Source organism: Malaclemys terrapin, chromosome 9, assembly GCF_027887155.1.
Source record: "Malaclemys terrapin pileata isolate rMalTer1 chromosome 9, rMalTer1.hap1, whole genome shotgun sequence".
NCBI classification, from domain to species: domain Eukaryota; kingdom Metazoa; phylum Chordata; order Testudines; family Emydidae; genus Malaclemys; species Malaclemys terrapin.
The window spans coordinates 76554273-76626361 of NC_071513.1; the positions used below are offsets into that span (position 1 = coordinate 76554273).

General features: G+C 41.2%; 1 protein-coding gene across 3 annotated transcripts; it reads right to left on the reverse strand.

Annotated features, from left to right (window-relative positions):
• Positions 1-17536: 17536 nt before the first annotated feature.
• On the reverse strand, positions 17537-38058 carry PLSCR5 (phospholipid scramblase family member 5). 3 transcript variants are annotated; one of them, XM_054040201.1, is made up of 9 exons: positions 38003-38058; positions 37227-37460; positions 33779-33930; positions 26872-26914; positions 25680-25900; positions 23875-24036; positions 20882-21043; positions 19588-19670; positions 17537-17624 (listed from the first exon to the last, which is right to left on the reverse strand). In XM_054040201.1, the coding sequence occupies exons 2-8, from the start codon at positions 37237-37239 to the stop codon at positions 19632-19634; spliced, it is 792 nt and encodes a 263-aa protein (XP_053896176.1). In that variant the 5' UTR covers positions 37240-37460; positions 38003-38058; the 3' UTR covers positions 17537-17624; positions 19588-19631. The 3 variants fall into 3 exon arrangements, with proteins under 3 accessions (XP_053896176.1, XP_053896177.1, XP_053896175.1); XM_054040202.1 differs by lacking the exon at positions 20882-21043; XM_054040200.1 differs by lacking the exons at positions 17537-17624; positions 19588-19670 and having other exon boundaries at positions 20837-21043.
• Between the last annotated feature and the right edge of the window lie 34031 nt (positions 38059-72089).

A 72089-nucleotide genomic window follows, 5' to 3' on the forward strand; every position in this document is an offset into this window, starting at 1 on the left:
TATCCCTACTCACAGTGCAGCTCTCCATTCACCGCAGGCTGCAGCATGAGGTCTCAGCTCCCTCCCTCCCCCTCTTTCCTGTTGGTAGTAGCCAAGGGAATGCTGGGAAATGTAGTTCTTTCCCTGCTCCAGGGCTGGCTCTATAGGCAGGGAGCTAACCAAGGAACTACAGCTCCCAAGGCCCCCTGTTCTCAGCTCCCATGCTGGATTCCTGTTGCCCCTGATCACTGAGGACATTTCACTGATATTAATGTAGGTTGAGTGAAGGAAGGTGTATGATGCTTGCATTTTTAGAAACACAGGACTTCTTGAAAAGCTTCATGCTAGGACATTTTTCCTGACTAGTACATTCATATTAGTGAGAATGCAATGCCAATTACGATTCTTGGTGACTTAGCCTACTCTTTGCTTCCCTGGCTCATGAAGCCATACACCAGGTATGTAGCAAGGGGAGATTTAACTATCACCTAAGCAGGTGCAGGATGACTGTTGAAGGTGCATTTGGTAGATTGAAATGATGCTGGAGATCTCGCATGACCAGGTTGGATCTCAGTGAGCCAAACATTTCTACTGTTCTTTCTGCAAACCACATTACTGCCAGGGTGGAGGGGGGAAGTGGAAAGACTGGCTTCTGTTTATGAACAAACACACACAGAAACAAATATAAAAGGAAGCTAAGGCACTGTACAGCTGTGGAAGGCCTTGAGAGCCCCTCGTGACAGTATACAGTAGTCAGTGTACTGCTCTGTGTTAATTTGTGTCTGTAAGGATCTGGACTCACCCCTGCAGCACCTCCTGCTGGTCATGCACAGGGAATTAGCTCTCCCAGCATCCAGAGCACCCTCTGCAGGACAGTGATCCGCCTTACCTGTGGCCCCATGTTCCTCCCAGGACCCCATTTACCTGGGGTGCTGCCCCTCTGGCAGTAACCCCTCACAGCTCAGGGTCTCCCCCTCCCAGGGGAACCCCCACCCACTATCCCCACCTCACCTCAGTGTTTGGCTACTGCCAGTCCTCATCTAGGCCCCTGCTCACTGGGGCAGACTACAGTGTAAGCCACTCATCATCAGGAAGGTTGGGTTTGGACCTGCTGCCTAGCCATGGGCTGCCCCCTGCAACCCAATCAGTCTTACCAGACCTACACCTGGGGCTTTCCTAGGCCAGAGCTCTGACCCTTCCCCAGCCCTGCTCCAAATCTAGGTTCCTACTACTCCTGCAGCAGCCAGGCCCTTCCCCCTCAACAGACAGAGGGAGACTGCCTAGGCCTCTGTTTCCCAGCCTTTTATAGGGGCCAGCTGGGCCTGATTGGGCCATGGCCCCAGCTGAGCCTACTTTCCCCCAATCAGCCCAGGCTTCTTGCCCCAGCCATAACCTTCTCCTAGGCTGTTTGTAGCCCTGCAGGGCAGGAGCGGGTAACCACCCCGCTACAGTGTCACTTCATGATTAAACTGCAGGTGGCTTGGTATGAATGTATTGTTGATGTATTTTATTAATCTAGTGACGTATCATGGACCCAGCCTCCCACCCACCCCACCTTAGGGTGAGACAAGTACAGCCCTGTACTCATGGACGGTCAGCAGTACAGGTCAAAGCTTTGATGTCTCAAGAGTTTACTCCTTCTGACGTTATTAAAGGTCCTCCAGAAAGGAGGTGGAAAACAAAACAAAACAGCAGTCCCTTCAAGTAGGTTCCAGCAGGTTGTAGTCTCATTCAATGCCCTTTGTCAAATCTGTACACAAAACAAATCTTTACTGAGCAGTAATAGCAACAAAACTATTTCTACAAAACATTTAAAGTCAATTAAGAAGGTACAAGGTGTTGACTGTTCCTGCATGACTCACAGCTCAGTGTAAGTATAGTTAGAGCTATTCTCCATGGGATTGGCAGGGATAGAATGGCATGCTCTTCTGGTGATTTGGTGGGGTGGAGTGTGTATGGGCCAAGCCACAGAAACACAAAATTGTCCATGTAGTGCAATAGCTGCTGGGGTGCAATGTTTTGCATCCGTGTTTGCCAGCTCAGGAGCTGTAATAATGTCTTGGTGGATTTCCTTATGCACCTTCTGGTCCTTCCACCTCTCCTTCGGCCCTTACTCCCTTGTTTCATGGGCCCTGGACTCTGAGCTCCTGAGAAGAGCTGAGAAACTATTCTTGTCTGTTTCTTCTTCCTACTGATCAAGGTCAGTCTTTCAGCAGGTGCATAAGGGGGGGGCCTCTCAAGGATACACAAGCTGAGGCCACTGATAAATAGTAAGACAGACAGGCATTGTTAGATTTAAAAGGTTAGTGGACAGGAAAAGATAAGTGAGAAAAGTCCCTAAAAATATACCATAAGGATATTCATAAAAGTATGAACTGGGTTAGACTTGCTTCAGGGCTGCTTGCTTTTGGACAGTTCAACTGCTCTTAGCATGGTCAATAGATATGGGCCATTTTTCAAAATCTGTAGCCGTGAGAAATGGGTGGTGGTTTGCCCTGTGTCCCAGATAAGTGGAGTGATTAGCAATGTTTCCTGCACTAACTTATTACATCAGTGGTGATTCATAAGGGTGGCAAAGGCCCAGAGAAAGTAACTGTTCCATGAAGCTGGAGGCCGCATTTCCCCGTATGTGGCAACTTCCTTCACAGTGATACTACTGCCGGACCTCGTTGTGGAGTGATGTGGGAAATTTTCCTACCGTGGCGGAAGAAACAAAGCAGACCTTCTGAGAAATGTTCAGGCAAAAATTAAAGAACATCTGCTGACAGACCTTATCAAGATTTTGCAGATGACAAATGGGAGCATTGTGCCAAAATCAACTCTGAAAGAGAAGGAGGCCGCTCGCCACGGCCAAGCCTTGTAAGCTAATTCAAAGCGAAGCCCCCTGAGCCAGCAACAGACCATCTCTATCTCTGTCTACTACTGAATCCAAGCATAGCATGCAAGTCATTTGTTTGGGACTTGGGCTTTCGGACTGAAAAAATCAAAGCACTGCACTTTTTGGTGTTTATATAATACATGTTGTTTACATTACAATTTGAGCCATAAAATAATAACAAAGACTGAATGACCACTTACTGGATTGCTTGCAATGATTATTTTAAAATTTCTATGTATTTTATCTGAATGCTCACTTTTGGTTTCACTGTGTTTCTTTTTCTGCTTCTAGTGCATCTCTTTATGTTGCTAGAAATTCTATCTGGCCTCCCTGGCAAAAGCATGCATTTGGGAAGGTTTTCATGTTGCTTATAATATTCTCTCTCTTCTTCTTTGCCTAAGACTGCCAGTGCACGTTGTTCAAATAAATCAGCTACTTCAAAAGGCAATTCCTTTATTCCCTGCCCACGAGCATTCAGGCACCATTTTGAGAAGGGTGGAAGAGGGACAGGGAGGGTGAAGTTTCAAGGCCCATAAAAAAATAGAAAAAGCATTAATACACATATCTGATCTCCCTTCTTCCTCAGTGGGTTCCTCCTCTAGGTTCATCTGGGGCAGTTTTGGCTGGCTTTTGATGAACTCCAGGCTCTCTGCAGGGTCTGCATCCTCCATGTCTCCTTCCCCATAAGCTTTTAGTCAATGTGCATTTCTGGGGTTCCTTCCTCTGGGTTTCATGAGGTGTCCACAATTACTCACAGAATGGTTATGGGGTCCCTACCTAGTACAGCATCCAGTTCCACAAAGATGCAGCAGGTCAAAGGGGGTAGCTCCAGATTTTCTGTAGGCCTCCCTTGCCTTTTGGTACGACTGCTAAAGTTCCTTCCCCTTGGCTGGCATTGCTACTTGTCAGAGTCATGCTTCAGCTTCTGCATTCCCTCTGCAATATCTGAATAGACACATTTATTTCTGCAGTTAGTCTGAAGCTGGGCTTGCATTGTTCCTTCTCCCGACAGGCTGAAGAAATCCAGGACTTCTTTCTTGGAGCAGGAAGCAGCATGAGGTTTACCTGTAGCTTTATGTGGATCCATACTTATGGTTGCAAAGGAAGACTTGCCAAGGAGGGATAGCAGGAGGTGAGACATTTCAAAAACACACTGGGTATTTTAAAGTGGGGATGGGCTTCATTCACCTTATTTTCTCCAGGATGATATTGTGTTAGATTGGGGCCTACTCCAGAAAATCTTCATGGCAATGGGACTATCCACCTACGTGACTGAAGAATCTGAGTGTTAGTCTAAATTTCAGCACTGAAATTCTGGCTGTTTTTTTTTTTTTTTAGAAGCAGTAATTAATGGTTTGTACTTGATTTGCTTAGTACACAGCCCCAGTGGCATGGTGCGCTTTTCTGAAGTGCAACTTCTTTCTTCTGCAGGAAGTCCAGTATTTGATGAGTCATTGTTTTCATCTGTTCTGTAGCACATCATAAACCTGCCGTCCTTCTATGGTAACTTTAGTGCCTTTAGGGTTTTAATGTCTTGTGAAATTCCCTTCTCGTCCCATGTGAGTTCCTGACAACTGAAACTTAACACTACAATTTTGTCATGAATGTGTGATAAAACGTAGTTAACTCGTTTAGTATAATACAGTGGGGTTTTTTTGGTCTTAAATTCCGGTAAAGGAGTGTTTGTGTCTTGACAAAAACCATACTTTTTCAGGTAGAATCTTAGTGCCCAGTAGTAATAATGAGGCCATCCAAATCATAAAACATAAAATCAACAAAATCATTCTATTAGATTACAAAAAGAGCCAGGCTATTATATTACATTTCCAGAACCTACTGGAATTAAAATATAATTTATTTAAGACAAATGGAATAAAATGCAAATCTAATGTGCAATATGCCAGTTTCAATATGACTGTAAAGAAAACACTACACGCTTGAGACCTCAGCCATAACCACATTATTCATATGCTCAGCTAATGTAAAAATTCCTCAACCCCCCCCGCCCTCCCCAGTCCATCCATTATCCATTAAAACATGTCCATTTATAATCAGGTATGATGTAATTAGAAAGGAACAGAGAGACGTTGCCAGGAAAGCTGCTCCTACCCATATGACCATAAAAATGAGAACCCTCCTACATAAGATAGAATCATAAAATCATAGGACTGGAAGGGATCTTGAGAGGTCTTCTAGTCCAGTTCCCTGCACACAAGGCAGGACTAAGTATTATCTAGATCATCCCTGACAGGTGTTTGTCTAACTTGCTCTTAAAAAGCTCCGCTGATGGAGATTCCACAACCTCCCTAGGCAATTTATTCCAGTGCTTAACCACCCTGAGGCCTGGTCTACACTAGGAGGTTATGTCGAATTTAGCAGCATTAAATCGAATTAACCCTGCACCCGTCCACACAACGAAGCGATTTAGTTCGACATAGAGGTCTCTTAAATTTGATTTCTGTACTCCTCCCCGACGAGGGGAGTAGCGCTAAATTCGACATGGCCATGTCTAATTGGGTAGGTGTGGATGGAATTCGACGCTAATAGCTCCAGGAGCTATCCCACAGTGCACCACTCTGTTGACGCTCTGGACAGCAGTCCGAGCTCGGATGCTCTGATCAGCCACACAGGAAAAGCCCCGGGAAAATTTGAATTCCTTTTCCTGTCTGGCCAGTTTGAATCTCATTTCCTGTTTGGACATCGTGGCGAGCTCAGCAGCACTGGCAACGATGCAGAGCTCTCCAGCAGAGCTGACCATGCAATCTCAGAATAGAAAGAGGGCCCCAGCATGGACTGATCGGGAAGTCTTGGATCTCATCGCTGTGTGGGGCGATGAGTCCGTGCTTTCGGAACTGCGCTCCAAGAAACGGAATGCGAAGATCTACGAGAAGATCTCAAAAGCCATGACAGAGAGAGGATACAGCCGGGATGCAACGCAGTGCCGCGTGAAAATCAAGGAGCTGAGATAAGGGTACCAGAAGACCAAAGAGTCAAACGGACGCTCCGGATCCCAGCCCCAGACATGCCGTTTCTACGAGGCACTGCATTCCATTCTAGATGCGGCTGCCACCACTACCCCACCACTGACCGTGGACTCTGAGGATGGAATATTGTCGACGGCCGCTTCCTCGGAGATGTTAGCGGATGGGGAAGATGAGGAAGGAGATGAGGAGGACGAGACAGTTGACAGCGCTTACAACACTGATTTCCCTGACAGCCAGGATCTCTTCATCACCCTCACAGAGATCCCCTACCAATCCTTTCCACGCGTTAACCCGGACCCTGAATCAGGGGAAGGATCAGTCGGTAAGTGTGTTAAACATGTAAACATTTATTTTGAACAGAACAGGAACATTAACAATGGGTTTTTCATGATTAGTTTGCCCTAGGCGCTTAACGTTTTAGTCCTTGGCAGTGCAACTACTGCAGAAGAATCTAACAATGTCCGGTTTATCATGATTACTTTGCCCTAGGCGCTCTAATTTTTAGTCCTTGCCAGTGCAGCTACTGGAAAATACGGTCTATATGTCCGGGGATAGAGCTGAAATCCTCATGGGACATCTCCACGAAGCTGTCCTGGAGGTAATTGGAAAGCCTTTGCATGAGGTTCCTGGGAAGAGCGGCCTTATTGTGTCCTCCGTGGTAGGAAACTTTTCCGCGCCAGGCTATCATCAAGTACTCTGGGATCATTGCCTTGCAGAGCAAGGCATACGGCCCTGGTTTTTGCTGGCTTTCACGCAGCATGCGGTCTTTCTCTGTTTCAGAAATCCTCAGCAGAGTGATGTCGCTCATGGTGACCTGCTTTGAATTAGGGGAATGTTAGTATTGGGACTACTTGCCTGCTCCTTTGCATAACTGTAACCGGCGGTTTACAGCCACGCGGTGGAGACAGGAGAGGGGCAGCATACAGGGATCTTTCCCGGGGACAGCCACGAGGGGGTGCAACAGGGGCAGAGTTCTTGCTTGCCAGATTGCCAGCAGCAGGAACTGGCCAACGCTAGGAGCATTGCTTTGAACGTGAAAGGAGGGCACTTCTATAATTTAAGTTTTAAGCAGCCAAAAGTCTACGGCTTACCACGTCAGCCTGCTACCCGAATTCCGCTGTCCTGCCCCACTTGTGTGATCTCCACTGCAAGACCCCAGGCAATGAATGCGAAGGCCCAAAATTTGACCTTGTCCTGAGTGCGCATGTGATAGGTGCTGTGCATGGTCTTGTTCACAGAGAAAGACTATGTTCATTGTTCACAAAAATTTATCTTTGTGAGGAATTCACTCCCTTTTTCCCATCCCACAGCTGCGACTGTCTCCCGACCTACCCCGGCATCCCCCTCCCAGAGGCTGGAGCAGATTAGGCGGAGAAAGAAAAGGGCACGGGATGACATGTTCTCAGAACTTATGGGCTGCTCCCGAGCCGAGGTGGCCCAGCAGACCCAGTGGAGGGAGAACATGTTGCAATACCAGTGATCACACAGCGAACGGGAGGAGAGGTGGTGGCAGGAAGACCAGCAGGCGACTCAAACGCTGCTTGGACTAATGAGGGAGCAAACAGACACACTCCAGCGCCTTGTGGATGTTCTGCAGGACCGGAGGCAGGAGGACAGAGCCCCGCTGCAGTCTATCTCTAACCGCCCTCCCCTGCCACAAAGTCCCATACCCCCCTCACCCAAAGTCCCAAGAAAGAGGGGTGGCAGGGGCCGTGAAAACTGTCACTCCACCCCTGCAGACTGCTCAAGTACCAGATGGCTCTCATTCCCAAAGTTTTGATAAGTCCTTTCCTTCACTCCAAAAGCACCTCACCCAAGCCCCCGTCCCAGTGTCATCCCCTAACTGTGTAGTTGCTAATAAAGAATACGTTTCTGTTCATTACTGTTTCCGTCATGTTCTTTTAGAGGAGAGTGTGTTTGAACGGGGGGAAGAGGGTTGGTAATTGGAGAGGACAGTCAACTTTACCAGGGTACAGACACGGGGGCAGGTTCAGCAGAAGATCACACACACATTGCAGTCACTAGGCACCCTGGTCAGTCTGGGAAGTGGTTTTCATGTTCTGTGTGTGGGGAGGGTGGGCTATGTGACTTTGTGACGGGGGAGGGTGGTTAGAGATCTTATCCAGCGGTCCTTAGCCTGGATCACAGAGCCACGCAGCAGGGGATTTGTAACCGTCCTCCCCCGCCACAAAGTCACATAGCCTCCACACACAGAGTCCTGAAAAGTAATAAAGAAAACGGTGTTCATTAACAGAGTTCCATTTATTTGATTTTTAAACGTGTGTTGGAAGGGGGGGAACGGGGTGAACTGGGTGAACGGGGTGAACGGGGTATGTAACTGGAGAGGATAGTCAACATTAACTGGGTAAAGAAATGGGGGCAGGTTCAGCTTCTCTTTAAACAAACTTAATAGTCACAGGTTACCCTGCTCACTTAGGAACCTAGCTTTCAAAGCCTCCCAGATGCACAGCGCGTTCCGCTGTGCTCGTCTAATCGCATGGCTGTCTGGCTGGGCGTAATCAGCAGCCAGGTTATTTGCCTCAACCTCCCACCCCGGCATAAAGGTCTCCCCCTTGCTCTCACACAGATTGTGGAGCACACAGCAAGATGCAATAACAATGGGGATATTGGTTTCGCTGAGATCAGAGCGAGTCAGTAAGCTTCTCCATCTCCCCTTGAGACATCCAAAAGCACACTCCACCACCATTCTGCACTTGCTCAGTTTGTAAAACATCCCCTATGGTCCACCAGTGCTTGCAGCACCATTGAAAAGTAGCCCTTTTGGTTAATGTACTGGCTGGCCTGGTGGTCCGGTCCCAGGATAGGGATGTGAGATCCATCTATAGCCCCGCCGCAGTTTGGGAATCCCATCGCGGCAAAGCCATCTATGATGACCCGCACGTTTCCAAGGGTCACTACCTTTGACAGCAGTAGCTCAACGATTGTGTTGGCTACTTGCATCACAGCAACCCCCACGATAGATTTGCCCACGCCAAAGTGGTTCGCGACTGACCGGTAGCTGTCTGGCGTTGCAAGCTTCCAGAGAGCTATGGCCACTCGCTTCTGGACAGTCAGGGCTGCTCGCATCCGGGTGTCCTTGCGCTTCAGGCAGGGGACAGCAACTCACAAAGTTCCAGGAAAGTTCCCTTCCGCATTCGAAAGTTTCGCAGCCACTGTGATTCATCCCAGACCTGCAGCACTATGTGGTCCCACCAGTCCGTGCTTGTTTCCCGGGCCCAGTCGCCGTTCCACAGCATCAACATGACCCATTGCCACCATGATGTTCACGGCGTGGGGTCCCGTGCTTTGTGAGAGGTCTGTGCCCCTCTCAGACTTAATGTCCTCAACGCGCTGCCATAGCCTCCTCGCCCGATTTCTCTGCATCTGCCTCTGGAAAAGGTGGATGATAAGGTGCGAGGTGTTGACAACAGCCATAACTGCAGTGATGGTCGCAGCGGGCTCCATGCTCGCAGTGCTGTGGCGTCCGCGTTGTCACTCACCAGAAAAGTGCACGAACTGATTTCCCACCGGCGCTTTCAGGGAGGGAGGGCGGAAGTGACGGTTGGATGATGACAGTTACCCAAAACCACCCTCGACACATTTTTTGCCCCAGGCATTGGGGGCTCGACCCAGAATTCCAGTGGGCAGCGGGGACTGCGGGAACTGTGGGATAGCTGCCCACAGTGCACCGCTTCCAATGTCGACGCTTGCCCGGTTAGTGTGGACTCACAAAATCGAATTACTGTCCTTAGTGTGGATACACACGTTCGACTTTGTAATATCGGTTCCACAAATTCGATTTAAGTAAAATCGAACTACTCTCATAGTGTAGACATACACTGAGTTAGAAAGATTTTTGTACAGTCCAACCTAAACTATCCTTGCTACAATTTAAGCCCATTGCTTCTTGTCCTATCCTCAGAGGTTAAGGAGAACATTTTTTCTCCCTCCTTCTTGTAACAACAATCCTAACAGGTCATGTTTTCTAGACCTTTAATCATTTTTGTTGCTCTTATCTGGACTTTCTTCAATTTGTCCACATCTTTCCTGAAATGTGCCACCCAGAACTGGGCACAATACTCTAATTCAGGCCTAATCAGCGCAGAGTAAAGCATAAGCATTACTTCTTGTGTCTTGCTTACAACACTCCTGCTAATACACCCCAGAATAAGGTTTTATTTATTTTGCAACAGTGTTACACTGTTGACGCATATTTAACTTGTGATCCACTAAAACCACCCACATCGCTTTTTGCACTTCTCCTTCCTAGGCACTTCTCCTTCCTCCAAAATTTCCCATTTTGTATGTGTGCAATTGATTGTTCCTTCTTAAGTGGAGTACTTTGCATTTAGAGTACTTTGCATCTGAGATGCAGTCTCAGATCATGGTACAAGTGCAAACAAATAATTGTAATTCAAAGTAGCTGCAGTGCTGCTTTTTCTCTTTCTGAGGAAGAGCATCCCAACAACGCTTATGGCCTATGGCATATCTCAGTGCAATACACATTAAGTCAGATATTCCTGCCCCTTTACATTACTCTGGTGGCATAAAGAAACTGGAAAACCTACTGAAATATCCCCTGGGAAATAACCCTGGTGTAAGGGGGCTGCTGCGTGGTATAAAGCTGCTAGAATAGCTTCACAGTACCTCCTCCTTCACAGCCCTCGGATAGGGGACTAAGGAAGTATGACCAGGATGCTGCTGGGAACGGCTTCTTTGGGGCCACTGCTGGTTAGTGTAAGTAAGAGCACCACCAAGGTATCTTAAACCAGGGGTCAGGCATTCTATGGCAGAGCTGTAAATATGTGAGACTTAAAGCCACCTCTGTCCCGCCCTCTCCTCCTGTGGCAATCGTAGCTCTGGAGGAATGGAGACTCTGGCCCAACTTCCTTGGGATGTTCCAAATACATGCTACTCTGTACATACGGTACGTTCTGTTGCTCTGATTCTGTCATGTGGCCCTTGGGTTTTTGGTATGCCATGTCTATTATTTATTTATTTGTTTCACCCAGCAGCCCAAACTAAGAGTGGGATCTCATTGTGTTGGAATTCATGGTACGAATTACCAGTAAAAGATTGTTCATTCTTACTGTCTAATTCATGACATGATGTGACACATAACAGAGGAAGGGGGGAAGTTCCCTTGCTGAAGACACGCTCTCTGACAGCAGTGATAGAGTTCACATGGGAGCTATGTAACCCCATTTAAATATGGCACACAGAATGTGGTACTTGTAGGTATGTAGCTGACGTTATGACTTTGTTTTTCTGCTTACTGCACCATTATATTTCCAAGGAGTCTACCTGTCTGCAGGGTCAGCTGCCATTATGTGAGGCAGAGCTGATGCAGCATGTTACAAAGGGGAGACATGCTGTGCTTTCCAATGGAGACTTTACTTTTGTTCTTTCTTGCTTCATTGCTCACTCTTGCAGGTATCTTTTTCTTCACTCAGGAGCAGCAAAACGTCAAGCCCCCAGCACTCTTTTTCTCTCTTTTTGACACTATATTTCACGCTTTCTCTATTACATGTTTACCCTGATAATAACTAGTCACTCTTGCAACAAGTCTATCTATCCATTGTATCCATGAGTTTCAAATGCCTCCATCACTATATAGCCTAATCCATGCCTCTGCTTGTCTTCTGTCACTTAAAACAGAACTGTAGTAGCATAGCCACTTCAGCATTTTACAATACCGGTCCCAAACGTTATAACATGCACTACAGTTTTGGGAATGTAGAATACTTTTGAGATTTTTTTTTTAAATGCAAGACCCATACCAGCTACTATCAACAGTAAATTCTAGTGCTCGTCAACTTGTTTTGCACTAACAGTTTAAAAAAAAAAAAAAACTTCACAATTTTTGACCTTTGAATTTTTTTCAGTTTCTCTATGAAATTGAAACAAACAATTTAGCTTAGTTGTTGTTTTCAACTTTTCAGTTTTCCTCCCTTTCTGTTCCCCTTAAGCTTTTTTCTTTCAGAATCCTACTTTTCTTTGCTGGTATTTTGTCTAAAATCATATTTTCTTTTTTTGAAAACAAGAAACTTTTCTGGGGAAAAAAATACATAGGGGTCCGTTTTGAACCTCATAAAATGTAAACGATGTACCAATTTTGAAATTTTTCACAGAACTTTTTTTTTAACTGGATCTAACTATTTCCACGTGTATTCATGAACATTAAACTATCTTTATTTCAGAATAGTCACCTTTGTTTTGGAGCGATACCAGATTTTATGGGTGCCTCTAAAACATGACCTTTGTGCTCTCGAAAGATAAGTGTACTAGTGCCGGGTTCTGTGTATTCATTGGTATGATAAAATTATTAACTTTTATACTGGTGTAATATAATAATCTATTATGGAAAAGTGATCACAACATCTGATCCTTGTGGGTTAGTTTTTATTTTTCTAATACAGCTATGTTTGTTTAACCTCCTGAGTGCCACTCATTCTGTATGCAGAGCATGAATAGCATTGCACATAACTTCAAAGACATGGGCATTCTATTCCAGAGAGCTATATTGCTGACATTATTTTAGATATATGTCTATCCAAAGAACACAAATGGCCTGTTTAAAGTTAAAGGAAAGTTAAAGGAAAGACTTCCATTGACTTCAATGGGCTTTGAATCAGGCCCTAAGACTTCAATCCTGCGTTATATTGCTGGACCACTTTGACTGTGGGGTCAGCTTGCAGGATCAGAGCCTGGTGGCACTTAGATGTCATGGTGATGGATGCAATAGAAGACCCTGAAAAGAACAAAACCATAGTCAAGGAAATGCACGGCTGCATGACACTGTACAGTACTGTGTAAAGCAGGATCATTGGTCTTTGGGACAAATCTAGGTCTTCGATACATATTATTTCAGAGTAGCACTAACTCACAGAACCGAGATGATAAGTTGGCCTATGTATTCTGCACTGATGCTTAAAATAATCATTTAAAGCCAACCATTCAGAGCCCAAGTACACAACAAAACACAAGTAATACCTTTTGGCTTGCCATTGAACTCAGAAACCTAGTATTTGAGATGGGAACCCCAAAAGCTCTGATTAATTTTGATAAAGTCTCACACCAAAAAAGGTTTTGATGAAATAATTATTTAAATTTAACACCTATGGCTCACATGTGGTGTATTTTGCACATGAGTTAAATTTGTGGGTGAAAGCTGTGACTAATAGGGCTGTAATACCAAAAGAAAAGAAAAGAAAAGAAAACCCACACGGTTTATCTCTTTCATGCAAGGAAATACTTGATTTCACCTTCCTACACTTCCCATTCCTCCCCTCTGCCCCGACCGCCACATCTTTTTCATGCAATGGAGTTCAAAACAAATTTTTTTTACCGTTGAATGATCTGCCATACTAAGTTCATCACGAAAATAACCAAACATATCATGCAATAATTAAATACATAGTGTCAAGTATGTCAGTGCTGCTCAGATGCTTTTAGTTTACCTTCATTTTCCATTAAAACTACTTCTTTTAAAAAATATGATGGTCCCATAAAGCAAACAAAAACTAATGGAGCAGTATAGCTTAAATTTACTGGCAGTGTTTTCATAATATTGTGGCATCCCTAAGTAAATTTGTACTGTATATATGGTTCATAATACTCTTCATTCCACTGAGCACATATTTTTGCATGAGCAAAAACTTTAGTTACAAGAAACCATTGTGCCTCACAGCCACATGTATAATCAGCTCTCCTAATGCTGAGCAGATTTTACTTTCCCTTGAGCAGTCCAGGCAATATCCTGCATGGTATGGATACAGCCCCTGAAGTGGAGTTTTGAAATATGCTCTCCCTGTAGCTGTAACAATGCATTCATGGGCAACCAAGTGCAACTTCAAATTGGTCCCTCACAACTACTTTTAAGCACCCCTATTTCCATTCCCTGTCTCTTTTCTTATCAGCACAGTCACCCCTTGGCTCTGCAGTCAATCTCCATCATTACTCTCGACTCCTCCCCTTTCCTTTGAGCCCAAAGAAACACAAAACCCCTCTTCTCTCCTCAATAACTGCCTCTTCCAGTGATCACAGTGTAACTCTTCTTGATCACAAGTGAAACGGTCCATGTTGCAATTAAAGTATAAGGCTTCAATTTGACTTAAACCGGAGTTAGTGATATCCAGTGGGAGAGAATTGGGCTTCGGGACTTTACTAGGAAAGAAATTATGCTTATGCTTTTACAAAGTGCTGTTTCCTTAAAATTATATAATCTAAAGTCAGGTCACATCTACACTTTTTGTTTATTTTTATCATGAAATTTGAGATCATTTCTAGATCACAACTACTAATCTCAAAGGCCTTGTCTATACTAACCTTATTTCCAAAAAGCTCCCTACAATTCCTAACACTGGTGGAGCTCTGCTAGGCATAGCAATGACAAGATTGCCAGCATAGACAAGACCCGATTGTCCGATGGTGTATTAACCAAGTTCTGAGACCTGATTTGAGCAGGCTTAGATGACACCATAGATAAAATATCAGCAGCTTGTGCACTAGTGGAAATCTTTCAGAAAAAAATAATTTAGTGTAGAAACAGGGAAAAGTTTCAAAGAACCGATTAACTTTGGAGAAGTATCCAGTAACCTCAATGTTTTTTGCACAGATCCACTGGCAATGTAGAACAAATGGCCTTTCATATAGCACCTTGGCACATATGGTTCTGGATCAGTGGTTTTCAACCTTTTTTCATTTGCAGACCCTTAAAAAAATTTAAATGGAGGTGTGGACCCCTTTGGAAATCTTAGACATAGTCTGTGGACCCCGCTGGGGTCCATGAACTACAGGTTGAAAACCACTGTTCTAGATGAAACCCAGGGGAAAGAAACTTATCCAAATGTTTCAGAAGATTCAGTTTGAGTTCCGTCTATAAATGGGTGAAGGCTTTACGTCATATATGCTAGGGAGTCTGCTATTTTTTCCCATGCTGACTTCCTCATTCTTGTCTACAGTTGACATTTAGAAAGACAATTATCAAGGCTGCTCGGTACTAAATTTTACCCAATGTTTTTGTTATATCTGTTTGCAAAGTCAATGTAATTCTTCATGTCTGAGATAAGCATCAAATAACAATAACAAAATAATAATTGTAATCATTCACTTTGTTTTTTTTTCTTTCTTTACATGTAGCTGTGCCATAGAATGACCAGATAGCAAGTGTGAAAAATCAGGACAGGGTGTGGGGGGTAATAGGAGCCTATATAAGAAAAAGCCCCCAAAATCGGGACTATCCCTATAAAATCAGGACATTTGGTCACCCTACTGTGCCAGTGGCTCATGAGCAAATCCTATGATGGAAGAAGGAAATTCAGGAATCAATACTGCAGATGGAATTTCCATTATATTTGCTAATTTGAGGATCATTTGTCGGTACAAGCAAGGAGCAGTAGTCACCTGCAGAATCCATTTGGGAGTGTGAGAATAATTTAATGCAACTACAAGGTAGATAGCCAGTGTACCTGGTGCAAAACTAAACAGGAACTAAAATAACTCTAGAGTAATTTCCATTTTAAACAAATAAAGATATGGAAGCCAGATACTACTATCAGGAAGAACCTTCCATAATTCTGTCTTGAAAACATAAGCAAGCATTCAGTGCATTTCCCATTGTTTCAGTTCTGGAAACTAATACATACCATAGATGAGAGACAAAAAGTTCAGATACGTGTGTGTGTGTGTGTGTGTGTGTGTGTGTTCGTTTAACCAATAGAGCTATGATTAGGGCCCTACCAAATTCACGGTCCATTTTGGTCAATTTCACAGTCATAGGATTTTAAAAATGATAAATGTCATGGTTTCAGATACTTAAATCTGAAATTTCATGGTGTTGGAACCACAGGTCCTGACCCAAAAAGGGGCCATGAGGAAGATTTGCAAGGCTATTGTAGGGGGGTCATGTTATTTCCCCTTACTTCTGTCCTGCGGCAGTGCTGCCTTCAAAGCTGGGGCAGCCATAGAGCAGTGGCTGCTGGCCGGGCACCCAGCTATAAAGGCAGTGCTGCTGCTAGCAGCAGCGCTGAAGTGAGGGTGGCATGGTATAGTATTGCCACCCTCACATGTGCACTGCTACTGGTGGGGACACACAAGTGAGGTTGGCAATACCATACCATGCCTCCCTCACTTCTGTGCTGCTGCTGGTAGCAGCGCTACTTTCAGAGCAGGGCTCCCAGCCAGCAGCCAAATAGCTTCCTGCAGTTGGGGAAGGTTCTTGGAGGTGGGTCTGAACCGGCTCCAGGAGTGGCCCCTGCAGAGGAAGAGGAAGTCCCATCGCTTCCCAGCCTGGCCGGGACTAGCAGCTGGACGCCGGCATATGATAGGAGCCCCCAGCCCTGCCCCTCCCCTACACTAGCCAGATTTTATGAGACCCAGTTTTCCAGGGGAGATCAGATGTCACAGTCCATGATGTGTTTTTCATGGCCGTGAATTTGTTAGGGCCCTAGCTATGATAGCAAAATCTACTGTTTTAACTGTTTAAAAAAACAGTAATATTCTCACAGTATGCCACCTTGTGGTATGCTAAAGTTATTTCTCATTACCCATTTTTCTGTGACACTCCCCCTGCCCTCAGATTGAGCCTGATCTTCAAACCTTTAATCAAGTGAGGAATCTCACATAAGCAGTGTTCATGAAGGCAATAGGACTACTCAATGAGCCAGGACAGTCCACTTGATTAAGGTTTTGCAGGATCAGTTGATGAGTTCCTGTTGGTGTAGCTCCTCTTCTCAATCACTTGGTTGCTCAGGGCTCAATTCTGCAAGTTGCTGAGCTCTCTGGCCTTGATACACTTATGTACATCCCGAACTTTAAGCATCTGAATAACCTCAATTCTGACGTGCTTAAAACTAATCGTATGTTTAAGAGCTAAGCTTCAGGGCCAGAGTGCTAAGCAAAATTCAGGATTGAACTTCCAAACTGTGCAACTATGAACAGATTTCTGCAGGAGTGGGAGATGTGGGAGCTGGCACATGGAGCTGGCACTTTTTCTCTTCCCTGCCAGTCAGACCCTCAGACTAGGTCTGAACCGGATACCGTCCACTTACAGAATCAGTACGGATAATCAGGGGCCAGGCTAGGTATTTCCAGGCTTGATCAGAAAAGCTCACCCTATGGCAGGGGTGGCCAACCTGAGCCTGAGAAGGAGCCAGAATTTACCAATGAACATTGCCAAAGAGCCACAGTAATATGTCAGCAGCCCACCATCCGCTCCCGCACCCCGCTTCCTCCGCCTTCCACCCACCAGCAGCCCTGCCAATCAGCATCTCCCGCGCCCTCCCCACACCTCCCAATCAGCTGTTTTGTGGTGTGCAGGAGGCTCTGGGGGGAGAAAAGAGGGGAGGAGCGAGAGCACTGCAGGCTCAGGAGAGGGAGCAGGAAGGGGTGGAGTAGGGGCAGGGCCTATGGCAGAGCCAGGGTTGAGCAGTTATCACCCCCTAGCACATTGAAAAGTTGGTGCCTGTAGCTCCAGCCCTGCTTATACAAGGAGCCGCGTATTAACTTCTGAAGAGTCGCATGTGGCTCTGGAGCCACAGGTTGGCCACCCCTACCCTAGGGTATGCCGGATTTTCCCCAATGGATGTGAAGGCAAGGAGCTACAAATTTCAGTTAGAACTTCCCCAGTTACTGAGAGTTCGGTGGCAACTTGCAAAAAGTAAAACAGTTCCAACATCTTGTGTCAAAAGTTTAATATCAAACAGCAAACAAAGTAAAACCGTTCTCTTCAAAAGGCTAGAAATCAATTGCAGGTTGAAGCTGTCTCTGGTGAAGATCATGCTCTGTGGAAAATAAATATTGAATAATGAAGTGTTGCTGCCACCTACCGAACATATGTAGCACATAGTTTTACTATTTGTATAGTGGTTGGTAGTGAAACTAGTCACCTTACTAGATAATCTAAAAGATGTTAGCTATTTGCCAGCATTCACTGTCCATTTCATGCAAACAAATCTCAGCCAATGGATGTTTTGTAAACTGTTCATTCAGACTGAGCACTCTGTTATTCTTTGTGTGTGATTTGTCACCTATATTACATGGTATTGTTTCTGTCACCTGAATGGATCACTGAAATATTAAGCAAGAGTATTATGTATAACAATTGACAAATAGCAAATAATGTTCAGTGAATGTTCTTTTTTTTTGCACAAACACTCTTGCTCACATATAAATATACCCATATATAAATATAAATATGAGTATTTCAGCAAGGCTGGACATTCCCCAAACAATTGTATAAGCAAAAGCCTGAGAATGTGAATGTTCATGAACAGTAAGTAGTAATGTATATGAACATGGTATAAATGAACAGCCATTCAAAATCTGAAAAAGTGGTATTGAACACTCTTACCAGGATGTAACTACCTCCAGCCTTAAGGTATATTTCTATATTGCAATTTACATCTGTGTCTGAAGTACAGCTAGAAAGCTTCTATTGCACAGCAATATCACAGAAAATATCTGAGTCTGCCTGACGCTTTGGTTTATTTGGTTGGTGTTTGGTTTATGCTGGCTTCAGAAAAGTGCAGTCTTGAATTAAAAAGTTACCTGTATTAGGGTATGATGTGGATTAAAGCAAAGGATCTTTTCCACAACAACAAGGTGGGAGTAAACTTCTTGAGCACTTTAAGGTATTGCATACTTGAAAGAGTTGTTAGTTTCTCTCTCTCTCTCTCAGAGTGGTAGCCGTGCTAGTCTGTATCAGCAAAAACAACAAGGAGTCCTTGTGGCATCTTACAGACTAACACATTTATTTGGGCATAAGCTTTCGTGGGCACAAAAGCTTATGCCCAAATAAATGTGTTAGTCTCTAAGGTGCCATAAGGACTCCTCATTGTTTTTTCTCTCTGTAATGTGGCCAAGAAACTCAAATATGCTTGTCTGACTTCAGTGAAAACGCTGGATGCTCCAAACTTTTGAAAATAGGTCACTTGTTTATGTGACTAATTATGGACTTAGAAACTTAACTTGGGCTCCCATATTTGAAAAATCTTTGCCATAAAATCACATGATTTATAAACCTTAGCTATGTTAACTATCTCTTAAACCCAAGCAGGTAGTTCCATCACCTCCACTGACCCACACAAATACATACCCATCTTAAACTTCCCCATTGGGAAATGCCAGCTATATATAGTATAGTATAGTATAGTATAGTATAGTATAGTATAGTATAGTAAATAAGGTGGGATCTTCCATTATTTCAGAAGTAGCTTTCAGATCTATTAACAGTAACAAACTGAATATAACAGTACTGTTAATACTGTTATATTCAGTTTGTTACTGTTAATAGTAGATCTGAAAGCTATTTCTGAAATAATGGAAGATCCCACCTTATTTGGTTAATAACTAGCACCATCACTTGCAAAACTTCAAAGGGTTCTCTAAAAATAGACTTTTCATCAGTGATGCTGCAAGCCTTAGTTCTAATCTTTCATGCTTCACATGCAAAAAACATCAAAAGAGAAAAAAGAGAATAGCAGTTTCCAAAGCAACATTGCTCGGTTTGAAAACTGTATGTTTAGCAATACATACAATTCAAATGGGGAAATTATTATTTACATAAGAGATATTTTAATAAATACTATCATTAACTTTTTTCCTAAAAAAAAAAAAAGATTTGTGCAGTAAAATATAACGTCCAAAGCTCAAGGGATTTGTAGAAGAAAATGAAAAAGAATCAGAAAGTGTCTTATGTAGAAGCCTTGAAAGGAAGAAGATCAATTTATATTCTCTCTTACTTACTGAAACACATTCTGCATATTTTATTGTTTCTGTCATCTTGCTTGTTATAATCCATCCAATGAGTTCTCAAAGAACATTAAATCCTACAAATAAATAAACTGTGAATGTTAAGGAAGATACAAAAAGGCAACAATTAATATCAAAAGCCAGATTTGAAGGCTTTTATTAAATAAAATAAGTATATTAGGCAATGACTCTCTGCCACTGAGCAATGAGAGTTATGTAGGAGGAAATCTGAAAATCTTAAGTGTCATGAGAATTATATTTCTAAGCTTGTTGCAGCCAAGAACTAGAATAAAATATCAGAATCACCATTGTTGTTTTTCAGAAGTACAGTTAAAATAGCTTTGCCTGTCTTCCTGTCTCCTCTGATCAGAGGATCCAAACAGTTTTTTGAAATCATTATGTGGCCATCATTGCTGTACCAAAGTGTAGCATATTAGATATAATGCACAGGGAGAAATAAATCAAGCAAGGACAGACAAAGATGCTGATTTGCCATGATAGTTGTGCACCTCAAATCTATGCACAGCCCTCTTTGCCCCTGTTCTTGAATGGTTTAAGATTCAACGTTTTACAATAGAATCTGTGAAGGAAGAAGAATATGGGCGAGGGAAAACATTATGACTCATTGGGCAGAAATATAGATAATGCTGAATAAAAATGAGTAGCTGTGGCTAAAGCAAAGGATTCACCTTTTCACGGCCCTGTTCTGCTCCTCAAGATACACACAACACTCTCCTGTGAAATCAATGGGAGTTATTTATATCCTGCAAGGGGCAAATCAGGCCCAGGATCTTGAAACACCAATAAAGAATCAGTGTAATTGCTCTTCTCTCTTGGTTCACAGACATGGTAACAAGTTCCAATTCAACAGGTTTTCTCACTGACTCAGATGACCCAGGGTTCTGTTAGGTTCTGCGAGGATTGAAATATTTGATCACATCTTTTTATGTGTTGTCCTGTGTCACAAAAGATCATTTAAACTGACAGGATGTTGGATGTGGTGTAACTTTATGATAAAATGACACAAATTTTAAAGAATTCCATATCAGTAAATGATAAAAAAAAAAAAACACATAACCCATTAAAGCTACAGGTTTCCCAGCTAATAATCTTTTAGGTATTGACAATTTTAGGTTGGATCCCAATCCCGCAACAGGATCTGAACATACCCAAGAGTCCACTCATGTGGATCCTGTTGTAGGACTGGGGTTTTCCCATAGATTGTGGGTGCTTTGGCTCCACGTTACCTAGCTTGGGATGGCTTTTCCCTCTGGTTTTGTGTACTTACTATGAGGAAACAAGCTCCAATCATTATAGCCTTGATTTTCACGTCAAGCTCTACAGGAACCTGGATCCCAAAGTTAGCAGCATTGGTAAAGACATTGTTTACAAACCCAGACCAATATTTGGAAATCTTGCCAATTGTTGACATTTCATTAAGAGTTTTTACCTACACAAGAGAAAAGAGGGATTAAAAAATAGCCACACTAACGTATAGCCCCCTCCAATCCCTCCCTCCAAACAATAATTTATTGGATTTGTTATAATCAATGCCCTGTAACAGACAAGAAAGTATTCTATTCTCAGTGGGCCAGATCTCAGTTGGTGTAAATCAGAATAGTTCATTGATTCCATTGGTGCTTTTCCAGTTTACACAAGCTGAGGATTTGGCCCCAGAAGGTGAAATGAAATTTACCCCCATGTAGATAGCCAGAACCATTAATCTCCATGCTTACTAGAATTTATTATTATAATCAAAAGAAAAAATGTTTACTATTTTGAATAGTTTTACAACCTCTGCATTTCACCTTTCTGGGAAATTTTGGGAAGCCTTCCCTCCCCGCCCCCGGGGGAAGGGTTATTCAAAGCATGAGAATATGGAACACACCATCCTATTATTTTTATTGTTACTCCACCTCTCCCATCTTCACCTTTACTTGCTTGTCTCCTGCAGTTATGTCTTGTCTTTCAGACTTTAAGCTCTTTGGGGGCAGGAACTGTCATCTTCTATGTTGGTACAGTGCCTAGCACAATGGGTCCTAGCCTTTGGAGGCCTCATGGTGCAATCACAATATAAAAAATAAATGAAGAATAAAGCCACCTTTCCTTGACACTTCCTGCCTATGAAATTTCAAGTTGTCACAGAGAGAGGATCCATGTTCTGTCTGAGGTGTTTTAAATGGAATTCCAGAAAAAAATCAGTTTCTGACATGTGGAAAGCAGGCTATGTGGCCAACAGCATCACCATGTATCACATTTGCCCCATTGTCTGAGATTATGATCCCAGAGGACAGATAGAGGAGCTGGTCAACCATTCCCGTCATCTCACCTCCCTCCATTTGTACACTGAACTATTGTGCAGTTTCTAATTGTGGAAACTGCACATGCATAGCATGTCACCCTAATGTTGCTCCTGCAGAATGGATACCCTTCTCTCCATCTAAGTTACCCTCCCAAAAGCTGTCCCAATGGCCAGTCACAATCGGCTGATTCTGTTCCCATTGGAAATCAGGGGCAAAATACCCATTAACTTCAATGGGACTGGTTCCATTGTTCCAGTGAAATGACAACTGGCACAGGTCCTCATGTGTTTAAAGCTGGGGCCAAAGAAAAAGAGCACATCTGAACATCCACAAATGTTGGCTGTGAATTCAAATTTTGTGGCTTAGGCTCATCTTCCATTTTGTTTGGAGGAAAATTATTTCCCCAGACTTTTCCCATGATCAGCAAATGAGAATCTCAGCATTTTTGTCAGCTTGGCATTAAACAATAGCTTTGCAGGGCGTGTGCTGAAATTCAGTTTATGGCAGGCATGCTGGACACACATCTGCAGCATCACAACACAACAAAGACCTGCAGCATCCACAACATCAGAAAAGCAGACAAAATTCAATTGGAAAATATACGTGCAATTGCACAAACAGAGCAGCTGCTGCCACAGCAGCAGATACAGTGGCAGCAGTTAGACACCTTCCTTTCATACCCCTATCCTCAAGCAGGATGTCACAAGATCACTGAATCTGGCCTATTCTCTGTACACAAAGAGTCAGAGGACTCTTGCTTCAGCCATGCTGCTGCTGAGAAGTATTGTGTCATCAGTGATGATGAAACAATGGAAAGAAAAGAGACAGCGGCAGCAGCTACAGTAGATTCCGCAACAATAGCTTAGATGCATATGACGCTGATGCAGCTGCCTCTGACCAATGGAGTTACTTGCTCTGACACAGAATACTGAGACATGGAATACTGAGAAATGAGATGGATTTCCTTCTATCTCTTAGCTTCCCCTAGCCACTGACTTCGGATTACCACTAATCAGTACCCTCATGTTTGTCATCACCTATACGCTTTGGGGCATCATGCTTATCTTTATCCATATGAAATGACACACCAGAAAGATACTTTGGGATCAGCAGCAGCACTGGAGCTGGTTGGAAACCAGGCAAAAGAAATTGTGAAAATGTACACAATTCTCCCCCTTTTTCACAAGGAAATTTCACTTTGACAAAAAAATTCTTGACTAGCTGTAAATAGTCTTGGGACCAATGCCGCCCTAACTTCTGGCTCAGACAAATGTGTCCCTGATTGCTTGGTCATTACAGTTAGTTGGTAAATTAAACCTACATTTGTGGCAGAACCTCACTGAAGTCTTTTGCTGTGGCTGTTTAGGAGGTACCCAGTGTAGAAGGTTGCTATGATCCCTTAATCTTGCTAAAACAGAAAGTGAGAAATCCAAATCACTGTGATTGTCATAGCACATTTTGTGCATGTTTTGCTCTCCCCAAACCCCTCAAATCTACTGCTTCTCAGACTTAACTGTCCTTCTGTAGAAGCAGCAGTTAAGTGGCTGTTCAATGGCAATACTGCTCTCAGAATAGGTCTAAGGGTATTGAAGTCAGTGGAAAGTGTCCACTGAATTTAGTGGACTTTGGATCAGCACTTTACTGAAGGAGACTGAGACGTGATCCTGGCTCTATTGAAGTAGATGGCAACACTTTCATTGATTTCAGGGGGTCCAGGATTTCACCCCAGGAGAATGTTTTTTCCTGCATCTTTTGTCACTCCTATCTAGGAAATACATGTGGTAGACTCAACTTCCATCCTAAGATCTGAGGTTAGAAATATGAACTTTGATTTGTCACTCTGTGCACTGTTGACATCTGGTTCCTACATTACAGTAGTTCATTGGTTTTTTTTAAGTTTAAAACCTTCATTGAATGTTTCAGTCAAAATATTATATTACTTTTAAACAATGGGTATTCTCTAGTGTATGAAACATACCTCAAAGTCTACATCTCCAAAACAGCTGCATGTTGCATAGGGGCCAATTATTTTCAATACATCTTCTTTGCTCTCATTCAGTATAGTGAATTTAGGCAGCAGAGGGTCCCAGTTCTGGACAACGTAGCCGACTATTGTACCAGGAGGGGACTGAACTTCTAACTATTAGACAAAAGTGGCATACAATAATAACATGTGTAAATTTACAAGATTAATTGCCCTATTTTTAAATGCAAAATTTTAAACCATAAACATGGTATGAAAAGACTTCATAGGATAGTTTTAAATATATTGAACAATATTAACTTAATAACTGCTGCTAAAGAATAAAGTTTTGTATAACATGAAAAACCATATGTATACTGAAGCTAATGTATTTACAATAATTAGTTAATATACCAAGGTCTATTTATATAGAGATGTTGATACTTCTGTACATCGATCTGCGTCTCTAGTGCAAATCATAATGCACCACTGAGAAAGTACATGGGCAAGTATATAAAGCATAAAATGATGAAATCAACATGTTGGACTAGAATATTCACCTTTCATAGTTAACGCATCTCAGAGTCAGATGCTTTATAGTAATGAGTGGTGCAATACAGAAAGAATCTGTGTTCTCATTCAAAGGGAGCACGCTCTTAACACAAGACTGTGGATACTGTGAAACTGTATAGGAGTGATATTAGGACTTTCTGTGGCAGAGTCCAGGGCGCTGCCATCTAAGTCAGACTGACGCACATTAATTAAGGACCTATCTTTCCATGTACTTTACTGTCACACTATGTGATTTGCACTGTAAAGTTACTGTTAGTCTGTGACAAGTAAAATTATATTTATTGTGCTAATTGTTCCTATAGGATTGTGTTAAAAATGCACAAAAGCAAGTTATTCAAACTATACACACACACCCATACACACATATCTCATAGGATTTATCAGGACTAATATGGACATTTTTGTGCTAAACATAGCAAACAGCAAGCAAACCGCCACCAAACAGGGGTGAAATCTTGACCCCATTTGAAGTCAGGTATTGCCACTGATTTCACCCATGATGTTTAATTTCTCATAAATATCAAAATGAGTGTTATGTAATCTGTAAGAAATGATAGTACTTTTACGATTTAGCTTGAAATTATGATACAATGTCTTGCATCAAACTGAAGAGTGGAAACTGAAACATACTACAAAAACACATACACTTCAAACAAAGCATGGCTCACGTGCTCCAGTCGTATAAATTATCGCCCCAATCCCGCACTGAGGACTGACCTCTACATGGGCTTTATTGCAGCATTGGGGCATATCTGAGCAGTGTTGAGTGCAAGTTCTCTAATCATTTGTGGGTCTGGACTTGCAGAGTCTAATCAGATCACTCAAACCCTCTATGTTAACATGGCAAAAACCCTATGGAACTTGCCATGCAGCTAGTCTGCATCATACCCGTAATTTGAATGAAGGCCAGTCAGAACTTCCTTGCCTGCCATAGGCTACCTGTAATTAATGTTCTCATTCATCATTAAGGAAGTATGTTCCTTGCTAGTTACTTGTTTTGACAATTATTATTTTTATGGATTTTTTTAAAAAAAGAGGAAATATGGTCTAGCAGCCAGAGCCCAGCCTTCTGGTCTCTATGTCTCACCACATGAAGATGGACAAAACACATAGTCCTTTCTGTGCATTTTACCCATCTGGAAAGTGGGTATAATGCCAAACTGAGAGAGGTCTCATGAGGCTTAATGAAAGTTCGTAAATAATTTGAGATACATAAATGAAAGATGCTGTTGTTATTATTCACTGACCTCTTGCATGTAGCAAGGGAACCAGCAGCTGTTACATCTCAAGGGTCTATTCACTGTGATCACCTCTCGACCGGTGTTATCAGTAATCCTTATGGTGAAAGACCGTATAGGTGAACAGAAGTTACGATCAAAGCAACCATTTTCTTCCATTGCAAAGTAAACTCTTTGTCCCAAATGGTTTTTTATCTCATATTTGCTGCAGGTCTCCGTACCAAGTATGACTAATAAAGTAAAACAGTTAGCAAGTTAGTTAGTATAATAAATTAGAATTAAAGGTGGTCCAAAAACATCTGATCCAAGTTTGGATCCAAGTTCACAGTCCAACCCTCTCTCTCTAATGTATATTGTAAGTTCTTTGGAACAGGGACCATTTAAAAATTCCTTTAAAGTAATTAAACTATGCAATTATGCAACACTAATCAGACATTGGATTGAATCTGAACACCATGGAATCTGGAAAAATTCAGATCTATATTTTAAATCAAATTAGAGAGTGCTCATATCAGACTTTGGTTTGACTCACTATAGAATTATAAAGTGTTGGACTCATCACTAACTTAAATAGGTGAAAAGTAATGACATGATCCTGTTCAGTTTTGCTCAGTGGCAAAACTCCTATTCATGTCAATGAGGCAGGATCAGGCCCTATGCCAATCTGCGGTGAAAAAAAAATCAAGAAACATGACATTTCATTTGCAGCAGTTAATGTTTCTAGAGTGCTTTGCAATATTAAAGCACTATATACATGCAAAGTAGCATGCATTATTGTATCACTTACAGATACCTTCTGTTTCTTTAACTCATCTGATCAGAGAGCATTACATTATTTGGTAGCGTGTGAATAATTGCTAAAGAGAACATCTTCCCAATCCCGGAAATACTTATAAACATAAGTAGCTTTAGGCATGTGAGCAATCCCAGTGAACTCATTGATGAAGAAACTTTTATGGCTGGAGTAGAGACTCATTATTGACTTTTTCCTCTCCTTTTATTGCGGTAGAACTGCCGTAAACAAAATGAACTTTCAGCATTAAACCTATCAGTGCATGGAGGACCTGATAAAATGCCCATTAAGGTCAATGGGAGTGTTTTCATTGACTTCAATAGGAAAAGGTCAGGGCATAATTTATGTTACATTTACAAAGATATCTACATGCTGGTATTGTAAAGATGAAACTCATACACATGGTACCTTCAAGAAGCTCCACCTGCTGGTGAATGATTATCTGGTCCAGCTGTTAAAAAAATGAAAATAAATGAAAGTACATGGTGACACTCTTATAATTTTAAAGAGATTTGGAGTTGCCACAGTAATCGTTCTCATATACCTGTCAAGGACACCATATGTTCCAGCAGACCTACATTTCTTTGCTCCCAGGCCAGCAGGGGCTGGGTATACTGGGGAGCATCCTGTGTCACTGTAGTCATCTTCTTGTTAATTCAGAGGGGTCGACCTGCTCAAGAGGGAGCTGGTTCTACTCCATGCCAGCTGGAGGAACATGATATAAGCTGTGATGGTTATGTATTGTATACATCCATTTGAAAACAGTGACCAAATGAATTCCACTGGGATCATGATGAGGCCAGCTGTAATTGAGGGAAATGTACAAAGGATGCAGAACCTGATTCTCTCTCCCACTCTGTCTCCTTTGTGCTGTTCTGAGTATGCAACGGTATCTGGCCCTTTTCCCCCTGTTGAAGATTCACCTGATATGAGTGAGTCACCAGAAGGCACAGACAAGGACTTGTTGGGGCCAGAGAGGAGGCATGGCCAGTGCACACAGTGTTTAAAGTTATGCTGTAAAAAATCTGGAGATTCAGAAATGGTGGTCATCACATGGCATTCTAGGATTCCAAAATGAGCACACACACACAAAAATACACTTCTCTATAAAGCCAACTTGTTGACCAAGGAGAAATAATCATATGATTGATAGATTATAAACCCAGTGATAAACAGTGAATATTTTCCATGTATTTCAGAATCTCCTCCCCAGAGCTGCTGTCATGGTTTATTATTGCCTCTCAGGTATTCTTTCTGTTTTAAGAAGGGGGTGCTAATGCTGTAAAATTGACTGGCTATCACTTCAATGACAGGTTTCAGAGTAGCAGCCGTGTTAGTCTGTATCCGCAAAAAGGAGAACAGGAGTACTTGTGGCACCTTAGAGACTAACAAATTTATTAGAGCATAAGCTTTCGTGGACTACAGCCCACTACAGCCCACTTCTTCAAGTGGGCTGTAGTCCACGAAAGCTTATGCTCTAATAAATTTGTTAGTCTCTAAGGTGCCACAAGTACTCCTGTTCTTCTTATCACTTCAATGTCATTTTGACTATAGGTCACCATACTAACAATTTAGCCTTTGGTCATTTCTTTTCCTTACATTTCTGATGGCCATCAAATATTTGGTACAAGATTTTCTCATTACTCATGGCTGAAGAAAGAAAATATGGGATGACCATATGGGACCATCGTGCCACAGCCCTCCACTATATATCAATCTTGTGTAATACGTATTCAAAACAACTTGCAGCCATTTGGTTCAAGTCACTCCTGCAGCTCATCCAGTTTGCAAACTGAAGCTAGTGAGATAGCCTCCATGGCCTGACACTTATTTCTGAAGTACACATGCAAATAAGTGATTTCTGAATAAGGCCTTTGACCTTACAAACATTTTCTTAAGCACTTATGCTACTTGCAGCTTAAACTTCAGGAGGCATAACAGGAACCTCTTGCATCTGAAGGAGTTTAGTACAGAGCTTTGCTACCAATAAATGGGACAAATACTTTATAGGTTGCCAAACATCCTGAACACTGCAGAAATGACACGATATTTGAATATTGGTTTTGTACCCCAATTTGGTCTTTCACAAGACAAAACATATTGAGTGATGTTACTCTGGTAAAGCCTAGAGCTATTTTAACTGTATAAATTAATTTATTATCAAATAAAAATATGTCTAAGTTTGGAGAGTGCAGTAAGGATAGCAACATGTCACGTGCTTTTTTGTTTTATTGGATTCTGTAAGAAGACTGTCCTGATCCATCATTTATCAGTGCACTCAAAGAGCAAAGAGATTTCTCACATTGCATCTCAAAGTATCTTAGACCCTAAGATTTATAAGGGTCTATGCAACCCGCTTGACCTTAGTCCTTTTAGCAGGTTAATTATCTTTTTTTTTTAAAGGAGGCAGTTTTGGCTATATAACCTAAACATATCTCGGCTATAAAGGTACTGGCCCAACTTTTGAAGGTATAAATGTTTGCAAGACACACTCTTTTCCTACACTTTCTTCTCTTTTGGGTACTGTCCTGTATATCTCCATAGGCAAAGCTCTCTTTGACTTCAAATATAGTTCCAGGAATGGTCCCCACATTCACTTTTTGGGATTGTGGACAATGTATAAGGCTATGATATGGAAGACAATAAAGACTTGCATGCAATCTGTAACTGTAGAAAACTAAGAGATCCACTTTTCCTGAATCTTTTAATATATGTATATAGAAAGCATGGTACCTATTCACTAAGGTGAAAAGCTGGCAAAGAAAAAGGAAAATATTTTCTCCCTACATCTTAGAAACAATTTCTGATTCCCCTTATGCATGCAGAGTAATAGATTACTCCTCAGCTACTCCCATTTACTTCAGAGGGTCTGCTTGCCTCTACTCTACTCAATTGCAGGCCAAACCTAGAGCTAGGGGATCAGCCAAGGGAGTAGGCCTGGGGGATGGCAGAGGAGTTCTGATTAGTATGACCACCATGGGGATGGATACCAAGCAATGCATCAGAAATCAGGGCTAAGCATTCTGAGCTCGCACCATGCCAAGCACCAGTGACCAGCACATGGGGCAGAAGATGCCCTGTTTGGGTCTGAGGTGCTGGAGCTGGGTGCTGTTTGGACTCAATTGCCTTAGAGAGTATTAGCTTGTATATCTCAGCATCAGGACTGGATACAACGTACAATAGCTAATATGTGTGACTCCCCAAAGGGTCTTCCCTGAATCATCCCTGGAACTGATGGGGGAGTTGTCTCTGCTCATAGAAAAGTATGGTTTCATTGCTGAGTGCAGCACTTGTTTCTGGAGTTAGTTCCTGATCCTCAGAAGGTTTGGGAGTGAACAAGGGGTTGGGGCCTAGTCAGATGCAAGTGGGGTTTTCTCAGGCACATGGCTTGGGATTTGGGACTCCCTTAGCCAAGGCTGGGTCACCCTCACCTGAAGTGATCAAGCATAGTTCATATTCTACATTGCACTGGCTCCCTGAAGTTACAGGTTCTTGTTGTAAAAAGGAATAGAAGCAAGTAATAAATACAGGAACGAGAGGAGACATCAGAAAGACTCAGCATGGTCAGAATAAGCAATGCAAAGTTTGGACACCTCTCTGAAGTTTATCCAAATAACCTGAGCAACTGGGATGCCAAACCTGCCCCTGTAGCCTTCCACCTTCTCCCACAAACCACCCCCTACTCAATATGCTGAATAGCTATCTCTATTCAATACCCCAATGAACTCTATCTTTTGCCTATCTCCCAAGAGAAAATGTCAGTGTAACCCCCAAAGAGTTTGCCTGCTACAAATCTCCTTGTACATCAGGAAAAGATATAGGGCCTACTCTCTCTACAGATGTGAGGGCCTCTTCTGGGAAGATAGCTCTCCCACATCCAATTAGGTCACATTCTGAATTCCACTTGCTCCACCACTTGTCATGTTTGTGTTGTTAATCTTGCAAGAACTGGGGAAAGTAGGGATTTCAAATCATTGCAGAACTGTGGTGTGTAAACTCCAGTAATTCTAATTTGCGAATCAGGTGGATTAAGTGGAAATGTAAATAGATCCCATGTTATCAATGTAGGGAACTGAGCTACTCCCAAAAGGTGATTACCCAATTAGGTCACATTCTGAATTCCACTTGCTCCACCACTTGTCATGTTTGTGTTGTTAATCTTGCAAGAACTGGGGAAAGTAGGGATTTCAAATCATTGCAGAACTGTGGTGTGTAAACTCCAGTAATTCTAATTTGCGAATCAGGTGGATTAAGTGGAAATGTAAATAGATCCCATGTTATCAATGTAGGGAACTGAGCTACTCCCAAAAGGTGATTACCCAACTTGATTGTAGGAAAGTAAAGTGCTAGAAGAAACCAAACACTAGAACAGAGGTGTCTCTGAATAGAAGACTACAAGGATTTTGGAGGCAGCAACTTCTCAGCAGTTCCTCTGAATGGGAAAGGTTACACTGGGTAAAAGTCTGCCAGCCTCCTTCCATGACCACCACACCACAAGTAAGGAATGCAGTGAAGATTGTAGAAGATCTAGGGGTCATTTCTAGAACCTCTCCTATTTCAGTTACTGGGTTCAGTTTGATTCTCTTCAATGATAAGCAAGCGTTCTGGGGAGCAGGGATCCTTAATTTAACAGAAAAAATGCTCCTAGGTATTTCATTGCTATCCTTTAATAGAAGCAGCCACTTCATTTTATTTTCTGCTACTGGCACAGATTTGAAGATTTAAAGAAACAAGCTTTGAGATTCTCTCAAAAGCAAAACTGTGATTTACAGCTGGACCTAACTCTGGTGAAATCAAACCTAAATGATGACTCCTTCAAATTCCTGCCACACCTTCAGCACACTTGGATATAAGGGTTCTGCCTCGGAACATCAGATCTGATCAAATGCTTCCAAATGTACAGTGAAAGTGGCTATTAGAAAACCTGCAGTTGTTCAGTGGCAAGTGCACAATTGTTTCAGAGCTGTAGAGAAGGTCTTCTCTTCTATTTCTCTAGACTGGGGAGAAACTTAAGGATAATCAGAGAGATGATATACCCATTATCTGAGGAGGCCATGATGGTTACATCACTCAGAGAAGCAGCCTGATTATTGGATTAAGTCTGGGCATGAAGTCCAGGAAGCCTGGAGCTCGTCATGGTTCTGACAGTGATTTGCCGTTTGGCCATGTGTCAGATTGAAAATTTCTTTTAAATGGGGATCATAGAATTTACTGTCTTACCTCACTGGGGTAAGTTGAGGAATAATTAGTTAATGTTTGTACAGAAATCTGAACACGTAATATGCTAAGTATTTATTATTACCATCACACTTACTCCTTGACTGAAACTGCTTGCTCCACCATCCCTGAACTAATGCTCATGGACTCACCATCATGGCTCTAAAGCAGGGGTGGGAAAACTACGGCCCACGGACCACATCTGGCCCGTGGGACCGTCCTGTCCGGCCCCCGAGCTCCTGGCCCGGGAGGCTAGTCCCTGGCCCCTCTCCTGCTGTCCCCCCTCTCCCACAGCCTCAGCTCGCTCTGCGGCCAGTGCAATGCTCTGGGCGGCGGGGCTGTGAGCTCCTGGGGCAGTGCAGCTGCAGAACCCAGCCTCACCCAGTGCTCTGTACTGTGTGGTGGCGGCAGCGTGGCCTGGCTGCAGCCGGGCGGCACGACTGTAGTGCCGCCAGCCACTGGTGCTCCAGGCAGCATGGTAAGGGAGCAGGGAGCAGGCGGGGTTGGATAGAGGGGAATTTGGGGTGGTGGTCAGGGTGCGAGGGTGTGGATGGTGGTTGGGGGAAACAGGGGGTTGAATGGGGGCAGGAGTCCCGGGGGGCAGTCAGGAAGGAGGGAGGGTGGATGGGGGGCAGGGAGCAGTCAGGGGCGGCGGTTCCGGGGGCAGTCAGGAGACAGGGAGAAGGGGTGGTTGGATGGGGCAGGGGTCCCGGGGGGGCTGTCAGGAATGAGAGGAGGGGTTGGATGGGGTGGCGGGAGTCCGGGGGCAGTCAGGGGACAGGGAGCAGGGGTGTGTGGATGGGGCAGGGGTCCCAGAGGGGTCATCAAGGAACGGGGGGAGGGTTGGATGGGGCAGGAATGGGGGTGGGGCGCAAATAGGAGGTGGGGGTCGTGGCCACGACCTCCTCCCCTAACCGGCCCTCCATACAATTTACAAAACCCGATGCGGCCCTCAGGCCAAAAAGTTTGCCTGCCCCTGCTCTAAAGTAAAGAACAGATTCTGAATGGGGTGAAAAACAATTACTATTCCCTTTAGGTGCCCAGTTTCATTAGCTATCTAATACTGACAGTGTTTTCAGTAACAAATAGACACTACACAATAATTTAGGCTGCAAATGTAAAATACATTATTTTTCCTATCAAAACCTAATGTGGATAGAAATATTCTCATGTATTTATTTCAGTTAAAGCCTTTATGGATTGAAACTTTCCTTAGCCCTGTTAGAATGTTGGGAGCCAAACTCAACATCTGTCTAGTGCATGAGAATCAGAGCTGCACATTCTAAATTATCAGACTAGTTTCACTGTCAAAACGGGGGGCCTGGTTCTTTCCCCCTCCCACGTGCTGATCAGTAGGAATAACTGTGGAGTAAAGTACTACACAGTTTGAATAATGGTGGCAAAAGCAGGCCTTAAGTGAAGTGCAGACAGGACTCAAACAGCATATGTGGCAAGGTGATCAGACTTTAAAATGCTTTCATTCTGAATAGTCTCAAGTGTTCCTGGGAACGCACCGGAGAATGTTTTTTGTCAAATAGACTCTTTCGTTTGAAGTGGCCTCTTGGCTATGAAGTTTAAAAGATAAAAAACGATTCACAATCATTGAAACCTATTATGCCAATCATTTTACAAACCACAATTTGCTAGAGGCAAGGATGGTTTTGGACACATTCTGTATAGGTGGCCATCTAAGATGCCATGATACAGGGATACTTATGGCTCTGGGAGAAGTACAAGTATGAACAGAAATCATCTGACTAAAAGACCTTCATGCTCCTCAAAATGAGGGCTCCATTTTAGAGCCTTGTTTTTCTCTCTATGAAGTCAATGGGAATTTTGGTAATGATTTCCATGGGAGTAGGACCAGGCTCTTAATGAGCTGGAGGGAGATTGGGGAAAAGAAAAGAGAGGTAAGGGATGACAAGGGGAGGGGAAAGAGACCCACTTTATTGAGTCATTGAGGAATGAAAGTGAAGGCAGAAGTAACCATCCTGCCCTTCCTGCAAGTCTAAATTAATTTCAAAGTTTTCTTTCGTTTCAACACAAACATAAGCTATTGAGGGGAAAAAATGTTATTAAAGTTTAGAGACAACAGGACCTGGCTCAGGTATTCCAGACCAGGAGGCAAGCTGTGAGGAGGCGGTGCATGCTTCCAGGCTTTTGTAGGTTCAACAGGTTTATTTTGGCTAGGAAGGTCTGGAGAACCCGGGAGATAATCCTGAAAGATTTTGTTTATTTGTCCTTGAGGATCTGCAGGAAGGAAAAAAAGACTTAATTAAGATTTAGATTATACAATTAGGATATGATATTGTTGCCTAGGTAACTTAACTGTTTACTTTTGTATCATTTTTATGTAGCTGTATCTATCAATGAGTGTGTCAGAATTTTGCAGGAATGGGATTTCTATCAACTTTGTGGTAGAATGTGGACACTGATACAGAGACACAAAGAGAGCAAGACCATGCACATGTACATTATATTATGCTGGGAGCTGAGTGATACCTCACTGGTGGGGCAATAGCTGCCCCTCATTCTGGATAAATGTAACACACACACAAGACTGGTCAGAAACCTGAGCTATGTGGGCAGAAGAGTTTCCCCGAGGGCTGAATGCAAAGGAAGGGGGATGGCTATTGTTTGAGAGAGCTGTGTGACACAGAGAGAAGGAGCAGAAACACCATAGCCAAAGAAGGCAGCATCAGAGACAGTCTGAGAAGTGCTTGTCATGTGACCTTGTGAGAAAGCTATGAGAGCACTTTTGGCTTGGAACTCTGAGCAGAGAAACTGTCTCCGGATCTTTGATTCCTGTGTGCAGGGAATCTGGACTTCATAGTTATTTTTTCTGTAAACAAACAGGATTGCATCAAAGAAATACCTGACTCTATCATTAATTTCTCCTCCTAATGGAAACAACCCCACAAGACTGCTTGGGTCAAATGGGGCAACGGTTTATATACTGAGAGTGCCTGTGCAGTATCCTCTTTAATGTTTATGGTTTTATTAGTGCATGATAGGCTTAATCTGAGAGAAACCTTCTCTAGAAAGTAAATGGCTTGTCTGGGATCTGAGGTTCCCAAAGCTGGCTTTTTTTTAAAAGGATATCAACGGCTGCATTCCTGTTACAATGGTTGGGCCTGATTCTCCACACTGACAAAATGGTTTTAACCAATGTAATGCCATTGATTTAAATGGTGTTACACCAGGGTGAAATTAGAGTATTAGAAGATGGGCTTTATCAGTCTGTGTACTTAGGGATTGATCTTGAAAACACTCACTATTACTATATACTGTTACTCACACCTTCTTGTTAACTGTTTGAAATGGGCTATCCTGATTATCACTACAAACGTTTTCTTCTCCTGCTGATAATAGCCCACCTTAATCAATTAGTCTCATTAGAGTTGGTATGGCAACACCCATTTTTTCATGTTCTCTGTGTATATATATATATATCGTCCTACTGTATTTTCCACTGCATGAATCTGATGATGTGGGCTTTAGCCCTCAAAAGCTTATGCTCAAATAAATTTGTTAGTCTCTAAGGTGCCACAAGTACTCCTGTTCTTTTTATTAGACACACAGTGTTTGTTACCTTGGATAGTCCTATTTAAGATAATGAGACTACTTATACTTGCAAGTGGCTGTACGATTGGGCCCTATCTTACATCACCAAATGCCACCAAAGTCAATATGTGTGCATGTATATAACAGAAAGGAAAATCCATCTTATGAGCCCAATTCTGATCTCACACTGGTTTTACCACTGATTTCAGTGCAGCTAAATTAGTTATACTGGCATAAATGAAAGCAATGCTAGGCCCATTGTGTTTAAATAACAATGCATTTTATTAAACTGAGCCTCCACACTTAGATACTGTGAGTGTCCCCAAACAGATCGTTTCTATCAAGTGTGTGACAATACTTAGGCAGACTGGGATTTTAGCACCAGAAGGAGCTGTGGCTTTAAAGTTTTCCTTTGCTGTTATGGGTTTAAATGAGATCCTTTAGCATTATTTGAACATAGTGTAGCTGATTCATCGTTTAATCATATTTTGATCTTAATTTATCTTTGCAGCTACTGCTTTCTTTCAAAGTCTGAGACTATAGGAAAAAGAAGGAAGCCCTTTGAATTTCTATCTGGCTTTTAAAAATGTATAACTGGGTTATGAATATTTTATAGGGGCTTCTGCATCATTTTACCTCACAGGGTACTGTTGTTGCTCTAACTCTTGTTACATGAAATGCCATGAAGTCTTATTGGCCAAGTGCTAGTGTCATTCTTGAATAGTAATAAGAAATAAAATGACAAACTGCAGTTTTGTCCATCGCATTTAAGTTATCAAAAAATCAAACAGCAAATACATTAAATATTGATGGAAATCTAAGATACTTTGAAGCTTTGTCTATTTTTGTGCTTATTTTGTGAAGGTGTTTTTCTATTTCACTTATGGTAAGTGAACATTTAAGATAAACAAACAGATTGGACAGTATAATCATAATTTGTAGAATTATTGGCCACTGTCTAGAAGTGTATTACCATGTTTCTTTACTGTGGAAACTCTATGCTAGAAGGCTACATTATTCAGCTGTTTCTGCTAACTACTGTACATTAAAAATATACATGACAAATTCCCCATTATAACTTCAATAGAAATATGCAAGTCTTCACATTCCAAAAGAAGAATATTTCAAAGCATGCAGCAATAATGCTATAAAAACTACTTGGTACCCAAGAACATCCTTAGTGTTAAGTAGCATTGCATTTACAATGTTCTAGCAAAAAAGATTGCCAAAAACTGACGATCATATATAGCAAATTGTTGGAACTCTGCTAGACCCCCAAATTCTGCTCCCACTGCACCTGTACAACTCAATGGGGTATCTTCAGTGGAGTTGTATCGACATAAAGGAGATCTGAATCTTGGCTCTTTCTGTTCAGTTACATCATTTGGTAGGATGTGCAAATGAACTTAGAAGGATTTTATAATTAACTGACTGCAATTTTCACTTGCAGTTCTGAGGAGCCAACTGGCTCCAGGTAAAGACAATACATGTCAAGAATGAACCCAACTATAGCTAATCTCACTAAATGCAATTAATCATAAAACATTTCCTTTGTTACTTGGTAGCAGGATTGTGACACATCTTGAAAATGAGCATCATCTGCTGACACACTATTTTCAAAGTTGACTATGGAAGAAGTGTGTGCAAAATATGTTAACCTTGGATCAGTGCATACCCTTTCCACATATTCAATACCAACTATTCAGGCAATGGTACACATAGAAATATGAACAAACACCTCACAGGTTAAATGCAAATGCTACTTTTTATTTAATATATTTTATTCAATTAACATTTTATTATCGATTTTACTCTCCTTAGGAGCATCTCATATTCTGAAAAACAAAAAAGGTGAAACACCCATGCTTTGGATGATGTGGCTTTAGTCTGAATCCCTTGCATTTAATAAAATTGCTGGAAATTTAAAAGACTGTAGTTTTCTGTAAACATGATATAAAAATACAGGCTATGTATGCACTTACCTTGAGAGGCCATGAAGCTGCCTGAGTCACTTCTTCAAAGGAAGCCAGGTTAAAAGAAAAGGCTTTTCTTGTTGCAGCAAGGGGGGTGGTGGAGAAGAAGCACAGCATGCACAAAACTTCAGAGGGTCTGTCTACTTCATGTCAGCTTACAAAAGAACTGGAAGGAAACGTATCGCGTTTCTTATGTTCCAGGACTATGCATTTTATGTGGATGGACAACAGGGGGAGATGGTGCTAGCAAACAAGAAAAATATTACTCATTTTAAAGTCATTTTGCATCAATGAAAACAGGAAAGGGGCATCACCAGTACAAAGAAGTAAACTTTAAGTGCCCGCTGGTTAATTTAAACACATGGATAAGACTTAAGATTCTCCCTTACACTGTACTGTGTCTGTTTAGGTATTTCTATTCTAAGACTAGACAAATTCTGTCTTTGTAATTCTGTCTTTATGTTTCCATTTTCCCAGGACATTTACTAAGGACAAAGGAGCTGGTGGTTTCCTCACAATGAAAGTTTCTACAGTTCAGAGAAGGAAGACCTACATAAGATTTTTCTTTTATTTATTTTTCTTGTAGCATCAACTTCCTCTAACCAAGGATGCTTGCTTTTCTACCAAATGAGATCCAGAACAGGGTACCACCTGCTCTCCGTGCATGGATCTAGGATCTGTGGTACACAGTGCATTGTTCAAATTATTTTTATGCAGTTAAAAAAATGGCAAATTTTGCTCCAGATGAAGCCTACTTTAAGTCAAAATGTCATGCTAGTAATTACCTGCATTGCACTGACAGAGAAAGGGAGAGAGGGAGACACAGTAACCTTGACTTGCCAGCTCATATTTCTACCTCAAGTGACCAAGTCACCATGGAGATCATACCCATGTGATCTGTAGACAGACATGATTCATGACTGCTGAAATGGTGGCGACTATAAATAGTGTCAGAAGAATTAAAGTATTTTGGACCAAATTCTGCTCTCATATACACTCGTTCAAATCGAACTGATTTGAGAGGGTTTGTTGAGGTGTAAATAAGCAGATTTTGGTCCACTGTTTACAATTCAGGCAAGTTTCTGAGAAGCCTCTTTTAAAAAATTAATAAGCTCAAGCTGATTTTTACTGACAGGAGTTCTAACCAGAGTACGACACACAAAGATCCCAATCTTCCACTGTAATGTCTTGGAGCGTACTCACCCAGTGGGGGGAATCTCAGATAGCATAGAGTTATTGTAGGGGCTCCTATCACACCCCCTCCACCCTCCCTCCAACTATGGTGGGAAGTAGAGGAGAAGAGGGTGTGGCTAGGCATCCCTGCACCCCAGAAATTCTGGGTTGCTGATACTGACAAGGCTATATAAATTCTGCCTTGAAAATGGCTCAAAGCCTTGCCCACCCAGAATCAGGGATTGGGAGGAAACAAATATTGCTTAAAGCCACATTGTGACTTCCCTCCCTTTTCCCCTCCTACCCAAGTTGGTCCAGTGCAGAATGTAGAGGCCCAAGAATCTGACCCAAGAAGTAAACACAAATAAAACTTAGGAAACAACCTGAAGTAAACAGAGACGGGCAAGCTCCTGATGGAAAGTGGTGACCTTAATAAACTTGAAAGATCAAGGTGAAATTTTCAAAGGCACTTCAGGGAGTTGGCTGCCCAACTCCCACTGACACTTTTAAAAATAGTTAAAGAGGGTTAATTCACACCCAGAAACCACAATAAAATTCACTTTTGCCTGTATGCAAAACCAGCTTTATTTCATCAACCAACTGTGCATAGATCTATTAGGAGTTTTTTTCTACAAAAACTTTTGGAAACTCACCTAATAAAGAAAGAAATGATTTCCTTAAACTCCCCCCTCCCACCCCAAATGAAAAAAACAAAAACCTTGACTCTAAAGCAAGAGGAAAGAAATATCATGGACAGTTGTTTCAAGCAGCTAAAATGCATTTAAAAAACATGATGTTTTTGGATTAAAATGTTAACAAAACAGTCTCTATTAAAATGTAATCCACAATGTGGTCCAAGGGAAAGCTGACTAGGAACTGAAGGAGCAGCTGGACCTACAGTGAAGAAACATGAGATGCCTGAACAGCTCACTTTCCAGCCACAGCAGTATCTAACCCAGGTACAGCATGCCTGTAATGTGCTCAGGAATCTCACTGTAATTTCTCTGTTTGGATGTATGAATGAGTGATGATGCTCTCCAGCGGCTGGCCCACAGAGTGGATATGGGACTGTTAGCACTACTAGCTAAAGAAACTTTTCAGCTTGAGACCAGTGTTTTAAGAGCTTGAGGATCAGCTCTCCATATGTGCTTTCTATAGTGATTGTTTCTGTCTGCAACACATGGACATTGGAGAGACAAGGTAGGTGATGTAATATCTTTTATTGGACCAACTTCTGTTGGTGAGAGAGACAAGTTTTTGAGCTACAGAGAGCTCTTCTTCAGATCTGGGAAAGGAATTCTGAACGTCCCAGTTAAATGCAAGAAGGAACACTTGTTTAGCATAAGTATTTAGCACATATTCTAAGCTGTGTGTGACTTGAAAGTTTCTATCTCTCACAAACAGAAGTTGGTCCAATAAAAGATACTACCTCGCCTGGTTTGTCCCTCTAATATCCTGGGACAGACATGGCTACAACGACATACAACACATGGATATGTCACAGTTAAACTTTGTAGTGTGCACAAATAGCCCAACTGGGCCAATTTTAGTCCCTGCCCAATCATCCATATGCCATTGTGGCAGTGTATAGGGGGCCGTTCAGGAGCTCTGAGGGTCTATGAGAGAATTACTAGGTGCAGGAGTAGCCTGGAGCCAATGTATGTTTCCTAGATTCTCCCCACCACCTCCTCCTCTGCCAAGCCTTGGAGGAGACATGCTGGGAGAAAGCCGGGGGCAGAAGACTAGGGGACATGCTGGTAGTTCTCTGCAAGATTCTTTGGAGATTCTGGGCTGCTGTGAAGCCCACAGGCAGAGCTGGGAAGGCTGTCATTAGTTGGAGATCCCCAGGAGTTCCTCTAACTTGTGCTGGAGGCTGTTTCAGCATCTGAGGCAGCCCAGAATCCAACCAGCTCAAAGGTGGTGTAAAGTCACCTTTGCCTGTCTTCCCCACTCCTCCTGGTACTGCAGCTTTTGTGCAGGTGCAGCACAGAATCCAGCTCATTAACTCCAGGTGCAATGATTTTACTCCTGTGTTTATAGGAACAGGCCTCTGGATCACGATGTATTTACACCTCTACCCCAATATAACGCGACCCGATATAACACGAATTCAGATTTAATGTGGTAAAGCAGCACTCGGGAGGGGGGGGGGGAGGGGCTGCATGCTCCGGCGGATCAAAGCAAGTTCAATATAACGTGGTTTCACCTATAATGCGGTAAGATTTTTTGGCTCCCGAGGACAGCGTTATATCGGAGTAGAGGTGTATTCTTCTTTCAATCATTTTGTATGAGGATTAGCTAAAGTAGTGCCCTCCTCAGTGTTTACTTGTGGAACCTTTATCTGTTCTGCAGTAATTCCTCTTCCAGAAGTGGAGGCAAGAAATAAGTATACACACTGTCGGGAAATAATGGCCTTGACTTGCATTAAAAATGGTTCAGTTGCATGCATACAATCGACAGACATCATAAGGGAGGAGTCATTTTCATTATTGTTATTTCTAAAGTACTGTTGGTGTGGATGGTGCTTTGAGAGTTATAAAATGATATGTCCTTGCCACAAAAAGCTTGCAATCTACACTTTTGCTTCTGGCATAATTTCTAAATATTTACCTCTTAGCATTTTCTAAAAGTTCTAAAATTGAGTGGTTGGTTGGTTTAAAGTAAATCTTATTTGTTTGCTCTTTTCTTTCACAGATTTACCCATTTTTCTATGCCCACCCTTTATCCTGTTTTGTTTCCCGTTGTTTTATTCTGCTGCCATCTTTCTAGTAAGTTTGGCTACTTATTTCCTGAAAAATCCTGTATTCACATAGTTTTTTTTTGTTTACATAGTTCCTTTCATCCCAAAGAATGTTAATTTTTTTTCCAGACGCTAGGTGGGATTTTCAAAAGCACTCAGGTATTGGTCTGAATCTGCTCCTACTGAAGATAATAAGATTTTTATTATTAACTTCAGCAGCAGCAAACTGAAGGCAATGCTAAGTGCTTTTGAAACCACTCTCCATATATATATATGTATAGGAGCTGTTTTACCCAGCCATGAAATGCAGCCATTTCTGGGTGGAATGAGGCAACTATTTAACAGCTCACAGCAGAACTACTCAAGAATGTAGGACAAGGAGTGACAAATATGAGCATTTAAATTGAATTTATAGGGGAATTTCGGCAATCAGAATGTAATAATCCAAAATGGAATTTTGCCAGGACACTAAAGTTAATATCTCTCCATTTTGTGGAAGCTGTCATTGGATCTTTAGTGGACACAGCAGGTCAGGTGATTGGTTTTATATCTCACTTAAAAAGATAATATCTCCACTGCCACTTCCTGCCTACCTACAATTTCCCTGCAGTATAGATTGGAGAAATTACTCTTCCCATTCCCTTATCTCACAGCTCAACTGGCTAACTTTTCGTGCTGCTGGTGCACAATGACCACTGTGCTTCATACTAGAGGTGGCTGTCCTTCAGTAGTGGGCAAGTTACCCCTACTAAGCACACTTTTCATCCCTCTACAAGCCATTTTGAAATCCTTCTGGATGGCAGGTGTTATATAAATGATTATACTCTCCAGTGAATTGATGCCACCCTTGCTGTCTCTCCTTCCTACTCTCCTGTGCTTATTCCCTCTTTCTTGTTCTTAGACCACAAGATATTTTGGGAAGAGAATGAATCTATTACTAACTGTGGGTCAAACTCACCCTTGTGCAAACAGCCAGCATGAAGCCTATGCCCCATTTAAGTTCCACATAAGTTCTCAAGCGGTGCAAAGGGTTCTGTTGGTCGTCTGCAGAGGGATGAATTTTGCCCTCTGGAAAGTGGCTAGCATATTTCAGGTACTATATGCAAAGTATATTTTATACTGCTAGCTCCCCATACTGTAGAGTTTATAACAATTGAGGACCAGATCCTCAGCTGGTATCAATCATCATAGTTTCAATTTAAGTCAGTGAAGCTAGGTTAATTTATACTAGGGCCCTGATCCAAAGCCCTCTGACGTCAACAGGAGTCTACTCTACATTAACTTAAATGAGCTTTGAGTCAAGCTCATGAGGCTCTGGCCCTGATTATATTTTGCAGATTGTCACTGAGGGACAACAGAGGAGGCTCTTTAAACTGCAACACGAAGTGGGGAAAAGGAGATTGTGTTGCAGGTATGGAAAATCTATATGGATCACCCCCATGTAGGTAGCTCTGTCTTCTAGCCAATCACAGGCCGATATACAGGACTGAAGGCCATGAAGAACCTCATGGTGCTGAGAATTCTCTCTCTCAGCACTGCTGCACCTCAGCACATTTTCTTCAGAACCTAGCCCTTTACTCGCTTCTCAGGATTTGGTCCAAAGGGCAGAGAAGGCGAGGGATGTTTGGCTGATGAGAGGAAAGAAAAATGTGTTTTACCCACTAATTGTCAAAACTCTTTCATGCACCTCTTCCTTACTTAACAAAAATATCCCTGTGCCTCTCACACTCTACAGCTTACAAATACAATGCTAGAGACTGTTCTAATGTAACTTCTGGGGCTAACTGGAACCAGGAAGTACCAGAAACCTTTCAAGAAAGCCTGTTCTTGTAAAACGTTCAGGCCAGTTTAGTCCACTAAAGATATCTGAATACTTCAAATAAGCACCTTATAAGCAATCAGACTTCTCAGAATTTATCTGAACCAAGGGAAAACAATAAGGATCTGCTTTTCAGAGGTATTCAGTATCCACAAGTCTAGCTGAGCTATAGGTGTTCTGCACCTCTGAAAATCAGGCCCAAGATTCTGTCGGGGGTTTGCCAAGCATTAATATAAAATTATTATACCAGTATTTCAGTGCTGTGAAAAAATAATGGGGGAAAACAGATAGTAGATAATGTTTTTTACTACACTAATGTACAATGACTCTCTGAAAGGATATATTGAATTCTGCGCTATGATCTCCTATTCAATTAACAGATCAAATCAAGATTTTGTAGACCTTCCAATATAACAATCTCGTCCTGAAAGCCAAACTGTTTCCTTTTTTGCTTTCTACATGGTTACAGGTCATTGACTCCTGAAGGCCATCACACACAGTAATGGTCAATTTCTCCATCACTGTTTCAGTAACATTTTTTGTTTTTTATGGGACAGGGTTGTTAGACCTGTGCCTAACCCACAACTTGGAGGACCAGGGTGTCTGTTTTGTCTGGTCCTTTCCCCACAGACCAATCTGGCATGGTTGAACCTACCAGGAGTGAAAAGCCCCCGCCGACACAGATTATGCATGCAAGCTGTCCCACCACAACAAAGCATGGACACCAGAGGAACTGTCTTCATTCCATACAACCTGCCTTAGAAAAATCCTCTGTATCTTTTGGCCCAGAACAATCTCAAACCAAGATCCATTGACACAGTGCAGCCAAGAGGATCTGAGAACCATCATTGCCAGGAGGCATTGGAGATAGATCGGTCACGTGCTTCGGATGGAAACTGATTCCATCACCAGAGTAGCAAAAAGATGGACACATGAAGGCAAGTGAAAATGCTGCCACCCGAAAACAACATGGCAAAGAGCTGTGGAAGCCGAGCTGAAAAACCTGGGGCACAGCTGGGGAAGCATTGAAAGACTTCCCAGAAACAGAAAGGAGTGGAGGAGCTTTGTCACTACCCTAAATGCCAGAGGCGTAATAGGAACATGATGATGATGATGACATGGTTACAGCCATAAATGTTCTGGTACCAGAATGAAGGTGGCTTTCTTGGTGAGGAGGCACAGAACAAAATATGATTCTTTTCTGAAGCCTGCTCTGTCCCTGAAAATCCTTTTACTTAGGTTAGACCAACTGTGGTTCCTCCCTTAGCCAGAGAGAAGATTAATATTTAAGCAGACTGGATACCCTACTAAATTGGAATATATCTCAGTTCTTTTTTGTGTCCGTTTGAAGATGAAATTAGTGTTCATGTAAGTTGTTGTAACAACAGCCCTGGCCCTGAGTCTTTATCAAGGCAACAGGAAAACATGGACAGGTACTGACAGTGTATGTTTCCCCCACATTACCTTAGTAATAGATCACATCCTGAGAGAATAGTTCAATCTTCAAATGCATTCTGTCTTTTGCCTCTAGCAAGACAGCTCACAAGAAGGCCAGTGGTTGTGGTAGTTGTGGTATGGTCACCTGTTTCCTTGTAGGAAATGAACAGAGAACAACAACTTTTTTCAAGCAGCTATTAGAGTTAAAGTTTGCAAATTAATCTCTACTGGCGTGGCTCACAACTCATCGGCCTTCCAAAACCTGGTAAAGACCCAAACCAGCCATCAAGCTACTGCCTGATATGGCTGCATTCTGTGTGTCTCAAGGTTCTAGAGTGCCTAATTTTACAATGAATAACACCAGAGGTGGAGAACATCTTGAATGTCGAGGAAGCGGGCTTTCAACAAGGTCAGAGCACATGTGACCAAGTACTTGTGCTAACCCCATTAATCAAAAACAGTTTCAGAGAAACCTGAAAACAGGTGCTATTTTCCTTAAGCTCACTGGAGCAAACTGGCAGGTTCTTCATTGGGAGCAGATGCCCTTGCCATCTCATACTTAATAGCAGAGTTTTGTGTGTCAGTATAGAGTCAGTCTGCACACACCAAACTTGTTGACATGCAACTCAACTCAACAATGAGCATCATCACAGGAACTCTCTGACTGACTCATCTTCCATGGCTTCCCATTCTGAGCCATGTTGCTCTCCCTTACATCAGGAGGGAAATTGCAGCGCCCTTGTTCAATGACCTTTTTAGTCCACCAGCTATATGTCTTTCATCACAACACTCATTGTGGTCAAGGCTGCCATGCCAGGATGTGACAGCAGGAAGACTGTCCACTTCCTCTGGAGGGACGACTGGTACTTCACATCAACCACCAGTCAGTTCCTCATCACAGACCCTACTGCTCGCATGCCCAGCTTCAACCTGCCTCATCATCAGTGGGACCTTCTTAACCAATTCAGGACTGGGGAAGGCTTCTGTGCAACCAACCAGCACCACTGGGGTCTTTGAGACAATCCAAGCTGCAGCTGTGGCACAGATCAAACAATAATACACATTAGCAAGGAGCACCCGCTAACGAAATTCAGCAGTGGGCTCCAAAAGCTCCACTTGGCCACTAATGCTATTGTTTGGCTTGGTAAATATGCAAACTCTAAATAAATAAATTAATTAAATATTGGACTAGTGACCTAGAGGTGAAAAGCACTGTATCCATTTTGAGTCCACTGAGCCATCTAGTGCTTTATGTAGGTCAGATCTACATTAAAATTATACTATTATACTGATCCATTTTTATGCCCTGAAGTAGTGAGTCATTCCACATTTTTTATTTGAAATTCATATTAAATCAAACATTTATTCACTTTTTTGGGTGTGGTAGGGGAGCTTAAAACATCCAGAAGATTTAATGGCAAAATGGTAACTCTATTAGAACATCAAAATTAATTTCAGTTCCCCTGAGGTATCTTATTTTAATTAACAAAACCTTGATTCTGCTCTATTCATTAGCATACTTAAGGAATAATAAGTTTCAGATTAGCTTAATTCTAATAAAGCATTTCATCCCTTAATAATGTCATAATAATTAATAACAATAAAAGGAATTAAGGGTTTTAATCCAATTTTTTCCCTACATTTAATAGCAATGTTTAGAAATTGCATCCAGCGGTATAGCACAACTATTCTTTTTTTTTAACTTTAAGATGTTTCATTTTTGGTGCTTAATGCATTTGAAACATTTTTCTTATTGAATGGATCACTGTGTTATCCTGCAATAATTATTTATGCTTAGTATCAGTTCATTTTATTCTTCATATTATTTTTCTACTACACCATCAATAACAAAAAGGAATAATATATGGGCTTTTAAAAATCCTTTCCCACTGCTGGTTTTCCAACAAATCTACTAAGCGGCTGTTATCTATTAACATTCCATAGGACTGAATGGAACATTAGGCCTGAACCTGGTACATTGAGCAGCACAGTAGGTGTGTTGTGGTGGCATACACCTGGAACATTCAATGGTCATCAAGTGACTCATTTCCCTGGCCAAATCTCATGTTTATATGAATGTTTATATATGCATGAAGCAAAAGAGAGTCCTGTGGCACCTTTAAGGCTAACAGATGTATTGGAGCATAAGCTTTCGTGGGTGAATGCCCACTTTGTCATGCGTCTGATGAAGTGGGTATTCACCCACGAAAGCTTATGCTCCCAATACATCTGTTAGTCTTAAAGGTGACACAGGACTCTCTGTTGCTTTTTACAGATCCAGACTAACATGGCTACCCCTCTGATACTATATATGCATGGTAGCCCCTTAGTCCTCTTCAAAATAGCTCCACACTTAGGTGGCTCATTCTTTTTTACTTGGTTATTTAAACCTTTCTCTCTATTCTCCGCTCTCTGTGGGGAGTAAAAGCAAGCACACAATCAGTGGTGGGCACATCAGACCCAACATTAGTTTGGGGCTCTTGGAGAACTAGGGAGAAAAACGTGTGAAAGGATTAATGGGAGCAACCCCACTGCATGGAATTAAGGCCATTAGACAGAATTAGACACAATGCTCAAGAATCCTGGGGTCCTAGCTTTTGCCTGTTTCTCTCTAGGCTCAGGGCTGCTGCAATTTTAGAAAGTTTTTGATTTCCAAAAGCATGGTAGACTTCTGAGTTTCAATTGCTGTAAAGCATTTCCCAGCATCCCTAATATCTGAAGTCACAGCAGAAAAAAAATTAACAGCAGTCCCCCGAAGTTCTAAGGTTTCAGCTGAGCAAAGGAACTGGATGGAAAATCTTACTTGGCATACATGAAAGCACACCAATGCTCAGAATTTCAGAACTACAGGACCATTTTCTTACAAACCAAGCTTGTTCCTTAGATTCCAGGGAGCTCCCTAAAATAGACTTGAACAAGACATTGCTGCGTTATGCATACACAAAATTTCTGACGGGGATAAATGAGACAGCTATATTTTACTTGCACATATCCCTCAAAAACAAAACCAAGAAACAACAGCCCACTGAATTCTTCAAGAGCTTACCAAGAACTCCTCAAACACAAAACTAAGAAAGACTCATCTTTGCTCAAGCATAGAAAATGTCATAGTTAAAGGAAATAGCCAGAGAAAGTTATGAGCAACTGAAAAATAAGGTTTGGAAGTTGCATTTGAACTTTATCTATAGCTGTCTCCACAACTGTCATTATTAATAAAGGCCCTTTCATCTTTTAAGCTATGCAGGATTCAGAAAAGGGAAAAGCTGCCCTGTGCACCACAGTATGTGTAAAGTCAGTGAAATTATGGCAAAGTGAAACACTGCTATTCTTTCTCCAAGTGCCCTAGTGGTAATGAAGAACTACATACCAAGCGCACCCCATGAGCAGTGCTGAAAAAACATTGTAGTCACAAGAAAAGAGGACATAGCCAGAGGAATCAGCATTGCAACATACTATTTTCCTCTCCTCCTCTCTCCTATCAGGCATTCTGAAATGGTGTTAGAAGAGCTTACAGAGGCAGCTTTAAATGTAACAGGTGACAATATACAGACGAGGAACTTGGCCTGAAGATTCCTATTGCTCCCATCCTCAAGAAAATGCTGGACAAGTGAGGGATCTGATGCATACCCTGCTTGTTCTGAGCAGGGCCTCATAGCCTGTTGGTTAGATCTGCTGCATGTCTGCCAGTGATCATGGCATGTGGGGAGGGAAGGGTATTCTCATTATTTTATGTTCATGTATAATGTGCCATCCCATTAAAAGATGGTCCTGCTAATTCACTGTCTCGCTACTCTCTTGGGTTTGTTCTGGACATTGTGTTTCTTCACCACAGACGCTCACTGGAATTCTACATTGCCTGGTAGAGTGTTGCCTTTCTTTCATGCAAAAGATGACTGATATTCCTTAAGGTGATGAGAACTCCATGCTCCAGTAATCATGGACATTCTCTATTTGCAAAATTGTTTTCAGCCCTCAGCCATATTTACTTTACTTTTCTCACAGTTGTCAACATCCTTATGCTGCGACATGGGACATGGGCATTATTCATAGCAGTCTACATCTCCACAGGGCAGTCTGAGTGCAGTTTTCTTAGATGCTTTAGGACACATTAAATGCACTTGTTCTTTGGAGTGCATTTTTAGCACACTTTTGTCTCCTGCACATTAGAGGGGAAGAAGGGCTTTTGTCAGCAAAGCTTTAATAGCAAAGTCCTCTGGTAATCTCTGCTATTACCAAGAATTCATTGCTTTTGCTAAATGCTGTACAGTGCATTTGCTAGTTTACTTTGAAGTACTATCATAAATAACAGAAAGTAAATTACAGTTGTCACCACAAATGAAGACAGTCCTTTTAGTGGGGCATCACTCTCGCTTTTTAATGATGTTTATTTACGTACTCACCATGGACCTGACTCTGTGAGATGCTGAGCCCCTCCCAGAAAGCAGTGAGCATCCTCTATGCCTACTGCATAGTTTTTAGTGGCTCCATTATATAACAGTGTTGACATACATAGGAATTGAGGGTTCTCAGCTTCTCGCAGGATTGGGATCTCATTTGCAAAATTCAAGAATCTGCAGTGGGTCTCACCATCATTAGTGCAAATTACCAAGGCTTTGCTGTAGTAAGGATTGGCACAGCTGAGAACCATTCCTCCTCTGAATAATTAGAATATTTTCTGAAAGTGATTTGTTTATGGATGATTCAATAATAAACTAAATAGCATCCTAACAATCTTGTGCTTTGCATAAGGGACCTTTATCAGCTTCCATACTTACTGTAGGTCTTGTAAAAGTGAATAAATCTGAATTCCAGATTTGTCCAATATAGGAATGTAAAGTTAAAAAAACAGACTTTTTGTAACTAGAAGCACATACCATTTTCATGTGGTAATTATGCTAATTTAGCTGTTAAAGCTTTCTGTTCTAGGAATTAGCATATTTGAAATTCAAAGGGTGGGGGGGGGGGGAGAGAATTAGATACCATAAAGGAAAAGAAGAAAATACATTTGATGGAATCAAATAGCAAAAAATGATAGAATATTAGTGTTCTCTTTTTCAAATATTGGGCAAAATTCTGCTCTCAGTTACCTCAGTACAATAGTAGTTAATCCTTGTGGATGAGAGTTGAATGTAGCCTCTTATTTTTTTATACAAAGAATTATACATTTTATAGACTTCAACATTTGGTTAATGGTTACTAAATCTGGCATTTACAGAGACATTAGGGAAGCTTGTATTTATTTGCAATTTTATTTCTCTCACAGTGAAACGTGGAATCCATACAGCTGTACAATGAAGATGATTACAATTGCTAGAAATGAAGGCCTCCTGGGAAAAAAAATATCAATAGCACAGTTTAACTACATGAACCATAATTGCATTATTAGCTCTGCTGTGCAGTACCACAGGAAAGCTAATGACATGATTCTGAAGAAGCTTTATAGATTATGGAAAACTAAATAACCTCTAGGGCTCACATTGACCATACAATTCATTTTGGTTCTCTGCTGTTATGAGTATGAAAACTGCGTCCTTATTTTTCACAAACCTTGTGAATATGGTAACAGTCTTTTCATAGATTTTAAATATGTTAACTGCGTATATGGACTTGGATCAGTACTTGAAATAACAAATAGCCATTTGTTTAACCTTAGCGGTAGGAAATTTACCTGTAAATTGTGTTTTCAGTCTGAGCTTAACTAATGAATCTGCTGTGCCATGGGGGAAGGGGAGGGGGAATGTGGCGGAATAACTGGTTCTAGTTATATTCTGAGATGCTGCAGGAGGATTAATATCACAAACTGTCAGTGGAGTGAACTTCCTGCCTCTCCCACCCCCCTAACGGAGAGTTCCAAATTTAGTTGCTGCAAAGTCCGTCTGCCTTCAGTGTAGCAGAGAGATTCCAACTTAATAGCAGCAGGTCAAATTAATTTTCACTGCATCTTGATAGAACACAACAGTTATCTGCAGTGAGTTAGTCTCACCCCATATCACCCTAGTTGAGAGAGATTTAAATATGTAACTCTTCACTGTGGAAAAGCCATATGTTCATTCCATTTTGGTGATTTAGGGAGGAATTCTTGAAAAGTACTTATAGCCCAAGTAACCAGCCACATGCTGTTGGAGTTGAAGAACAAAAGCATCATCTATAACCTGCAGCAGCTGATGATACTTTCTTATATTCATAGGGCAAAGAATACATTTACAGATCCCCCAACCAACACACATCACTCCCATGCTTCTGTGCAGTAGACTATGATGGAGTCAAACTTTATGGCATGAAAGTGGCTACGGCGTCACCCTACAAAGCCCCTCTGCATATTTGTTTCATTGCTGTATAGGTCTTCCGTGGTCTTCATGATTTCAGCACTAAAATCCATTAGCAGCTGCTTTTTTATCTATCCAGTATCTTAATGTTAAATGAATTAGTAAATTGTATAGGAACTAAATAAGCTGATATACATTTGGAATACACTTACTGCAAATTCCAACATTTCTGAAGCGTAGAAGCTACTACCATGGTGACATATGTTCTCTTCCCAGGACCATCACACAATATATAGAATTTCACACTGTTGTCCAGTGCAAAATTTTGCATATGAGTCGGTGGTGACCAGAGTTTGCTGCTTCCATCAAAAATGACAGTGTAATTTCCAGAGAAAATTGACTTCAGCAAGAGTACAGTTTGGATAATACTGAGTACTTTTGATAATCCCACTCTTTATTCTACTAGGCTGAGATTCACCAGTGCATAGAAGACAAGTGCAAGGCCGGGTGTGAAGCATTATTTAAGTCTTATCTTGGTCCTCTACACAGGCTTAATTTCATCCTTAGTGCTCAACTGTAGTCTTGGCTGGTATTTCTAAGACTTTTAAAAATACAAAGCCTGAGTAGTCCATATAAGACTGAGAAAAGACTGCTGTGAAGGGCTTTATGGCTTACACATTCCTGTTTGTTATGGGTCTAGTTTGGAATGTTAACAACCTGTATGGATGATAATCATCCCATTTCTGTATTTATAAAAAGTACTGCTCTTGGCAGATTTCAAAATTATGATATTATCTTTATTGGTGTTATATTTGCTATTATTACTATGGAAATCTGGTTGTTATCAGAACTACTTTTTAATATTTGAAAGAAACTATAAGAAAGAGGAATGTCATGTAATCATGAATGTGCTACCAATTAAGAATACCTGCTCTTTATTCTTCATAAATTTGATCCCTAGAGTAGGCCAAAGGAAATTGAAATATTATGTTGAGGTTATACAATCATATTAACATAAATAGTTTTCAGGCTGTAGCCTCTAACCTCCCATGATAGGGAGAGAGAGAGCGAGAGAGAGAGCGAGAGAGATTCCCCCCCCTCCCCCACACACACATTTGGAAAATTTCTTATTCCACTTTCATGAGTGGAAGGGACACTACTCAGCTGGATTCCCCTCTGCCAGCTGTTAAACCCAGGCAGTGACAGCTCCACAGCCATCAGTGCCTCTGTTGGGTCTCCATGGGGGTCAGTTTCCTTGGTGTTTCTAGAGGGTGGGAGGAAGATGAGGCACCCTCAGTGGCATTCTACCTATCAAAGACAGTGCAATTCCCAATGGATATCCAGACCTAGGTCAGCACTATTTCAAGCAGCACTAACTTAGGCTCTCCACCCCAGATATTGTGCAGGTGTGTGGTGGTTGGTTCCTGTGCTCTGAGTAGGGACAGAAGAGCATATTAGAGGGTGTGACCCATCCTGATACCAAGGGGTCCTTTTCCTGGGTTTTGGAGTGTGCACCCTGCATGCCTCCCTTTGAGGGGAAGTTCTGAAGGATACTCTCTAGGCCAGATCCTCAGTTGGTGTAAGCTGACAGAGCTCCATTTACTTTAATGGCGCTACAACAGTTTACACAAGTTGAGGATCTGGTTCAATGAGGCAAACCCCACAGTGTTTCTGGTCTCCCCACTCTCAAAGTTTGGGCCCTACATTTTAAGCCTAGTTCTGGATTGCTTTTCCAGTTCTTAGGGTCAATAATCTTGATTGTGTCTCCTTCATTGTTGTCAAATGTACTTGTTATATGTTTTTCAAAAAACACTAGTCAATTTATCAGTATTTTAAAAATCACAATATTTTGCAGATACTACCATAAACTGACTTGTTTAATCTTCCAGTATATAAGAAACCTATGTTAATTCCATCCTTTATATGTTAATATGGTTTTATAACCTCAGCATAATAATATTTCCATTTCCTTTCCTGGTGCTTCAGTATTCGGAAAATTGGTTGAAACTATAGTAAAGAATAGAATTATCAGACACAGATGAACACGATATATTGGGGCAGAATCAACACCACTTTCGTAATAGGAAATTGTGCCTCACCAATCTATTCGAATTCTTTGAGGGGGTCAATAGACATGTGGACATGGGTGATCCAGTGGATATAGTGTGCTGGGACTTATAGAAAGCCTTTGGCAAGGTCCCTCACCAAAGGCTCTCAAGAAAAGTAAGAAGTCATGGGATAAGAGGGAAGATCTCATGGAAAAACTCCCACCTGTTTATGCTCTCTGTATGTGTGTATATATATCTCCTCAATATTTATTCCACTCTATATGCATCCGAAGAAGTGGGCTGTAGTCCACGAAAGCTTATGCTCTAATAAATTTGTTAGTCTCTAAGGTGCCACAAGTACTCCTGTTCTTTTTGTCGATAATTACCGTCTTCTGTTCATTCTCTCTGGGGCACCTGGCATTAGCCACTGTTGGAAGACAGGATACTGGGCTAGCTGAACCATTAGTCTGACCCAGGATGGCCGTTCTTATATTTGTATCTGAAATTGGGATGTGGGGATGAGGATAAAACAAAAATAATCTCTGCTTTAAAAATTAATATAAAAAGAAAGGAAATGTCCCACTAAAATAGTGTATGACTATTGCATAACTCTGTAGAAAGATAAATATTGTATCCTCACCATCTGAGCACACTGTGATTTATTAGAAAAATACATCAATTTCTGCCTTTTTAAAGGGTTATTTTGTTCAATAAATGATCTAAACCAGGAGTTCATAGGAGAGTACTCAATTGGTGATGTACACAGGAATAACCTGGATGCAGAAAGCTTATTGAAATAAGCCACAGAACTGAATGTTGCAGCTAAATCTGGAGCTTTTTAAACTGGATACTTTTGACACATGGACATTGTTTTCTTTAAATGTCATGGTTTCTACTGTCAAATGCTGCTGTATTTGCATTTGTGTGGTAGAACATTGCCATCAGGTGGCCATTCAGTCAATTACAGATGCTGCAGTTCCTTTGGGATAGGCTGAGCCATTACAAACGTTGACTATCTCCCCTTGTAAGTACTCTCACACTTCTTATCACACTGTCTGTACTCGGCTAGCTTGATTATCACTTCAAAAGTTTTTTTTTTCTCTTAATTAATTGGCCTCTCAGAGTTAGTAAGACAACTCCCACCTGTTTATGCTCTCTGTATGTGTGTATATATATCTCCTCATTATATGTTCCATTCTATATGCATCCGAAGAAGTGGGCTGTAGTCCACGAAAGCTTATGCTCTAATAAATTTGTTAGTCTCTAAGGTGCCACAAGTACTCCTGTTCTTCTTTTTGGGATAGGCTGGGTTAGCATGTTTTCCTTGAGTACTGATTTCCTACATAAAAGGCAATAGTATGGCTGTTGTTTACATGTATTTGCATATTTGATTTACTAAAATCCTTCCACTGTTCTCAGTCACCTAAATGGGAAATCTGATCTGTTTGGACTTTACTCATAACGTCTTTCTGGGGGGAGAAAGTGTGTGGTTAAGTTAGCAGTATTCTGACCCCAAGAAAGGATATCCTTTTTATTAAGCAAAGCCAGCTAGATTTTTCCTGTTCACTGTCTATGTGAGAAACACTAAATGTACTCGCAACTCAGCTCAACGAAAATATCAGGCAATCATTCCTTTTTACTATTACCGTATATAACCTCTTTTAAACCATAGGGGGCATTATGTTGCCATGGTTCTTTCTTCTAATCCATCTAATCCATTCCAAGGGCAAATGCAGCTTTTTCATAGTATCTAACTCATTAAGATCTAAAAAGTCCTAGTCTTAAAATATAAACTCAAATATATCCAGGAAGACATCCAATATTATAGTTATATTTATTGATCTTAGTTCTAATCCTGTTAAGGACATCGAGAGTACAGGATTGGTAATCCTCATTATTTAAAGTGTAGATGAATAAAAATTAATAGATCCACTTCAGAATACATGGTGTATCTAAAGGACCCTATGCAGATAGCGTATGTGGTATATAAAACAGGAACATTCCATGGAAAGAGACTATAAAGGTGTCACGCATAGTTAAGGTTATGTCTCTTTCAAAATTGATTTTTAAGTGACAGACACTGGGAGTAAAATTTGATTGCTATCTATTTATTGGTAGTTTATTACAAAAATGGAAATAAGCCTATTTCCTCATTGTTAAGTTGGGAAGATGAAAAATAACATTTTGAATTAAATACACTAGTGTCACAAAAAAAAAACAAACAAAAAAAACCCAGCTCCTTTTATTTTTCAAACATGGACACTTACAGGTGATTAGCCCATTATCTGGACTAGCTGCTTGTCAGTATTAAGACATGGACAATTTGTGCCTGGATCTTACTGGTGTGTTGGGAGGGGCACAAGTAACCTCCTCCTCATCACACCCATGGCACAGATAATGATTAGCCACAATTGCAGTCCTTGTGGTCAGTCTATCCCTTGCTAATCTCTTGGGGAGGTTATCCATTCCACTGTGGATAGGGAGAGGGCAGGGCCTCACTGACCCATAGAAGTCAAAGAGAGTGCCCTGCAGCTCCTGAAAGAGTATAGAAGAGGGCACACTGCCTCTGCATGCTAGGGAGGTTGGAGAGGAATTTTTCAATTTCTACAGTCTACCTAAAATACTTTTGCTTTGCCACTGCATCTCCAGCAGTTCCACAGGAAAGTGAGACTTAATACGTGTTGTGTGTGAATAGAGGGGTTGATTGACACCCTGGGTCTGATCCAAAGCTCACTGAAGAGGTCACTCCGCTGACTTCAACAGGCTTTGGATCAGGTCCCATATGGGCAACTTGTCTCACTTCCTAGTGGCTCTTACATCTGAGTAAGGAGCAATACCGATATATTTGTGCTATACACTCTTCCTCTGCTGCAGGTTGCTGGCTGTGATATGGAACCTAGTGAGCAGTGGGGTTAATGGGAGTTTGACAATCAAATTACACTCAAATAATAGTCTGGAAAATAGAAAAAATGGAAGAAAGATTGCCAAATAAAATATTCATTGCAAATTCTTCTCCCTGCTTTGGGCTAGTGCATAGATGTGAGAATTTCTTTCAGTTTTAATAATCTAGAAAATAATTAGTAACATAGGCAAAGAATATCAAACCTGCTATTTTAACATGTCTATAAAAAAGGAAATATTAGTCGATCCTTTGAAGATCAGGAACCCTTGAAATAACAAAAACAAAACAAATCTTCATCCTGACTTTCCACTGGGTTCAAAGTATAGAAGAGGCTCAGGTCCAGTAGACTTTGTAGATGATTTATATCTGAATAGCTATCTATAAGAGTACCCTATTCCTCCAGAGAAAGTTTCACTATCCCTCTTGCAAGCTCAACACGAGGTCCCTTGATCCCCAGTTTTTTTGCTGGTTTAGTGGGGGACTTGAAGAATCAAAACATAAGGCTCCATCCTAAGTGTTTAACATCAGGATCCTACCTAAAATCCAAAGGACTCATCTGTGTTCAAGAGGCACCTGTTTCAGGTAATTATGCCGTATTTCATTTACAATTAAATTAAAGCTACATTGTCACCACTAGAGGGAGCTCTTGTAGTATGATAATGGAATATTGCTTTATGTGTTTTTTACTACAACCTAGGATTTTCCTGATGGCTTAGTGTATGGAAACCTTTGACACCTATCTGGCTGGGGGGTGCATAATAAGGAGTTCATTAAATTACATGACATGAGGCTAAAGTCACCATAAGTAGCTACCTAGGAGTTTTAGTCTGCACTAAGTCACTATGTAATTTAGACTTTAGGGGTCAGATCTTCCAATCTGGATGAGCTGCACTGAGTGAGCAGATATAAACTTACTATACAGCATAAAGAGCTGTCACCTCCCCTGAGGGCAGCCTGTGGCTTCAATCCCATTGGAAACAAAAAGCCAAGAGTAAGCCATTTTACTAGGAACAGTCACCCTTTCAAATGGCAAACTCAGCTCCCAAATGTACTGTGTTTCTGCTGAATCAGGTTCCCAGCTTGAGGAAGAAGAGAAAGTCGAGGTGTTGTGATGATTGGGCCCACAAATTTACCCTAATTGTGAGCTTAACTATAAAAAGTGAGTAAAAGTTCATAAGAAGTCACAATAGCCTCTAATAACAAGTGTGGATGGGAAAAGGTAAGAATTGGACACAGAAAAATGGAATTAGTCCAAACAAAAAGACCTACAAGGACTATGTGAAGATTATGCTTGGTAAACAAGAAAAGTATGGAATCAGAAATCAGTGTACCAAAATTGGTGTGACAAAAACTAGGCCTAACTGTAAAGTTGCCAGACATTGGTTTTTGACCAGAACGCCCGGTCCAAAAGGGATCCTGGCAGCTTCGGTCATGACCAGCACTGCTGACCGGGCTGCGAAAAGTCCGGTTGACCACGGTGGCTGGCTCTGTGCAGCTCCCGGAAGTGGCTGGCATGTCCCTCTGGCTCCTAGACTGCGTATTTTGTAACACTGATCTAAGCCTGTTATCAGAAAAGAGCAGTTAAAAGCAAATCCCTAAATAGCCCAATGCTGGTACGAGTTTGCCAAGTCTTGGAGTAGCCAATTAGATTGCGTGCTGGGCCGGGGTTGTCCAACAGTGAGGTTGCAAGTGAGGCTGCAACACTAGAGATAGAAGCTGAATTTTCTCTTTGCTGTTCTTTTGTCTCCCCTTTTACGTGTGTTTGTTTTGTCTTGTAGGTAATGGGATCAGACTTTAACAATAGATTCAGTCCATGTCAACTAACTGCTTCTCTTTTCCTCAAGAGAACAGTTATTACTATCTTTGATACAATCTAAAAGACTGTCAAACAAGTGGAGAAGGGGGTTCCCTCTAAAAGCTCTCCAGTTAAAGGGAAAGGGAACAATATATGTAGTTAAAATGCAAGCCTTACTGAATACCTTACATTTCAAATACTTTAATTGGTTTTCCTTCTGTATCTTTAATAAAATGTTAAAAGGATGCTTAATGGCACTTTTGCCATGATAATGAGCAGGCTGAGGTCTCTGAATAACAAACTTGAACCTTGTTTAAAACTGTTTAATGTAAGACAGTGATTTCGTTATGTTAACATCTTTGACTCTTTGGGCCCATTTATTCCATCTAAATTAATTTAACAGAGTTCTCCATCAAAATGTCCCCTAGCATAGGACAGGGGTTCTCAAACTTCATTGCACCGTGACCCCCTTCTGACAACAAAAATTACTACAGGACCCTAGGAGTGAGGACCAAAGCCTGAGCCTGCCCAAACCCTGCCACTCCAGTGGGGTGGGAGAGGGCAAAGTCAAAGCCCCACTGCCTCAGGTTGGGGGGCAAAAGCCGAAGTTCAAGGGCTTCAGCCCCAGGCAGAGGGCCTGTAACCTTAGTCCTGCTGAAGCCCTCAGGCTCGGGCTTTGGCCCTGGGCCCCAGAAAGTCTAAGCTAGCCCTGGTGACCCCATTAAAATGGGGTCCCAACCCTTATTGTTGGGCAAAGCCTCATCTCCCTCAAACAGGCATCAGCTACACAATTTTACAAATAAACTGTGACACATTGCACAATAGCACTTTAGAATTGGAATTCAGGTGTCTGACATGACAAACTCCGGTGCCTCCCAGTTAACTACACTGCCTCTCAGGAAGAATCTACCAGTTCTGTATGGTTGGCTATGCTGGCTGTAACAATTTACCACACTTCCGTCTCAGAAGCGGTAAAATAACCCAGAACGCCTGATTCCCAGAATTTTACTGCTAACTAGTAAGCAAGTGCAGAATCCACTTGCAAAGTGTATATCATAACCCCACCTAGTGGTTCTTCCTCATAAAAAAATAAGTTTATTCAAGTGGTAGAAATATGTGCTGGGAGGGGGCGTGAATTAAGATTTAGTGTTAAAACTCTGCTGATGACCCTGGGTGGTGATGGGGTGGGAAAGGAATTGTCCTTATAGTTGCATATGAAGGAAATCATCTTCAAAAACAGGTTCTATAGTGAAAAAACATATTATTGTGAGATGTGCAGCAAAGCACAGGTGTTCCACACTTTGGTAATTTGTCACACATTTCAATGGCTTGACAGACTTATAGATTTCAAAGTATGATAGCAAAGGTGAAATGGTGAGTATCTCCCCTAAGAGCAACTTGGGGCTTCAGCCTCCCCCCCCCCCCCCCACGGAAACAATGGAGAATAGTGATCATCTTTAGTAGGAGTACCCCCACTCAAAGTAATGACCGTCTTTACTGATCAAATGAGTAGCTTCAATATCATTGTAAGTTATAGGAAATGGTGGCCATTTGAGAAAAGGAAAATAGTTGATTTAATGGAAAAGACAGGAAAACCTAATAATTAAGTAACTGCTTACTCATAATCTTATTTCTTCATATTTTGCATTTGTCAGTAGCAGACAATGCGGTTTGACTATATGAAAAGTTTCTCTTTCAAATTAATCATTTGTTAGCAAAAAGATTCCAAACATTCATTAATTTTAACTCAAACTAAATAACAGATTTAGTTAAAAATATACAGATAATGTAATCTTTACTCCTATGTTCCTACTCACTAGAGCAACACTCCCTCATAGCTAGAGGGACTCCAAGAATAGGGCAGAAATTGCATTAGTAATGTTGCTGGATCTATGTTGCTGTGCCAAAACCATACTTCATGTAAATCATATTTTGGATTATGTGCACTGGACAGGAATTTCTAATGAAAAAGGCAGCTGCATCTTTCTTTTAGCCTCTAGTTCTGGCTTTTCACAATAAAACTCAGTCCTTAGCAAGAAAATGCATCTGATCTTAATGTGGGATCTCAGAAATCATTCATTAAAAAAAGCAATATGGCATCGAAAACAATTCAGGCGACAGCCTGTGGCATAGAAAGAGTGCCAGCAGTGGTAGCATCCAGCAAAGTGCTAGTTGTGTTCCACTAAGCCATAAGTGATTGAACAAGTAGATAGTTCAGTGCTCTTGACACCTACAAAAACATTATCAAGAGAAAGAAAGAGAGATGGAGCCATCTAATTGTATAATATTGGACGAATACTTGCATAATTACAGCGCTACAGTGACAGCTGCTTACAATGTCCGCTATCATGCACTGCAGGTGGTAATTTATCCATGGGTTTCCCATTCACTTGAATGGGAAACAGTGGGGGGTGGCCTCTTGGCATCCCACATAATCACATACATTTTAAGCAACTACCATTTCCTAGGTACCTGTTTTAACTGGGGGGCTTGCTATTCTATACTGGACTTGTCTACTGCTGAGTGCCAATTTTAAGGACATATAGTATTTATTATTAAAGATGTCACAGGGCAAGTTGTAGATGGCCTGGGAACTCAAGATAAGTTCTTAAGACTGGTTTTGCTGAACTGAGTTTTGGAAAGTTTCCTTACGATGCAACCCCTCTGGTTGCATATCACATGACAAGTTGGAGGACAGCAATTGTAATGTCCTTTAAAATTTAAAGATGTGAAATACTGTTGAGTGTTTAAAACACCTGTTGGAGGCTGAAACAAAGTAAATAGAGATAACTGAATAAAGATAGAGATAAAAAGGAAAATTTTCATTTTCATCTGTGTTATATCACTTCTAAAATACAGGTTGGCAAGGAGGGCACATGTCACAATATATCCTTTTACTTCATGGGGTATACAAGTGAACCAGAAGGACAGAAACAATTGGTCATTATGGCTACAGACATGACATCTCACATATGTTTTGTGGTGCCTTACAATATATTCTCTATCTCTTCAGTTACCAGCCACACCTATGTTACTAAGCATTGAGTACAAAACCAAAAGTAGCCTTAATCCCAGGCTGTCTTCAAGTGTGACTGTGGGCCAGCCTCAACCACTGACCCTTCTGTTCTAGTGTTGTACATGAGGTCAAGCACTGGTGGTTGCATTTGCCTTATTTGTATTTGCATTAACTGATGCTCATGTTCACACTTTCCTTAAGCTCTTGTAATGCCTTGTTTAGTTATAATACTTACTGTACAGTAGAACCTCAGAGTTACGAACGCTTTGGGAATGGAGGTTGTTCGTAACTCTGAAATGTTCATAACTCTGAACAAAACATTATGGTTGTTCTTTCAAAAGTTTACAACTGAACATTGATTTAATATAGCTTTGAAACTTACTATGCAGAAGAAAAATGCTGCTTTTAACCATCTTAATTTAAATGAAACAAGCACAGAAAGTTTCTGAACTTTGTCAAAAAAAATTTTTAAACTTTCCCTTTATATTTTAGCAGTTTACATTTAACACAGTACTGTATATGTGTTTTTTTGTTTTGTTTTGTTTTTGGCTACTGCCTGATTGTATACTTCCAGTTCCAAATGAGATGTGTGTTTGACTGGTCAGTTCGTAACTCTGAGGTTCTATTGTATTGTATCTGTGTGACTTTCTACTGGCTTTATAGTCAACATTTAACTGTGTTTGTGCATTCTGTGTACCACTCGAGTTGTCAACAGAATCCAGCAGTAACAATGCCTATTACCCCATATGCCATGAGAAAGTGCTGGAAGACTCACTTTGTCATTTTTGTAACTGGGTGACATTGTGAGGTGTGCTTCCCATGTTTACAGTATTAACCTGTATTACAGAAAAACAGAAAACTTCCATTTAAATTGTAGCAATCATAGGTATCATTCTCTCCGCTGTATATTACATTAAGTTAATGAATTTTGGAAGATGCACTTGAACAGATCATCATGTTCAGCCCAATGTATTATAAATGGTATGCATCATTTACATGGGTTTCGAGTCTATTTTATGGGGGCTGGGGGGGATGTGGATCACTTCTGCAATCAGCTCAACATGTGTCTCCTGCATGCAAATGATCACTTCTGGGAAATAGACTGAAGATAAAACAAAACATGAGTTCGAGTACAACATAAAGGAAATGTGTCCTGGTCACAAAAAGGGTGCATCGTTCAGATGAAAGTAGAGAATGTGAGGGAGCAACCATAAAATGTGGCTTGTACAGCATGACTGCACTTGAATTGCTTTCACTGTAGTCCACCCATCACCAACAGGCAGTCATGCACATACTCAGATCACATTCACACAGCCTGGAGAGGACACCACTTTTGAAGCTTTATGTTTGCTTGCTTTCTTTTCTTCTGAGGCTGAACCTGACTTTTCAAAGAGTTTTCTTTACTGACCTTGATAATAAGCTCTATTTGATTGGAGAAAGGAGACCAAAGACAGCACTGCAGCAGAAGAAAAGCTAACAGATTTATGTACCCTGCATGTACCCTTCACTTCATTTGGATACAAAGCAACTTTCTCACCACAGTCCTTCATGACAATTTGCATATTACCTTTCCTTCCCTCTCCCAGTCTGCATTCCTCTCTCACCTTTCAGCACTAGGCTTCACATGCTACCATTCTTTCTGACTCAGAAAACACTTTCTAAGTGTTCTCATCGTACAACACACCTGATACAGTCATTACCAGACACCACATCTGAGATCAGTAAGGCCACATCAGAAACAGGAATAAATCTCATCAGTTCCCTCTCCATCTGGTTTTTATCCTTGGACCCAGCAGCTGGGCCACCTGGAAGCTCCCTTGCTTTAGACTCTCCCTTGAGTGTCTTTTTTCTTTTACAGAGATGGGAAGGTAGTCAGGGTTCTGTAATAATAATAATTAATGGAGATATCCCATCTCCTAGAACTGGAAGGGACCTTGACAGGTCATCGAGTCCAGCCCCCTGCCTTCACTAGGCAGGACCAAGTACTTATTTTGCCCCAGATCCCCAAGTGGCCCCCTCAAGGATTGAACTCACAACCCTGGGTTTAGCAGGCCAATGCTCAAACCACTGAGCTGTAACTTGCCCAAGCCCTACATTTGCTCGTTAATTAAATACATTTTTAAAAGTGCCCATCAGTACTATAGTGTGGCTGACTGTTCCAGGAAGGGATCATTCATCAGATCTATTCCAGCAATTTAACAGCTATGTGTGGTTCTCAGTTCTATCTCACTGGTATGCCTTGGCCCATCTCACAACTGACAGTGCGTGAACTGTTTAGTCTCTGTGCCCATTCACAACTTGGCTTTTCGGATGAGACTGTCCATGAAATTGGGGATTATAACAGGGGGCACCTTTCCACTAATGAGGACATACTGACCAAGACTGCCAACTCATTTCATATAGACTGTTTCCTGGTATGGCTGGGACATTTATTTTAATTTAGTGACTAATCTACAAGTGTTAAAGAAATAATCGAGAAAAAAGAAGCTTTTTCCATGTTTTCCTGTTACTTTACCTATTTATGGTGGTGGTGTATCCATGTTGGTCCCAGGATATTAGAGACAAGGTGGGTGAAGTAATATCTTTTATTGGACCAACTACCGTTAATGAAAGACTCGAGCTTTTGAGCTACACAGAAAAGCTCTCACAGTAAAACTTGTCTCTTTTATCAACAGAAATTGGCACAATTAAAGCTATTACCTCACCCACCTTTTCTCTCTGTTACTTTACCTCAGTGGTTCTCAACCAGGGGTATGTGTACACAGAGGTCTTCCAGGTGATACATCAACTCATCTAGATATTTGCCTAGTTTTACAACAGGCTACATAAAAAGCTATAGTGAAATCAGTACAAACTAAATTTGCTTACAGGCAATGACTTGTTCATACTGTTCTATATACTATACACTGAAATGTAAGTACAATATTTATATCCCAATTGATTTATTTTATAATTATCTGATGTACATGAGATAATAAGCAAATTTTCAGTAATAGTGTGCTGTGACACTTTTGTATTTTTATGTCTGATTTTGTAAGCAAGTAGTTTTTAAGTGAGGTGAAATTTGGGGGTATGCAAGACAAATCAGAGTCCTGCAAGAGGTAAAGCAGTCTGGAAAGGTTGAGAGCCAATGCTTTACCTGACAATCTGCACTGCACTTACCCTCTGCTGTAAGACCTGCTCACATATGTGACCATATCTCTTTCTACTTGTTGGCCTCTACATTTAGCTCAAGGGACAGAGAACTGTGATTATATCCATACTGTAGATCACGCACATATGTAGAGAATCAGTGAAAACCATGAAGTCCTGTGCTGGTTAAAAAAACAACCTGGGTTAGAAGGCAATTGAAGGCAGCTACAAAAAATAAAATTATAATATATAATAAATGGAAGAAAGGGGAAATTGATTATAATGAATGTAAATCTGAAGTTAGGAACTGCAGACAACTGATAAGAAGGGCCACAAAGAGATATCTATGGCTAGGAAAGTTAATGACAATAAGAAGGGATTTTAGATACATTAGGAACAAAAAGAATTCTGACAATGATATTGGTCCATTTTTAGATGGAAATAGTAGAATTATCAATACTAATGCAGAAAAGGCAGAAATGTTCAAGAAATATTTCTGTTGTGTATTTGGGGGAGAAGACATAGTCTGATCATATGGAAGAGGTGACTGAGGATCATACTGGACTGTTAATGTTGATTTTCAATAATCTTGGAGCTCTGATGAAGTTCCAGAAGACTGGAAGAAAGCTCGTGTTGTGCCAATTTTTTTTTTTTAAAAGGGTAATTGGAATGTTCTGGATAGGTCTATTAGCCCAACATCAGCCTTGGGCAAGTTAATAGAGTGCTGATAAAGGATTCGATTAATAAAGAATTAAAGGATTATAATGTAATTAATGCAAATCAACATCTGTTTATGGAAAATAGATCCGGTCAAAGTAAATTGATATTTCTATTCATGAGATTACAAATTTGGTTAATAAAGATAATAATGTTGACAGAATCTATTTAGACTGGGGTAAGATGTTTGACTTGGTAATGCACTACATTTGGATTAAAAAATAAAATTAACATGGCACACATTAAATGGATTAAAAACTGGCTAACTGATAATTATAATGTAATTGTAAATGGGGACTTGTAATTGAGAGATTGTGTTTTCATTGCGGTCCCCCAGAGATCAGTTCTTGGCCCTATGATATTTCACATTTTTGTCAATGACCTGTAAAAAATAACATAAAATCAACATTGATAAAATTTGCAGAAGACATAAAAATTGGGGAAGTGGTAAATAATGAGAAACACAGGTCACTGATTCAGAGCTATCTGGATTATTTGGTAAACGGGGCACAAGCAAACAATATGTATTTTAATATGGATCAGTGTAAATATATATATTTGGGAACAAAGAATGTAGCCCATGCTTACAGGATCGGAGGCTGTGATGGGCTATACAAACCCCCACATTAGATAATAAGGGGTTAAGGTGATTCTCTGAGTTCAGCCAGCTACCACACCTGCAAGGCAGGTGCAGGCTGGAGGTGGGTCTTAAAAGGAGAGCAGAACAGCTCACTTGCAGGTGGACCAAAGAAGAGAACAGACTTTCAATTCTCAGCTCCTGAGGAAAGGGCTGACTGAAGGCAACAGCTTCCCAGACAACCACTGCCTGAAGGCCCCTCCCTGAGAGAAGAGAGGGCCAGATCCTGGTACAAGTTGAGAGGGAGTCATTCCCCTATCTCTTTTACTAACTCAGTTTTTTTGCATCAGTTCCCTTTGCTTTTTGTTTATGGATTATCCTGGAAGGGGAAAGACTTTGAAGTAACTGGCCAGAGGGCCAAGTCACAGGAGGAGGCAGGCTACTGCAGAAGTGGAACAGCCAGCGTCAGCAAACCCCAGCGGAAAGAGAGCTACCACACCACGCCAGACCACAAGGAGGTGCCAGCAGCAAGCTGACTCCTGCACAGGGACTAAACCCTGAGAAGCAGTGACTCTGAAAAAAATCTGGGGGTTATAATGGATAATCGGCTGAACATAAGCTCTCAAAAGAAATAATGCAATCCTGGGCTGCATAAACAGGGGAATCTTGAGTAGGAGTAGAGAAATTATTTTACCTCTGTATTTGGCAATGGTGTCACCACTGCTGCATTAGTGCGTCCCATTCTGGTGCCCGCAGTTCAAGTAGGATGTTGATTAACTGGAGAGGGTTTAGAGAAGAGCTGCAAGAATGGTTAAAATATTAGAAAACATGCCTTAAAGTGATAAACTAAATAGATTGAGCTATTTGAGTCTAACAAAAGAAAGGTTAAGGGGTGAATTGATTACCAGTCTAAGTATCTACATGGGGAACAAATATTTAATAATGGGCTCTTCAATCTAGCAGAGAAGGGTGTAATAGGATCCAGTGGTTGGAAGCTGAAGCTAGACAAATTGACTGGAAATTAGGCATTTAAAAAAAATAGGTTAATTAAGTATTGGAACAGCTTATCAAGGGTTCTTGGGGATTCTTCATCAGTGTCAATTCTTAAATTAGATTGGATGTTTTTCTAAAGGATTTGCTCTAGGAATTATTTTGGGGAAGTTCTAAAGTCTGTGTTTTACAGGAGGCCAGACTAGATTATCATAATGGTCCTTTCTGGCTTTGGAATCTATGAATCTATGAAACCATGAATTATATGACCTCTGCTTCTTCCTCAGTTAAAGGAACACATTAAAAACTAGTGATGTAGTGGTCGAAAATGCCTTTAATTTTTCTATTTGGGAAGAAAAGTCACTTGCTTCTTTTGCGGTTGGGCTCCCTCTCCTCTTACCTAGCTTGTTCCAAACTCCTGCAACCTTGAGGGAGGCAGAAATTCCCCCAGAAATAATTCTAATGTACAGACTTACTCCAACACCTTTATCAGTATGGATAGAACCCTGATACCACTGAAAACAACGAGCAGGCAGATAACAATAATCCAAGATGCTTATCAGTGAAGTTCTAACTCCATCAATAAGAATCTCAACTGTCTCTCCAGTTTTGGTTCCTCAGTCCCATATTATGGCACCCTTTGTGCTATAGCTAATTCTTACATGCAGTGGAGGTGCATGGGTGGGGAATAGCCTGAGTGCATAGTCCCTGGATTCTCACTCTGTTTGGAGCTGCTGTGTATGTTCCAGCAGCAGCATGTGCGCCAGGCTGTGATCTTTCCCTCTAAGCGGCATTCCTATTCTCCAACAAGAGAAGACCAGGCATCTGGAAGTCAGGTGTTGGATTTCTTGCCAGCTGTCTGGCCAGCCAGGGCTCTGAGGGGAAATGGAGAGGTCAGCTCCTCCCCATTTGTGTCTAGCCTCTAACCAGTCAGGGCTCTGGAAGAGGGAGGGCTTTCACAGCTCTTCTACTGCTGTGTGAAGTGAGGGGGTTCCACCCTACAAATATATCTGCAAACGTTAGAGACAGGTACACTTTAAAAAGCAAACTATAAAAATAGTAAATTTAGAGAGCTTTTAGCAGAAAGAGACTCTATCTTCCAATTAAATATTAATTTGTTGCTATTACCATAAGCATTAAGGGCCTATTCCAATTAATTCATTAGGGGTCCTTCCGTTGGTTTCAATCACTTGGCTGAAGTCCTAATTTGGCATATGGATGTTTGCAGATGTTTTGTGTGAACATACTGCAGTATTCTGTCCTGTTCACACCTTTGAAAGGCTGTAGTTAGTTGAATACTGTAGCCATCAGACAATACCAACATTCTTCCAACCTAGGTCACAAAATCTTATAGTAGTTTTGTGATCACCTAGATTTTTTACTTAATCAAAATGCTTTCAAATTTCTCAAGGTTTTTTTTTTATTTATTTACTTATTTTGAGAGAGAGACAAGGTGGGTGAGGAAATATCTTTTATTGGATCATCTTCTATTGGTGACCTGAAGAAGAGCTCTGTGTAAACTCAAAAGCTGGTCTCTCTTACCAACAGAAGTTGGTCCAATAAAAGATATTACCTCACCCACCTTGTCTCTCTAATATCCTTTAAATCTTTTCCACAGCTTGAGGAATTATTTTAAAATGAAAACAACCTTCTCCTCTTCATGCTTATTTTTATTCTATCATTTTGGTCAGATCAGAAATCCCATTTTAACATCTATTGTATGTGAATCAGTGCTTGAATTAAGGGAAAATGTTAGGGTCTGCTCTGACTTTTTTGCATTCCTTCCCCTTGCCATTTTAGCTGTTACCTCACTACCCCTTTATATTTTCCCATCTGAGCATTATGGTATAACTACTTATACCAAACCTTGAACCCACCCCATTTTGAGCATGCTGTACTCAGTATCTGTACTCAGACCCACAGGACTCTGCCAAGTTAAACTGCCCATTGGTAAAAATTTTCCCTGCAAAAAAATGTGATCACACATTGGTGACATCATAGCAATGCATGAAAACACTGGCTCAAGCTGCCAAAGACTCTGATTTAAAAATTTTATTAAGATGATGTTAAAGAAAAAAAAATAGTGAACAGAGTTTGAGCATAGAAGTTTCTGGTTATCAGGGAATAACATACAGATTATCAAGGGTGCAAAGTTTGGTTTAAGATAAGGTGGCATGAGGAATACATAATCTGCAATATCCCCGATTGGGGGTAAAAGGTTGATGGGTCAAAGTACAGGCATTGAGATATGAGGGTATGAAGTTCATAAAGTGTCTATGTTCGGGTGTGGATAATAATGAGTGGATAGGATGATGAGGATGGATTGACCCTCATTTGGTGAGTTTTAATGTTCAGGGAGTTTATGGTTCCAGTTCATATGATCCAACAGAGAAGGTAACTTGGTCTCTTTCTCATAGTGGGAGAACGATGTCACTCTGGCTCACGCCTCCTGGTACTGTCGGTGGCCAGTGATGTGCTCAATGTAGATGTTCCTGGACCATCGGATGGCGTCTGAGACCATGAGGCTCCGCATGAGACGTGCGTAGTGTCGACCGATCCCGCAGGTCCGCAGCACACGCTCGTTGCAGGGGTCCCAGGTGCCCAGGGATCTGACAATCAGGGCGTCCATCTGCACCTCATAGCCCTTCACTCTCAGGGTGTCAGCCAGGGGGGCGTACTTTTCCAGCTTATGAGCTCGGGCTTCGCGAAATGCCGGGGTCCTGTTCTCAAAGGAGACCGTGACGTCGACGAGAATGATCAAAGGTGACACAGTCTCCCAGGAATGAGATTTCAGAGCACCCTGGCTTCTACTGATCAGTCATGGCCCATGGAATTTTTCACTTCATAAAAACTTATCTTCCACCCTGGTGCCTGCAGGGTTTGTGTCATGACTACAAGAAGAAAGTTGATTTGGTTAGAACAAAAGTGGGTGGAGGAGAGTAAGAAAAGAGATATTAAAAATAAGTAAAGTGCATGGAGTGTATAATTAAAACCACTTTTCCATCTTCTGAAGGAACAGAAACCACAAAGATGAAAGTGGGATTGCTTGTTTTATTAGTTGCCTAACCAATCAATACCATCTTGCAACAGCAACTGTATAAACACACATCTCTTCAGCAAATGCTTTGTAGAGCCACCTGCACCCTGATGTAAACTGAACTCCAGTGACATTTCAAACATTCTCATGAGAAGTTTTCTTCTTTCTCAGAATACAATGGACTGTATTGCTCAGCAGATTTAAGGAAACATATGCAGTATTCTTTGGACAGTGGTTGCAGTGCAGGATTTTCAAGCCATGGTTTACATTTTGTTTTAATCACTGCTTCATTTTTAACATCTTAAACCCCAATGCACATCTGTGACAATGCTTCCACAAAATTTGTAAAAATCTTTGCATACCTTACAGGTTAAGTCATATTGGGCTAGATCCTCAACTGGTGTAAATCAATGTAGCAGCTGCATTGAAGTCAATGGAAATATGCTGATTTACTCCTGCTGAGGTTTTGACCCATTGAGTCCTTAAGATTCAAAAATGTGTGTTTCTAGTGAACTTACTTATTATTCAGCTATCTGGTTTATTTATTTTTTATATTTGACAGTATCATAGTATAGAATTGTCATTGAAGTAAGCAGGGGGTTACATGAACAATTCTCATTAACAGTAGTATTTTGGGGGGGATTTTGCAATGCCATTGCCTTCTAATCATTCCTAACTTTCATGCTTGTGCATGCACAAACCAGAAAGCATAGGACTGAAGGTGGGCAAAGGGAAATTACCATGCGAAAAAATACTGATCTTATCACCAAATTTTGCATAGCCCAAGCAATGCCTACCATGGTATTTAACAACTCATAGTGCAAAATTGAAGGAAAGCATCATCTTACCTACTCTATCAACAGTTCCTAGCTTTGCATTAAGGTTAAAGTCCTCCTAGCTAAATTGATGCCAAAATAAAAGCCATATATTAAAGAAACAGTTCACCTTTTTATTTAGGAACTTATCCAAAGTCCATTGAAATCAATGGGTGTCTTTCTGTTGACTTCAATGGACTTTGGAACAAATTCTCAATGCTCTTCTGTAAGAAAAAAAAACAAAGAAAAACACACTTAAGGGAAAAATTCATCACCTTCGTAAATTCTGGTTCTCTGCTTCCCTTCATATATAGATTTCCCAGTGTCAACCATGGTAATTCAATACATGTGAGGAGAGCAGGATTCCAGAGAAAAGAACCATCGTTCCTATGGGAAAGGAGATTTTTATATTCTAATTGTCCATTTCTTTTTGAGTCAGCTGCCCACATGATGTCATTTCAAGTACACAATTACTTGGGCCTTTGTCTACCTGCACAAATAATGTCAGACTCCTCATTAGCACTTCTGCAAATGATCCAACATTGCTAGAAATGCGGATTTTCAGTGGTTACATGATTATATAACATTTGTAGATGTGCTGCTATACTTAAGCTCTGGCATATTTGATATAACATAATGACATTGTAACATGTGAGGGTCAGGACATCATGACAATGAACTCTGAGGTAAATTTGAGATCACAGAGAGAGGTGAACTCAAAAGTTTATAAGGTTAAGTGTAGTATGGAACCAAAAATGTGGATGCTTATATAAGCCAATTAAACTTAAAACTGGGTTCTGCAAAAATGGGCTGTAAGTACTGAGCTGCCTTGTGAAATTCCCAATGCTTCTTACTTCAGCTGGATCAAAAATATCAAACATCCTCTGTATCACTGTTTTGACACCTCTTTTTCTAGTCAGGATCCAGAAGAAACAAGAAACTTCTAAAACTTCAGAAACAGATTTGGTCCATGTTCAGTTTTGGTGAAAGCGAGTTCTGGACTGCTTCATCCATCCTTTTTAGGAATTAGAAAAAGGTAGAATGTAATACTGGATCCCTTAAAACTCTATGCTCCAAGTCCCTCAGCTGATATAAATCAGTGTAACTATTAGAGTTGGTTGAAACCTTTTCAACTGAACATCTTTTAACTGAAAATTTTTCTTTTGCGAAAGCCAAAACATTTATCAGAAACATAAATTATGATGAAGTTTTCAATGGCAAAATTCCTGAGGTTCGAGTGGACTCTCCAATCACTTACAGAGAGGGAGAAAAAACAACCCATTTTAACATAATTCAGTTTCACAAAATGGTTTTGTTTTCATTCCAGTGTGGACCAAAACCAAATTCTGAAACCTTCAAAGTTGTGGCAAAATGGAATTGTTTTTCTCCATCCATCTCTAGTAGCTACATTAACTTTCATGGTGTTACGCTGAGTTAAGCCAGCTGGTGACCTGGGCCCACCTGTTATGCAGGAAAGCAATGTCTTTTTTAGAAGGATTTAGGGATTTAATGACATTCAGTGGAATTCACTTTAGTGTACAGGTGGAATTTTAAGGCTCAATTATTGTATATTAAAGTTTAGAACTATACTCTAAGCAATCTTTAATTACTGGGAATGGGCAACAGGAGATGGATCACTTGATGATTACCTATGATTATCTTGCATCTGAAGAAGTGAGGTTCTTACCCACGAAAGCTTATGCTCCCAATACTTCTGTTAGTCTCAAAGGTGCCACAGGACCCTCTGTTGCTTTTTGATGATTACCTGTTCTGATCTTTCCTTCTGAAGCAGCTCGCATTGGCCACTGTCGGAAGACAGGATACTGTGTTAGATGGACCTTTGGTCTGACTCAGTATGGCCATTCTTATGTTCTTATCTTCTTAATTAGGCACTGGAAAGGTCTAGTTAGCAAGGTTTTTAGTATTATCATGTGAAGGATTCCATACTTTCTATTATGGACATTTTTATGTAAGTTTGGGCCTTGAGAATGTTCAGCAATCTAAACAGCCCACTAAATCAAAGTGCACATTCACTGCATTTTAAAGATTTTTCTGATTTAAAAATATTTCTTCTGGAAAACACATAATATCTAAGTTCCAGTTTAACCTAAACAATGTGGTCTGATAGCCGGTAGGAAGCCCAAGTACGATACAACACTAATTTCTCTGATAGAATGTGTTTTTTACTTGTGCTGGTCTTTCTGATGCCTATATCCCAGAGTAAACTGAAAGATGGTAAAATCTTCACTCTCACAAGATCCTGACCTCTCCCTTATCTTGTAAGGACCTAAAAAGAAAAGAAGCATTTGCAGAAAACCACACATTCTGCATAAGGATCTAGAAAGCAGAAGTGTAACGGTCTCTCATTACCTGCTCCATTTTTCTTAAAAGCTGCTACACCTGTATTT

Bases quoted from the DNA above. Each gene is read 5' to 3' on its own strand.
- PLSCR5 (XM_054040200.1), bottom strand. The intron at 26,915-33,778 runs GTCCTGTTGTCT...TTTTTTTAACAG, and splicing joins GTCTGGAATACCTGAGCCAG to CTGGACCAGATAATCATTCA. The intron at 21,044-23,874 runs GTATGTTTCATA...TCTCTTGTGTAG, and splicing joins TTGGAGATGTAGACTTTGAG to GTAAAAACTCTTAATGAAAT.